This window comes from Struthio camelus, chromosome 1 (assembly GCF_040807025.1).
Source record: "Struthio camelus isolate bStrCam1 chromosome 1, bStrCam1.hap1, whole genome shotgun sequence".
In the NCBI taxonomy this organism is placed as follows: domain Eukaryota; kingdom Metazoa; phylum Chordata; class Aves; order Struthioniformes; family Struthionidae; genus Struthio; species Struthio camelus.
The window spans coordinates 147,586,440-147,658,528 of NC_090942.1; the positions used below are offsets into that span (position 1 = coordinate 147,586,440).

General features: G+C 38.3%; 1 protein-coding gene and 1 long non-coding RNA gene across 4 annotated transcripts; one reads left to right on the top strand and one right to left on the bottom strand.

Annotated features, from left to right (window-relative positions):
* Positions 1 to 1,818: 1,818 nt before the first annotated feature.
* On the top strand, positions 1,819 to 23,935 carry CRLF2 (cytokine receptor like factor 2). 2 transcript variants are annotated; one of them, XM_009666420.2, is made up of 9 exons: positions 1,819 to 1,936; positions 7,327 to 7,384; positions 13,704 to 13,815; positions 14,537 to 14,709; positions 16,283 to 16,422; positions 17,139 to 17,301; positions 19,004 to 19,118; positions 20,169 to 20,253; positions 21,560 to 23,935. In XM_009666420.2, the coding sequence occupies exons 1-9, from the start codon at positions 1,865 to 1,867 to the stop codon at positions 21,830 to 21,832; spliced, it is 1,191 nt and encodes a 396-aa protein (XP_009664715.2). In that variant the 5' UTR covers positions 1,819 to 1,864; the 3' UTR covers positions 21,833 to 23,935. The 2 variants fall into 2 exon arrangements, with proteins under 2 accessions (XP_009664715.2, XP_068778728.1); XM_068922627.1 differs by lacking the exons at positions 1,819 to 1,936; positions 7,327 to 7,384 and adding an exon at positions 10,426 to 11,014 and having other exon boundaries at positions 21,560 to 23,934.
* A 221-nt stretch (positions 23,936 to 24,156) lies between these two features.
* LOC138063014 (uncharacterized) lies at positions 24,157 to 48,015 on the bottom strand. 2 transcript variants are annotated; one of them, XR_011136668.1, is made up of 5 exons: positions 47,176 to 48,015; positions 28,766 to 28,856; positions 28,415 to 28,492; positions 27,252 to 27,361; positions 24,157 to 25,384 (listed from the first exon to the last, which is right to left on the bottom strand). It is a non-coding gene; the product is annotated as an uncharacterized lncRNA (long non-coding RNA). The 2 variants fall into 2 exon arrangements; XR_011136667.1 differs by lacking the exon at positions 24,157 to 25,384 and having other exon boundaries at positions 27,113 to 27,361.
* Positions 48,016 to 72,089: the final 24,074 nt, after the last annotated feature.

Below are 72,089 nucleotides of genomic sequence, written 5' to 3' on the forward strand. Positions count from 1 at the left end.
TTTGCATTGGCTCCATCACTTGCTCTTTCTTTTTAGCAGTGGAAACACTGATGGCTAGTTTTGTACTATTGGCCTTCATTTTCTCCGCTGCTATTTTTTTGAATGTGGGGAAGGTACACAAAAGGAAGGGGTTAGTGAATTTACTACAACTTATTTTCTTCCAGATTACACATGAATATTTAGATTTTCTCTCCTTTCCCATTTCACCTTCCATAATTTCCTGTCTGCAAGTGCTTATTCGTATTCTTCTATAAGTCAGAACTTAGTCCCATAAATATGTGCTGACATCTAGTTTAGGGCGCATTCCACTCAGCTTCTTTATCCTGCTTCTAGGAAATATGAATGAAATCCAGTCTTTCCTGCCTGCCACATATGATGGCTAGAGGTCCGTCTTTTAAGAGGAAAGAACAATCTATCTGCTATCTGTGTTGAAGTTTTGGAAGGGACTATGCCAGAGGATTGGAAATTTCAAAAAGATATCAAAATATTCGATGACAGGAAACGAAAAAAGTAGCCTTCTTCAAAGAAGAGCAGCTGGAAGTCACAGCAGGCATTATTAGCTTCCAATCTGAAGCTCTTTGTAATCAAGAAATCATCATAAATAAACTTGCTTACACAATTTCTCCTCAGTTCCTATAGATTTCTAAAGCTGTTACAGTAAAACTTGCATTGTTACTTTTTATTTTAGAGATGGGACTGCGGCAATATATTAATTTGAAGTTGAAGTGCCGTAAACATGTTGTTAGCGTAAGCAGACTCAGAGAAAGAGAAGTGTAACTAACAGTCAGATATGTATTAGAGGCAAAATACTTTCAAAATTCAGGTTGTCCCAAAAAGAGAATTAGGTTCAGTTGCACTCCTAACTTTATAACTCTGTTTGTTTTCATCTCTAGAAAATAAAAATATAATATTAAAAACAAAAATGCAATACTCATTGCATATATTTTTTGTAGATAAACATGGCAAGTATGACTTTTAACAAAGTGGTAAAAAATTAAACATGCACCTCATAGATTCCTGAAAAGAATTGTTATAAATGAAGCAGGTAAATCCAGCTAATAGGCAGACTGTTGAACATTCTCACTTAAAAGATATTTTTCTTTTACTTATAATGTTTCAGAACTTTACATCTTGAATTGTTTATTCTTAATTTTTTGATATGATTTCCAGTGCTTATTTATTTCTGTTTTTTTAAAGATGTGCTCACCTTCAGCCAAGTATTTCGGGTTTTATTTTTAGGATCAAGGTTTTTATTTCTTCCCATTAAAATATTTCTGCTGATCTGTTCTTCACAATGGCCAAGTGTGCTTTTTTTTTAAGTTGGGACTTAAAATGTTATATGAGTCACTTGTATCAGTAATATACCTTATCAAAATGAAGAACTTCCAGTTCCTAGACGGCTGTCCGGCACAGCATGTGACTATCCTTATCAGGACATCTTCGTCTTCATTTCTGCAGCACCCACATTCATTCAATATATACCTTATTCTTTAGGACATTAGATGAGGTCCCACAGATAGTAATCTTTCATGACCCAGCCCTGATCCTTTCACAGAGCAGCTTCTTCCTGCCTGCTGGGTTCATCTCTCTATGGTCAAATTGATCGTAACTACGTCTAGCGGCATGCACACAAAAAAAGTCTGAGTAAAGGATCTGGGTTATATATCAGTTTTCATTCTGACATACTAACTTTGGGATATTTCACTTTGCAGTTCTAATAATGATCTTCTGAAATAATTTTGTGTGACACAGTTTTACCTACTGATATAGTATGTATGAAGTCTGGATTAATGTTGCCCTTCACTTGTTATAGTCATTGCTCCACGTGACAGTCGAGTATAAGGCTGGTACGGAAAGGTACCGAATGAGAATGGCATTGGTACAAACGCTGCAGATCAGGCTTTTACACACGAACAGCATCTCTGCAGTCTTTCTGGTGAGTTCATAGTTTTGACTACTTGCTTACTGTGGCTACATCTAACAGGTAATGCCTCAGAATGAATGAAAGTTCAAGGTTTCCCCCTAAATTCAGAAAGCAACACTTTCTGCATGCAAGGCTGTGCAAAGCAGCAGGAAACTGGCAGTGCTCTTTAATGATAAAGCTTTGTAGTGTAATCATATATAGGATCTGTAATTAAGCTTGCTGGCATTTTAAAGCTAAAAAGGCAACGTTCTTGCGCATACGCGAAAGTTAAACAATTTTTAATCTAGAACAAGCGCTGCTTTCCTACTTCAGGGTAACTTACTGCAGTAGAGAGATCTGACTGCCAATTTAAGATTATCAGATTCAAGCCCGCACAGGGCTTGGATCTAATTGTTTCAGTTCTGTCATCACCATAGGTGATGGTATGTTCATTTTCAGTTACTGAATATGCCTACTTCTCCAGTGCAGGATTTATGGGATAAAATTGATTGGCATTTTTGTACATAATAAGTCAGATCAAACAGATCTCTTTTGATCACAATCTGACATTATATTCTATGACTCAGTCCTGCTTTGTGCAGTTTGTTCCTCTTTCCTACTCTCAGTGATTATAATTTCAGATTGCCAGGCACTCTTCCCCTAATTATGCCAAGCCCTATTCATTGTGAACTGACAAGTGATATTTCTTTGAGTTCCACCCACGGTCTACCTACTCTTATCTCACGCTTACTGGTGTTGCCCATATTACCATCCCCACTCTTACCAAAAATGTAGTATCACCCACCAAACTTCAGCTTGCTCACTGCAGAGCAATATGCACAGTCTGAAGCTATGTATGTTCTCAGGAAAAGTATTTCTTGATGTTTGTTCTAATCTTGATGCCTCATAACTTCATTTGTCAGGAAGTACCATGTTGTGAGAAATGGTAAATAGTCAGTCCTTAGTCATCACCTCATTATTCATGAACTTCTACACCTTTGCCCACTCTCCACTCAGTCATCTCTTTTCCACATTCCTAGTCTATTCATTCAGTTTTTCTCTTACAAACACTGCTCTCTGTCTCTGGTCAGCCTTGCAACTCTTCTATGTCTCTTTTCTAGCCCACATCCTTTGGAAACAGAGGGTAGGGAGGGACCAGAACTGCTCCAATGTTTCTGGTGTGTAAATGAGAATTTATGTGCTGAAATTTCCTGAGTTTTCTTCCATTGCTTTCTTTTCACTCATAAAGAAGCCTTGCACAGGTCAAGCTATGGTAAAGAGAAGAAAGGCCGAACAAGGGACACTTTTTGAAGTGAGCTTGAGTTTTAAGAGTGCCAGGAAGCCTTGGGGATTAATCCTCCCACTAAAACATTTCTACTGATCTGTTCTTTGCAGTGGCCAAGCACACTTATTCTGTGGATGAGCCATCCATTCTATGGATGGGCCCTGAAAAGTACAATCTACATGCCCTTTGCAGCCTATCAAAAATGGCAATCAGGTTCTTCTGCTAGGACAGCAGGCTGCTTTGACTCCAGTTAGCTGAGCTGATTTGCCATGGGGTAATGAGCCCACTGTTTTCCATTAATGGGTCGTCTTCCCCTTTATCCCACCTGCTATAAGCACACTGAAATCACTTCCTGTTAATGCTAAAAGTGGCAAAGAAGAGTCGCTGCTAAAAAGAGATTACTTCTACCTTTTTACTGGCTAATTTGTGGAGTCTGTTAACCTGGCCATGAGTAAGTAAAAAATGTTAAAAGACATTTACTCACAGACTATTGCTTGTTTAGGTTCTAGGTGAAAGAAAAAATATACTAAGGTGATTTGCTTTGCTAAATTATGTGATGATCAAAAGAATCATTTCATACTGCTGATGACTTCATAGGAAAGTGAATAAAGAGGGGAGGAAAGAAGCTGATGAAAGTAACGAAGGATGCTGGAGGTTGAAGCTGGCAAGGGCCAATGGTTGTTTGTGCAGTTTGAGCAGAAAGAAGTTAAAAGGACTTCTGATTGACTTGCAGAAGTTTTAGGTCAGGATATGGAGGAAAATTCTATGCCCTTATTCTTTGTGTGCCATGTTAGCGGTTGTCACTGTTAACAATTAAACTGACTCTCAATTCCTGGCTGCCAATTACCGACTCACTCTTGTTCTTTGCTTTCCCTGTTCCTGTGCAAAGTTGCAATGTTAATGTGGGTCTTGTTTTCTCAAGTCAAACATGTCAATGTCACAGCACTCGTGAGCCTCTCTAAAGAGGGGATGCAACGTGACAGTGCTCTGCCCTTGTACCCATGGGAGCAATGACCAAGAGGGTGTGAGCAAGTTAACCAGTTACGCACCCGCAGACAAGCTGAAAATGCCCTGGGGGATTGTGCCTGCCTGCAGTGTGAGGGGAGAACAGATTTCGTGATTCATAAGCAACTTTTCATTTTGTGGCCGGGGACTATCCGGATTTGGAAAAATAAAAACAAGTAATCAGAGCTAGCTTCAAGAAAGGACAAGCAGCGCAAGTGTCCAGCAAGGGATGAAGAGAGCAGCAGGAGCTTGAGATAGGCGGCTGTGGAAATGACTTCCTGTGTGAGCAAGCAGGAAGGTGCTCAGGCCTTATGTCCATTAAGTCTCAAGTCTCTCTCAGCAGCTGTAAAAATACCACAGTGGCTACTCAGCTTTGTAGAAGCAGCTTGTTTGTCTTTTTTTTTTCCTCTCTCCAGGACCTCAGCAAAAGTAGGAGTAATTTTGTTTGACTTTAAGGGGTCCTCAATATCTTAAAGGGAATTAGAAGTCAATGGGAGGGACAACTTCTTGAGATACCAAAATTCCTTGAAGGGAGAAAAGGTCAGTGAAAGTGAGCTGTTATCTCTTGATAATTAGAGCTTGATTTCAGATGTAGCATATCAAAACCATCCAGGAATAATTACAAACCAAGAGACTTTAGATACCTTTTCTTTGCATTTTTCTCTTCCCACACTCTTCCTCCAAAGAGTGAACTTTCTTAGGAGATCTGCAGTGCAGTGTGGTTTAGCTATATAAAAAGCAGAATGGGACAAATTAGGTGCCATCACCCTCCACTGGAGGCACGAGGCACATGGAGGAGGACATATATTCTGGAAGGAAAATGATTTTTTAGCTCAAATGGGGACATGTCAGAGTTGTCCTGTCCTGGGGAACCAGGGAATTCTGCCTTCATCTGCTCAGCACACTGGCTTTTGCATTGCTAACTGTGGAAATGATGAGAGATTTCAGCTTTCTATTAACTACAGTCTGCAGTTTAATTTAGTATTTCTGTTCTCTGTTGCTAGTTATTTATTTCCGGGAATTAATGTCTTCCTAGAGAAAGCTGATCTAAACAAGGAATAGAAAGGCATGTGTATGTGTGTCAGACGGTCACGTGGGGTTTCCAAGATTCACTGAGATTTACATATTTTTTCCTGGGATATAGAATGGATATACAGCACTGAAGGCAACCAGTCTAAGCGAAGTGAATAGACGGATCAAAGCTGGTACCAGATCATCTGGCTGGAGACTTTGATAATCTGAGAAAACTGATAAAGGTTTCATTTGACAAATAGTACTGTTGATTTAAAAAGGACAGTGACCATCTTAGTGAAGGCTCTGAAAGGAATGAAAACAGCCTGAACAGGAACCATGGCAGCACTTCTGGGTATATTCCCAATCACAGTCCAACTCCCTATCTGGTGCAACGTTCAGCAGATGAACTTCCACTCTGTCCCTGCTTAATTTTAACGCAAAATAAACTTGAAGTGACAAGGAGTCGAGGGGACCCAATCTCCAGACGCAGTATGGTATATGCAGAGAGGACACTTTAGAAGCAGCATGCCTGAGTGATTTGTCTGCAAAAGCAGATAATTTCTCTCTGCGTGAGAAGGTTCCTGTTCTCTTTAAAAGACAATTTTTCTGTGCAAACACAGAAAAAGCTGAAGACCAATTGGGAAACACAGATAGGAATTAAGGCTTACCATTTATATTTTTGTCTACTGATTTCTAGAGCAACTTATTTTCTGTGATGCTTAAGGCAAGATGAGATTGCCTATGAAGGAAGTCTGTGCGCTTGCCTGTTTCACATGTCCCTACAAATGTGAACTCTAAACCCCAGCTAGGACACCAAGGGAGCAGCCAGTAAGCCTGGAGAAGAGAGTATGTTGACACTGCGAATGGTCTCCCAGGTCTCTTTCTGGAGAGGGGCAGCAGGCTGGGCCACCCTGGCTTCTCAGTTCAGATTAGGACAATGCTTGTGAATCGAATCTTTTGATTTGTTCACATTGTGGAGCAGGGGAACTAGTTCCTCTTGGTGAGCCTAAACCAGAAGATGTGCTCCAGGAGGCCCCCTAACAGACTTTGGCCGCTAATGGGCATTCAACCCATGGAGCTGGACGTGATCTAGTCTAGGAAACACTCCCCTCCATGCGTGTCATATAGCTCTTAGGTCCTCAGCACCAACTATTTCACCCTACAGATCATTTCCTGCTATGCTGCTCTACTTACTAAAGTAGACATAGCCTAAGCCCAGCCTGGTGCAGACCAGCAGAAAATAGGTCTCTTTAGACATGTTAATCCTGATTATTAAGACTTTAAGTTCTACTGTTTCTAAAATATATTTAATAATGGGCAACACATTGCTCCTTATATGCCTCTTTCTATGCATAATGTTCAGAATATGGATATACAAGGTACAGGTATAATATAGAAATATATAATGTTAGGTTTATGGATATATTTGGAAGTAATAGTAGTAGGTTATATGTGTGTTCAGGTAATACAGGAGAAAATATATCCTAGTGCTACCTCTTCCATAATAGCCTGCCTACCCCTGGCAGCTCAGCTCCCTCTGACCATAAGACCCCATATTTCTTCCCCTGATTTGGGGACAGAGGTGTCTCAAGCTATCAGAGGCGCACCAGGCATGCGGAGTGACAATATAAACATATGCTAACATGTACAGCTGCCAATTTGTAACAGGGGAGGCAGGCAGTTTTTACCTTTTCTGCCCTCAAGTCACTGGGCACATCTAGGTCAGCGTGGTCATGCATGATACGATGCGATCACAGCTACCCAGGCACTCCTTTCCCTCATTTGCTACGAGCGCTATTCCCTCGGTGCTATGGTGACCTCTGATACAACTGTGAAAACATAAAGCAAGGCAAAGTATTAGCAAGATAGATATTGGCATTCTGGGAAATAATTTTCTTTATTTTTTTATATAGTATGAAAAAAGTGTGCATACAGAAGTCCTGCATTTCTGATTTGTTTATAGCTAGAGATATGACAATTTTATTATTTCCTGTAGTCATTTCCTCTAGTTCCTTCCAGTCTCTGGTATAAAATGATCAAATGCTGAAGTCCAGAGATTACGACTGCTCATCTCCTCACGGTCTGTTGTGTCATTCCAACCATGAGACTAACCTTTCAGGTGTGTTCAGTGATCTTCACGTTGGGCAACCTGGTGGCCTCCCACTCACAATTATCTGGTAAGTTCAAATCCACAGATATTTATCTAAGAAATGCATATGTTAACTAGTAATATTTTGGTGGGTACCTTAGCTCATATGTTACAATAATCAGTTTTTTTTTGGTGAAAAGGATCAATCAAACAAAAATTGCTATCTAGCAGAGATTAATGTGTCCTCTTCAAAAAAAATGATGATGATAATAATAGATTTATTTGAATGTTCTCCAATTAAAAATGAAGGAAGAAGTCAGTACGTTTGTGTTTAATGCTAAAGAAAGAGATATTCAAATTTTTAAGTAGGAATGCTTAGTGTTCAAGACATCGATTTTGATAGAGTGGACTGCATCCAAAAAAGACTACAGTCTTCTCATTGAACAAAGATGAATAAAACGGATTTCAGGTAAGACTTGAACTGTTAGAATTCTGGAAGAACGAGTAAGATGGGAAAATATCCAGTAAATTCTGGTGTCTGAGAAAGTAGCAAGGTAAGAGTATTGCTACAAAGTAAAATTAAAAAATACATTAAGGCTTGGTTATTTTGCTACTTAAATATAAGAACATCTCCATCCCATGTGTTAGTTTGCAGTGCCGTTACTTACAGCATGCTAAAAATAAAAGGTTTCATGCAGAAATCTAACATAAAGCCCAAAACATGTGTCGATAATCTAATCTTCAGCCTTATTAATTTATCACAAGATGCCTGTCATTTATTAATTTTGTAAGGAGAAACAAATACTTTGAAGTACTCAGCAGCCTATAAATCAGCTTTCTTTTCTGCTGTACATGCAATAAGTACCATTTTTGGCTATGCAGCACTGTCTGATTCTCCAGTGTTAACTGCTGCTGCCAGTCACCAACACTTCTGCGAGTGGATGCAACTCTCTTCCCACTATCCTGAGATGACCACATTCTATAGCCATGCTGTACTGATGGCAAGTAATTTGTGGGATCACAGCTGAAAATCACAGTTACCGTGGTTATTTAATGTAAAGTGTGGTGATGTCTAGCTGTGGTCAGCTATGTTATTTTCTATCAAAAAAAAATCTCAAAAACTTGATTTGTTGGAATATAAGGAGTATGTTATAAGGAATGTGTTATAAGGAGTATGCCTCATTCCAAAATATATTTCTAAAAATCTCTCTCTTGCTGTCCTGTTCCTTTTCTTGAAAAGGGATTTCCTATTTAGTCCCGTTCAATTCAGCAGTCATGCACAGAGAGCTTCACTTTCGCCTGCATGTGTTCCTGTTACTGAAACGAAACTGTTCTCATCGATGAATAGTATTAAGCATAGCAAAGACTGTAGGCTCAGATAAGACTCTTGCTCTCTAGTTGTTTCTTTCTATACAGTGTGCTGCAATATGTGGAAGTTCAACATGTGGTTACTTATCAGGTTTCATCAATGTAAGGAAATCAAAAGTGGTTTTTCTTCTTTGTAATGTTTCAAGGAGGTTACAACAGTTCCAGTACATTTATGTTCCATTCTGTTATCTTTGTAGATTGAGAATTTTTTCTCTCCCTTTTCTCTCTTTTTTAATCTGTTCCATTACATTCAGGCCCTTTACAATGTTCCCTTTCAGTAGTAATTTTTTTTTAGTAATAATCTTTGAAAAGTGACTTGGAGGCGGAATGTACTTGCCCATATTCTTGCTCATGGTTGTGTTTGCAAAATTTATTAGGCAAGGAAATTTCTCTTTTTTCCCCTGTAAAAACATTTTCTGCAATGTGAAATAGTGGTATTTTCCACCTTTCCCTGTCCTGAGAAGAGCTAAATGCTCAGCAAGGACTGTAAGGTTGAGGTGTTGTGTAGAGCCTTACCAATTTCCTCAGGTTTTACCTAGGATTTAAATTCAGAAATTGCTCTCCAGAGCTCATGTTTCAGCGCCCTGGTATATGTCCTATGGCACAGCAATGTACTTTCAGCTGTATACCTAGACCGGCAAGCCAGCTTCTGACAGAAAGGAGCTGGCACCTGTCTTTGGCTGAGATACTGCCTCTTCACTGTATTTTCGGCCTTTCCATTTCCTAATCTATCCATTATCATAATACTTAAAATCATTAAAATCATAGAGAGCCATGATAAATGTGTTACTTTGGACTATTGTGTAACTGTAGGGTCATGAATAGAAACATGCTTTAAATAATTAAAATTGCTGTGGAAGAAGTACCACATTAGCAGAGAAAGATCCAGGGTGTTACATGGGATTCATAAAAGGTCCATTATAAAGAAAGGGAGAGAAATGTGCCCTGCTTTTCTCTTTCCTGTTATTTCTCTTTATTCTTTTCCATTTTATTCCTATTCTCTTAATTGCTTTCCATTAACAAAAGGTGGGAATGATTCTGCCTCCAAAATTATAGGTGCTTTACAAAAAAAAAAAAAATACCCTTCCAGTTAGAGGCAAAGGAAAAGATCACCGGAAGGAAATATCACACTTCAGGTAACCTATATATCTTCAGACTATTTGACAGCAATTTGAGCCAAAAGACACAATTTAAAAAATTTAATGTAGGATTCGCATCCTTACATGCTGAAAAAGCAAAGAAATGTGGATGATATAACATATTTATGCTATGATTTGAAAAAATATGCACAAATGTTTACTGAGAGAATACTTACAAAAAACAGCTCATACTACATTCAGAAAAGCTACAAAATACATGAAATGAGAAAGTATAGTAGAAAACTGTGCTGACCGCAGCTCTAGAAAGATAAACTTTAATAATAAATGTTATTTTTAAGCATTTTAAATTCTGCTCTGTATAGACAAATGCATTTCAAAGTAGTTTATTGATTACATTAGCACTGATTTCTTATGAAGTTCTTAAAAATTAGAGCACATGAAAGAATGTTTATATGTCAATAGAGAATTTATTACAAGTCCCTTTCCATTTCTATTAAATGGTTATATTTATTTTTAGAGTATTTAATAACATATGCACCTAAATAGCTGCACTTGCTAGAGGTTCAATTTAAATTTAAATGTTAAAATACTAGAGTTCCAACTCATAATATGTAGTTGGTCTGTATTCTTTTTTTTTTTTTTTTTTTTTTTTTTTTTTACAGAGAAAAGATCCTATCCTAGAAAGATTTATGTATGTGGTTAATTTTATGCGCTTTGAGTAATCCTGCTGAAGTCAAGGGGACTGCTCAGCATGTAGAAAGTCAAGCTCATGTGTAAATCACTGCAGGACTGGAGCAAAATCAGGTTGCTTCTATGTCATCCAAAAAATATATACTGCTCAAACCAAGAGTTAGTGTGCATCTCTTAAGTGCGGCCTTTAATAAAGACATGGAACTATCTTACCATAACTCAAAAAACTAATCAGTTACTTTTGTTACCCTCCAACAGGTTAATCAGATCTGACCCTTTAGGTTTTACTCAGCGTCCACTCCTTTCTGAGCGGGAATCCAGCGTAGTCCCTCTGATTTCCTTATTATCAGTCTCTAGAACCAAAAGATGACCGTGCCCTGACTAACCCACTTGAAATCTGAAGAGATTGAACTCCATTAACTTCAGATGCTACCAACTCTACTGTGCTCACCAATCTGATACCAGTCTCATTCCAAAACCCCACCAGGATCATCCGACTAACAGTAGAGTTCATTGAAAACAGCTCTTTCGTGTCCTGGGACTGCTGCTACAACCTCAGGGTTAGTGAATAGCGAGATAAATGCAGGGCATCAGGTCCACCCTTTCAGTAGTGGGAAAATCACTGTGTTTTACAAAAGGTCTCTCTAGGTGCCCAAGTTCACATGAGGGTTTTGAACTGGCACCTTTGTCTGGTACGCGTCTTACGTACAGCCTGGATTAGTTGACTACGTTGTAGAGAGGACTCTTAAATATCTGCTCTTTATTGTGTCCTGCTGGCTAGAGTGGGTGCTGCTCTGCTTGGCAGATAGGCCGTTCACAATCTTTTTGGGAAGCACAGAAGGGCTTGTGCGTAGCTCTGCGCAGAGAAGTTGAGCCGCTTTCTGAAGTTAAATTGCAGAATTTCCTTCATATTTGATGTCAAAACTGATCCAAGAAGATGCCCTATGAACACTATTTCACCACTTGTCGTTGTGCTTAACTGTCATGAACATAGCAACAGAAGAGTAAATTAATTTTGAAAATCACATAGCCTTGAAAATATGTAATTAAGCAAGCCAGTACTCTTTATATTTTTATTTTCTGTTCTAAAGCATGGACTTTAACAGTCTTTCTTAAAATGAAAATGTCTACAATCAGACTAATCAGAAAGTAGAATGTACATCAGTACTTCTAAAGGGAGCTGCGAGGATTGATTCTATAATTACAAAAAAGATCTCAAGGGAGTACAGTATTTTCCATTCACTAATATTTGGATTCTTTTAAAAATTTTGTGATAGCTTTATTTAAAGATTGAGAAGAACATTTTATAAATATATTTAACTATTTTAACTATTATTTGTAAATAAGATCTAAATCTCACTTTAAGTAGTCTTGTGAGTTTCAGTGACACTAACCATAATGCTATATATGGCACAGCCCAGGCATATTAAAATTTTATCCATAAAAATTAAGAACATCATAGTGTGTTTATAGACCAATAAACCATTGTCAGGCACCCTTATCATCATATTACTTAGTAGTTTCAGTTAAAGACAAGGTGATCCCTTAGACACACTGCAGAGCACTTGTAGTGGCCTTGAGGAATTAGGAGACAAGAGCTAGGCTCGTCTAACAGAACTGACTGGATAAACACAATTTTATTATAGCTTTTGAGATTTGGAAATTCTGTTTGTGTTTCAGGACATAATTGTATTGACTTCTCCATTCCTCAGAAAGGCTCATGAGATTTTCAATTTGAGAAATCAATACAGGAATAAGCTGTAGCCATTAGTTAGGATGTGGTTGAGTTAGGTTCATCTTTCGCTTGAGTAACAGCACAATCTTTTTTACCAGAGTTCTGCAAATTGGGTACTAGGGAGCTGGAGCTAGACCTGTCACAGTTTAGGCATGTAAACTACTCAGCAGATTACTTGATCCTTGGATTTTTGTCAAAATTGTCTCTGGAATGATTTTGATAAAACAATGTATTATGACACAATACCCCTTTGCAAAGATGTTCTGACTAGTTCTAATTATAGAAGCCATAAGACACAAAGACAGAGAAATGCAGCCATGAAATTAGTTAAGCAACATGGTTATTTGAACAAAGTGGTTGCACATACCTTTTTCACATTCTTAGTGCTGTTTAGTCAGCAAAAGTGTAACAGCCTTTAAGGTATTTAGGCCTGATTCCCATGAACTTTCAGGATCATTGTCTCTGGTAAGCAGCTCGTAAGAAATGTTATTAAATTGTTAAGACTCTTCAAAAGGCCAGAGTGGCATAAAATGTAAGCAAATCAGAACCAAAAGACTGTTCTCCTGCTAGGCAAAAATGCTCCTGCAGAAGTTTCTGGTGGTTGATGCTTCATGTCTGGAGACAGCAGCCTGTAAATTTCACCCTTAAGTGATTTGTTGCTGATATTCAAGATATATTTTTCTTCCTCTTTGTTCATTCGAATAAATGTAGTTACATGTCTTACAGAACTCAGAATAAATAATTCCTGTTTCCCCTTGATATATCATACACTTCAATGCTTCTGGCTGCTTATCTTCCCCATTTCTCTATGTAAGAGTTACCTTCAATGTCTGATCATGGAATCCTGATAGACATAGAATTAAAACACCTAAATCCGTAGCAAGAGGGAAAAGCCATAATGAAGACCAGGAAAGGGAGTAATATCTGTGTGTAGCCACAGGACAATAAATGACCTTGCTTTGAGAAAGTCTATCAGGTGGGAACGGCCAAAATCCCATAGATAAAGTACACAGTCCACTCATTTGTATTGATCAGCACTAGGTTACCACTGGTACATCCACGCTACTCACCTGGTCTTGACTTATGGTGCAAGTCTCTTGTCCAATGTTTACTTCAAGAAACAATTTACACACAGGTTCCACTTGGCAGTAGTTCCTAAATAGTTTTGCTTAGCAGGAAAATCGAAGACATTACAGAGGAAAGTTGACCTCAAGGCTTATGCCCTAGACATTTTATGCATGTAAGCCAGTCTATACCCTTTGGCCCAAGGACCACGGGGTGCAGTCTGATGCTGCTATGTGTGTTTTCATTTTGTTATTTTGCAATTCTAATTTCAGCCTCTAGGTTATTTTATCGTGTTTCCTAGCTTTATAGATATTATTATCTCTTCTTACGTTATGATCATCTGAGTCTATGGCATAATTATCTTTGAAATATTGACTGCCTACAAATGTGAAGTGATGCTTTTGAAACCCACTGTTGAAACTGCGTTCTCTGTTAATGTACTGGGACAGGTCGGAAAGATACCATCCGCACCACAATAGTCAATTTCAATAATGAGCAGATGCAGATCACATGGGCAGCAAGAGAACTGTTTCCTGGCGAGAACGTGTCATTTTCTTATACGTGAGTATTGATAATGCCTATTGTTTCCTTGAAGGATTTACTTCAGGAAACTGAAATAGCTCAGTTCATCTGAGTCATCTGTGACCTGAAAATACTTTTGATTTTTTTTAATCATCCAACATGAAACTCACGTTCACACACTGCACAAAAGTGTTTAAATCAGTAAACCTGCTGAATAATGAGCCATAGCAGACAATAGAGGAAAATCTTGTCCCCTGTTTTGTCTTTATGTTAAATGCTAATGTTAATTACACTGCTGATTGTTTTTTTCCACATATAACCGTATATTTTACTTATTAATTGACTTAGCAAACAGAAATTTAACATTCGGATGAAAGGTAGTCATACAGTTTGATCTTTCATTGTCTTTGTGGTCGGTATATCAGAAAGAACTTTTAGCAGCACAGTCTTGGAAATGAGTACATGACGCATCTGTTTGAGCACGGCATTGTCTTGTTAGTGAAAAAAAAAAATCTGAAAGAAACTTAAAACTTCAGATTGCACCAAAAACAAGGATTGGAAAGTCAACAAGGTTTGGGGGCTGAGTTCCCTCACACTACTAATTTCTAGCCTCAAGAAGTTCCTTATATAGACTTCCATTCATAGGAGTATTAAACAAAAAAAAAAAAAAGAAAAGAAAAACAATTAGTGACAAAAAGGAACTCACTTGTGTTAACTGATAACAGAGTATATCCATTTACGAATATTTTTTTATTTGTAGATTTGAAGGAGGCCAGCAGAAAGTTTGGAAGTCATGTCCCACCTATTTATTGGACCAAGGTTATAATTCTGGATGTCTATTTAAGACAGAAGGATCCACCCTTGCCATCTCAATCATGAACAGCAATGGAAGCAAAGAGTTTTTTTCTAAAAGATTAAAATCTGATTTCTATAGTAAGTGTGCAATAATATAACTCTGTCTTTTGATAGTCTTAGTGTCTTCACTGATTCCTCAGGTTGTCCTCAGTCTGAGAGGAAATCAGTTATATCGGTGTGTAAAATGTTACTACTGTGTGCCAAATACAAACTACAGGTTTTTGGAATTACTGAGGCTGATTTTCATCCCTTCCTGTCATCTGCAATTACATAGGCTTGTATGCAGCTGCAGCTAAGTGGGATTATATAGGATAGAAAGATTTGTCCTAAAATACAGTTTCAAAACTAAAATTAAGCTACTCAAATACATGAGTCTGCGTAGTTTAGTGTAGACCTGCTCAGTGTGCATACCAGGAACACGAATAAAAGTTGACAGTTTCTTGTGTTAGTGCCAGCCTTGTTATGTGTCCTGCATTTTCCACCTTTCATTCTTTCACCACCTTCCAGGAGATGTAACGCAGCAAACTATTTCTAATCCAAGAGACTATGCTGAAATTATCAAAAAATTTCAGGAGAAATTAATTAAATGCCTCTGTGATAGCCTGGCAGCATAAAAGGGACATTCTCCTCACCACTAGTAGGGACTCCATGTTCCTGTTTTTATTAAGTTCTCCAGAAATACATATTTCACATTTATTATGAGATCAGCTTATTGACATCATCTGGTATATGCATGTAGTTGTAGTGTTTAAAGTGGAGTGATTTTTCTGATAAAAATCATTCAGAAGATGTACCATGCAAAAGTTCTCTGAAGAAGTTATTATCTTCTGGGAAGACAGGGTTTTTATAATATGAAACAGGATCTAGAAGGATTGAAGAAGGAAATAATACTCTTATTACACCTTTACTTACCACTACTGAAGACTATCCAGTCACAAAGGTCGAAACATTGCCTTCTCATTTAGACCATCTGAAAACAGTGAGGAGTAGATTCAGTTGCCTGCTGTTAGGCTCCCAGTGCCATTTCAGATGTCCTAATATATCCTGTCTGGCCTCCAGCAGCGGGATATATATGTCTTGTAGGTTATATGGTACGGTATTCGCTAGTCCCATTCCAGAGTCATAGATACCCTAAAGCATATAAAGTGGTGTTTGCCTATATTTAGGCAACTGAAGCACATGCCACAAAAATGATATGTTTAGCTACTTAACACTGATGCGTAAATAAGGAGACTTGTCTTTCTAGGCTCCTTCTATTGTTTGTGAAGGGAAACAGGCTTCTCTAGAAAGTGATTTAGAGCCTGTAATTTACGCTCCCACTTCTGAAGAACCCTCTTTCTTTCTCTTGACGGAGGAGTCTGAGGGGACTAGAGTCCTTACCTAAGTATTTGCAGTAGGTTCCCGAAGTGAGTTGGTATCTATCTCTAAATGTGGCAATTTGAATGGGGAACAGTGTCATGGTGCCAAACTTCATTTTGTTGTTCAGTATGAAGGTCAACTGTAAAAGTGCATCCTTCATGAAGATTGGTCACTTCCTTGGCTTACTACTCAGAGAAGGGTTGAGGGAAAGCAGGAATAGCAGTGATTTAAACTGCATTGAGGTAATTATTTTTTAAGAAGTTATTGCATAATTTGTTTCTTTTCTCCTTAGTAAAGCCTAACCGACCCGAAAATGTGACTTTCTTGTGGAAAGATGACACGGTTACTGTGAGCTGTAGTGAGCCAAGGAGAGCTGTGAAGTGCTTGAGACTTGAGCTTCAATACAAAAGCAAGTTCGACAAAGAGTGGCAAGTGAGTTGAACATGACATTTTTAATCAATATGGAAGGAGCTGGAAATAACATCACCATAGAGTGCAAAACATAGTTGTTTTTATGTTGTCCTCCCATTCCATACTTTAAAAATAGCTGGTAGCAGAAAATAGATAGATTTCTAGAACCCTGGGTCCCTACCATGCCAGCAATCATTCAATTTTTGAGTTATACCTTCTGCTCATAGAAAGAGCTGAGGACAATCTAAGGTCATACATTCAGAATAGGAAAATTTTGGGAGATATAAGCAGAAAGTAAAGTAGAAAAAAAAGAAAAAAAGGAGAAATAACAGTAAATAGAATGAAAGAAAAGAGATGATATAAGATTTTTATTTATTTTGAAGTAAGCTGTTAAGTATACCTTAACATTATTTCATTGATTTAAATCTTTCCACACTCACATACAACTTTTAAATACTTTTTTGACCAAAGTCTCTTTTGTATATTACAAATAACAACAGTAATAGTACTATATGTATTGATATGTCCTTCAACTCAACATCAAACAATGAGGAATGGGTGTGAATGGGGAAAAGTCATGCAAGAAATGGAGTTCCCAAAAATGTGGAGAACTTAAAATTTGGTTCTGAGGTTTTGCATTAGCCCATCTCTTGTTCTTGCTATGATCATGATAAACTGTAGCATTATGAAGCTGTTTTTGAAAACCAGAAATAATGATAATACACCTTCCTTCTCAGTCCAGAAGTTCTAAGTGTTGCAGTGTTGGAGAGCAAGGCTTTGATCCAAGGAAATGCTATTCTTTCCGGGTCAGACTGAAGAGGCTAGTACCTTACTGCAATGTAGTTAATTACAGCAGTGACTGGGAAGCAGAAACATTTTGGATGAATGGCACATCATTAGGTAACAGCTGTGCAACATTCACATAATCTCTAAATGGGGAAGGTGGGGGGAGGACTGCAAAAGAGGACTGGGCATTTAGTTAACATAGCATTCTATCATGCTGTATCTTCCACCATCAAAGAAAGTTCATATGGAAGTCTGATTACCCGTTTTTAATTCCCATCCCCAGAAGCAGAAGCAAAGTCAGTATCTGCATTGATTTTCCACGAGATTGGCCCATTTAGTGGATGACAATTACCTTGGAGTAGGTCTCTGATGGAAAGAATTTTTCTACTAGTTTTCAAAACCGAAAGAAATATCTAATGTAGTAAAGTAAAGACTGTTCACCTTCCTAACACATTCATATCAGCTATCCACAAAAAGCTATCCACTGGGCTTTATCAGAAATACGAAACACAAAGATGTCCTGGGCTCTCCAAAATCCAACGGGTTATTAACTCACCTGAAGAAAATCTATTTACACAAAACTGGGCTGAAATTCTGGAGCACGGATGTGTATATCCTGTGCAATAGTAGTAACCACAAGTATGACCTCCGAGGAAGCCCCATCTACCTTGCAGATTGTGAACCTGCAAGCATGTCCTCAGGTGTCGCTGGAAATGTGCTTCAGAAAACACAGAGGTCAATGTCCCCTCGTATGCCTCTAAGAGGGGATCACATACCAGCTCTACCTGAACCATTTGACCGTAGGCTATCTGCAGGAGGCTGCAAGGATGGAAAGTAGAGAAGAGACATATTCATGGTTCAGTTTTTCTCGGTGGCCCTGGTTCAGAAGTGACACTGGGACAGCCCTTTCAACAGGGAAAGCATTTCACTTCAAAACCTGAATAAGTCTTTATTGTCTCCAAATTTAACATCAAAGGAAGCCATGAACAAGGCTATGCTCAAGAAGTTTCACAAACGCTGAAAGCAAATACCTTATAAGGAGATCACAACTTTCTTGTGGCTTTTTGGCAGGCTGAACATAAAAAGTAGGTGGAATAGGCTGCTGCAGGGATCAAAGTGACTGTGGAGCACTACTTATAGGACAGTTGTTCCTGTATGAATAATTCATTTTAGTTCTTATAGTATCTATTTGGAGAGCAGACCATCCTAGTACAAGGTAGTTTTAAGCTGGCATTATAAAAGCTGCGGGGAAAAAACTGAGAATGGTGAAAGCTATGCATCAATGCATTAGTTTATATACCAGTGTGCTGGATTATGTCCTGACATTGGTTTCTTTCTAGTTGTAAGGGCTTGTGGTTTGGGGGATTTTGGTTTTTTTTATGTTGGAAAATAAGAGTTTCATTTTGGGAAATAAGAAATTTAAGTTACATACACAATTACATTTACAGCTTTGGTGATTGCAAGTAGGTGTCTGTAAGCTAGACTTCAGCCCAAAGCTGTTGCACCACTGTCAGTGCAGCGTGGTGAACACGAGGAGAAGGAATATTTAACTTGATTCATTCCAAACACTTCTATTCTTTGTCTTTAAGCCCCCTCCTTGGTCGTGTACAAAGTTAATTTAGATAAATAAAATTACAACACTATTTTGTTACATGGTTTGTGGATTCCTTTTCTTTTCAGTTTCAATTGAATTGTCTTAATTGTTCCTAAGCATTGCTGTATTTTAAAGAAAAGTCAATGTTCTAGCATGATTAGCAATATTTACAGTTAAAGTTAATAAGAAAGTCTTCTTTTTTTTTTTTGTGATTATTCCTAGATTCATGTGATGATGACATAAAATCTCAGTCAAACACAATAATTCTTTTAAGTTGTATGCTGGCAGTACTTCTAATGATATTTGTCCTCTTGATTCTTCTGTGTAAATGGCAGAGGTAAATATAATTTTAGTGGTCACTACTAAATATTCATTTCATGAAAATAAAGAAATGATTCAGGATCAGCTCTTTTAGCCCTTAAGATTCTTATCTGATAAATGAAGTCAGTATCAAGATGTAGAAGTCAATAGCTTAATTACCATTTGAGGTCTAATGCATTCTGATCTTTCGACCATCAAGGCTTTTCATTTTCAAAAGCAGAGAGAGCAATTCTAGTATAATGCCAGTCTTCAGGACAAAATTCTGTCCCTTCAGCTTCACTTCTGCTCTTGCTTAGAAATCCAGTTGAATATTTAGAAGTCAGTAGTTTTTACTATTGCTTCTGAACCGACTTCCATTCCTTTGCACAACTTATCAGACTCAATGTCTGCTTGCACCAGACTGATATTAGGCTGAGTGCATTCAACTGTAATAAGACTATGTTAAGGTTTGGATTTACAGTTTAATGTTTCTGGTCATGCTTAGAATCTACAATTAAAAAAATAGCTGCAAAAGCACAGAAATTTGGTTTTTTTCTGTGGGAAAAAACTCACAAATGCGGTACTGCAGAAAATAGGTTGAAAATATATGGGACTTTGATAACCTTTCTAGCTTATAGATTCATTTTTTTCTCCCGTCCATCTAAGTTTATGTTTGGGTTTATGTTCACTAAATAAGTCATTACAGTTGTTTGCTGCACCATCTCCCAAGTTTGGGGGAATGTGTCCAGGGAATTTTAAGCTCTGACTATATACTGCATGGTGCAGAATGTCACTTGCTGACTAGCTGGAAGTCTGGACATATTCTAAATTTTACAAGGATGGGATTGGTTGACAACACAGCAGAAAAATCACTCTATATTGTGTAAATCATACCTTACTTCAAACCGATCAAACGACTGCTCTACAATATTGCTTTTTTTTAACTTTAACATACATTTAAAAGGTATCAAACCTTGACAGCCGTCATGTTAATTATATTGGTGGCTACAGAACTTCATTGAAGTAGAGGCATACGTGAATGAATATACTGTCACAGAACACATGTATTTTTCTTTCTTCATTGCAGACTTCGAAAGTCAGTCATGCCTGTTATACCAGATCCAAAATACGTATTTGCTGATCTCTTCAATGATCATAATGAAAACTTCCAGGTAAGTGTTCCCTTTCCACAACAAGGCTGTGAACTGTACAATGCTGTGAATGATGTGTAAATTGCAACCTAAACCTGCATTCTGCACTGACATTTACTGTGAGCGGTCTTTGACTCAAGGAAACAGCCCTTCCCTGGTGTGATGTGGCCATCCAAATCTACAGAGCAAATGACACTGTCCATACTGCCAGTATAGCACTGCTTTGGCACTGCGTAAGACACTTTTTGTAGAAGTTCAAAAGAAGAATCTCAGGGTGTCCAGAGCAACAGCAATACCATCTGATGAGATGCCAGCATGGAGTTGGCTTCTATTCCTGGATGTGATAGCTCAGGGAACTTGCTCCACTCTGAGGCAGATTCTTGTCCTTTGTGTCTGTGAAGTGTGGTGAGCCTTAGTACTGAGCCAGAGTTGGCCTTTCTTTTGTTCCAGTAGCAAGCATCCTCAGCACAGGTCTATGCTCACTAAGCCTTTAGAAACAGAATAGTTATCAAACGAACGTACCACACTCAGTTTATGTTTTTGCTTTTTACTGTTCCTTAAATCCATGACATCATATATATGATATATTATTCTATATTAATTGGGTTATCTTAATGTTAATTACCTGTAGGTTTTTATCTGAAAGCAGACAGATCAAATATTCAGGAATATTTTCAAACCAAATAAAAATGTCAAAAGGCAGTAATAATGTTTCAGTGACAAACTGAAAATTGTCCTTAGGTAAGATAGGTTTAAAATCAAACCTAAAAAAAGAAGGTATAAATGCAAATTAATACTGAATTTTAATCCAGAAATGCTAAGTTGTGCAAATCTCCCTGTAAACTCAGTCTAAATTTAGTTTAAGTCAGGGCAGTGTGCAAGTTCACCAAGGATCACCAGGTATTTTGCACATCCAAGGATTTCTGCAGGCTCTAATTATATATGCAGATTCCTTCAGCATTACATTTCTCATTAGTTAGTAGGAGTTTGTATGCATTTGTGGGTTCCGGTTTTCCTTCCTTCTTTCCTTCCTTCTTTCCTTCCTTCTTTCCTTCCTTCTTTCCTTCCTTCTTTCCTTCCTTCTTTCCTTCCTTCTTTCCTTCCTTCTTTCCTTCCTTCTTTCCTTCCTTCTTTCCTTCCTTCTTTCCTTCCTTCTTTCCTTCCTTCTTCCAAATCCAGCTTTCCTATATTGCTTCCTTTTCATCTTTTCTGTTGTGGTTGATCCAGGGAAGATGCCATTGCTAAAGGAAAATCAATGTCTGTACAACTAGACTTCTCTTAAATGATATCTGAGAACTTGCCATCATCAACATTTTTATTCTCCTAGGAATGGATAGACAAAACTGAGCATGCAATGGTGCAAACCAAGCTAGAATACGAAGAGTCAGAGTGCATCATTGAGGAGGAAAGCCAGCAAGAAGACAAGAAGAAGAGTGACAAGGAGGGGCCTATGGATAATGTCTTCAGCTTTTCAGAAGCAGCTGAAAATAACCATCCCACACTAGCTCGAAATGCCTACCTGATGTCAACATCCAATACTACAGTTTCTCTTGCTGGCTTCCAGATTTTAATGAATGATGATATGTATGTGATGTTATAAAACCCACATAATGTAGCAGATGTTAGGAAATAGCATCACAACTTAATCACATCCTGATGAGTTTAGGGGAGTGGCTGAATAAAAGAGATTGTCATGAGTAGACTCACATAAGATAGCAGGCTCTGTCAACTGGTTTTGGATGTGTACTTGCCTAGAACTTATGATGACCTGGGCAGGCTCAGTAGAGGAAATAAATATCTGATAATTCATAAAGTTAGGATTTGATGTTTTAACTGGAATAGGACTAAACTAAGCCCCATTTTCCTGCTATGAATGGGAGAGAACAAGTGATGGTACAGCTTAGACTCAATCCTTGTGCTTATTGGTTGCGTAGGGACAGTGAAAACTACACTTCTTTCTTCCTAAGTTAACAGAAAATAAAGAGATTGTTCTCCTCACAGGGTTTATCTCACAAAGGCCAGACCATATACTCCTCATTTTCATAGAAACAGACATTTCTTTGCACATTATTCTCATTCTTAAAGTGCTTACTTTTGGAAGTTTCTTTTCCCAGTGTGAAACTTTATGCTTCTTTATCAAAGATCTTCAGAAAGAGAAAGTATAGGATCTGTGTCTGGGAATAAAAGAGTGAGGATGTTCAGAACTGTGTCAAGCTTTATCCTGCAAGTAGTTCTGTGTAGTCAGCTTGAGAACATCAGGGCTCCTAGTGCTTTCTCGGAGGTCAGGTCCTCAATGATATGACCTTAGGGTTTTCTTTTCATATGAATAATCAAATTCTTGAAGAAAGCAGGTTCATTGTTCAAAATGACAGAGTTGCATTTATTTAACTGAGTTGCACTTGTTTCAAACCATCTTTTAGTTCAATCAACAGTTGTAAATTTTACTTAGGACTTGTTCATATTGCGTATATCAGTTTTTTATTCTCATAGTATGTTCTAATGTTTTCTAAAACATATCATCTTTAAAATATATATAATTTTAATTTTAAAATGCAATATGATATGTAATTTGACTTCAGAAATCAAATCTTGGCTATTCGATAAGTTTCCTTCTATCACTTAAGTTACATACTGCTTGAAAGCAAATACTGTAGACAAATTTTAGTGCTACAAGCATCCATGGTACAGTTAAGTTCTTGTGGATAGATTGCGATTGCATGTTGAATCAGCTCTGGTTATTTACCTGGGTATCAGTTAGTCACTGAATGACTTTATCGGTTGACTAAGCTTTGCCAGTTGCGTACTTTTATTAACTGATTTATGATAGAATTTGGAAATTGTTCAGATCACAAAATTACACTGATTAGTAAAATATTTATAATGTGGCAGTTTAAAATGTCAAGTCTAGGTCTCCTTGGGAAGGTATAAAGTAATATGGATCCATTAGCTTCCAAAATCTGTTTCTAGTTGACCCAGTTTGCACTACAGGGAAAAATTCAAACATTTTCTGACCAATAACTGGTGAACTTAACTGGGAGGACAGTTCAGGCACATTCCTCAAGTTTTTCTTGGTGTTACCCCAGATTTGATTGTTCCCTAACAAGATGAGCAGGATTTATCATGGTCTTGGCAAATTTCCTGCCTTTTCCTATCTACAACAAGATGAGTGCCCCACATTTCAGGAAAGTTTTGATAAATGTAAATTTGCAAAGTTTCAGCAGCATAGTAAGGGTGCAATGCAGTTTAAACTAATGCAGACTTATTGTATTATTACTTATACAATGCAAACTTATAATTTTATCAGCAGAATCCAACTCAGCTCTTCTCAGACAGTGTAAATTAGCATTATTGCATGAGAATCAAAGAAGTTGACTCACACAAGGTAAGAACCTGCCCCAATAATTATTCAAACAGTAAAATGGGAAGCAAAGCCCAGAATTGATTGTTCAGTTACTTCATGGTTGAATCATGCATATGTATATATGGCTGTTTATAATGGTAGCTACTAATCTTAGTTGAACCATTTTCTGTTGTAGAAATATTCTTGTGTCTAAAAGCAAAAGTTTTCACCGTATTCTATTGAAATTTCACTTTGGAGAAAAAAGAAGAAAGTCCTGTTTGAATGTACCATTTCAGCAGTCTTTCAGAATTGAAACCTTGTTTAAGTTTATAACACAAATGTATAATATTTTGTATTATATTTTATAGATAGATTATTCTGCGTATATATATACATATAAGTATGTCTATAATAGACTATAAATAAAAAAATAAAATACATATGTGTCTAAAATATTTATTTTAAAAACATTGTTCATGAAGAAAATGCAACATCAGGGGTTATTCAAATTCAAAACAACGCAGTTTACAAAAAAGAATTTTTATTCTCTGGAAACTCTAGGAAGAGTGCCTACCGAAGGACGAAGAACATGATTTAAGCAGTATAAAAGCCCCTTCCTGCCCCAAATACTGATGCTCATTCTATTAAACACTGTACAACATGCAGTCTCAGAGTGACCCAAAATATGTCGGATGATAAGCAATACTCATTGAGTTGGCTGCCCTGGGGACCCCAAGCACACTTCTGAGCAGCTCCTTCCTGGTGCCCAGGGTAGCCTGTCCCTGATGGGACCTTAGGTCCTTGATGACACCTAGCACTGCTTGCAAAGGAAGGAAACCTTGGCGCATGGCCTGAGGGAGAGCCGTTGCACCCTCCACCCGAGCTCCTAAAGTCACCGCTGGGAGCCAAGGCTGCGGGGCACCTTTGGCTTCAGACTGAATAGCCACTCGGCAGGGGATCAATCAGAACAATCAGAGTCTGAGATCAGAGTCTGAGAATCTGGATCCAAGTGAAAAATATCTGACAAGGAAGCCAAATGCTTTTATAAAAGTATGGATGTGTGCTATTTACACTAACATTTAAGAGAGGTTGGATGGAACTACCACTTCAGATATGAATATTAGTGATACAGACGGGTTACAGAACAATTTCCTCACACTTATGCTGTATAACCAGTTGTCCCATCATGGGATTAAGATTACTTTCTCCTTTATGACATATTGGGTAAAATAAAACCCTTCAGGAGCTTACAGAGGTTGAAGACTTGCAGGAGCATTGCTTTGATACCAAGACATCAAGGAGAGACAGCTACCTCCAACAAAACTCTCAGTTCTCCAAGATGTGGACAAAATGCTACATATCACCTTGCTGTTCAGATAAGAAGGCACTTTACATTATAAAGATGAAACTTTCTCACATGAAATTACATCTTTGTCTGCTTGCCTATTGTTCACTTTGCAGGAGAGCTCCGGGCAGCGCTGCAAGCAAAATTCAAGTGCCTTTGCTCCTCATGATTCGTTCAACAGAATCACAGACCTGGTTGCCGCTTTCAACTGCTTTCCCAAGCAGTGACAAGCTAGTAAGAGCGTAATGTGAGGCTTCCCTAATTTTCTGTCTGCCATTTTCCATTATTTTGTCATTACTTTTTCGTGTCCCTGAAGAGGTCAAAGACAAGGCTCGGCTCAGCTCGGCTTGGCTCATCTTGTCTTGTCTGATCTCATCTTGTCTCCTCCTCTCTCCTTTGCTTTCCCGGATGGTTACACAGCCATTCCCACAGACTGTCAGAATAGGCTTCCAGTGATTCATGCAAGCCTAGTTACAAATGAGCAAATTAAATGGCCAGACAGGAAAAGGTATGTTCAACTCCCCACAGTGAGAAGAAGGGTACACAGCAACTTTCATATCATCCTCTTTATTCATTTAAAAGTTGTCATGTTCTTCAAAGGCCTGAGTCCCCCAGATGCTACATCTTATTCCTAATTATATCCCACAGAAAGGGGGAAACTGTGTATCATATGGTAGTCCAGACTAATTGAACTATATTTTCGCAACGAAAGAACAAACCGACTGTATATTTACTCCTCATGCAATTTATGCGTTAGCTATACCAGTGCTGAGCCAAATTACATTACTAGACTGAACATCTATACTGTTTGCTTTGCATTTGGTGTCTGATTTTCAGTGAGAGGAAGAATAGGAGGAAATCTTTTTTTTTTTTTTTTTTAACAAATAACAGGACTTATTGGAGCCAGTCTTGCAACTTCTGTTTTCTCTCACTTTTGATGGTTTTTTTTTTTTTTATTTGTTGTGTTAAGGTTTTATAATTTCATTGGAAATATATTTTTCCATAGTTATTGAATGCATAATTTTGAGCAGAAAATGGTTGCTTAGAAACCTAAAGGTTTCTAATAGGTTATTCATAAAAGCTTTCAAAAATATCCTTGTTTTTTTTTGTGGCTTAGATTTTTACCATGACTAAATGTAGCCATACAAAACACAGTTTAGTTTATTTTTCCTTTTCCTGAAACAAAAGTGGTCTATGAAGATGAAAATGGAGAAGGATCACTCAGTCATCAAAATGACTGCCATGTACATCAAAACTTTTCAAAAGACAATGGGCAAGTGGTTCTTTCAGTGCAAAAAGAAAGCACAGCCCTAACTAACCTTCTATCACTGACTATCTAAGCAGATGTCTATCACTGACTAAACTTCTGTGCAATCCCCATGCATAGGCAGTCAACTCAAGAGCTTGCTCCTGCACATTTCTTGCTGGCAACTCCTGACACGAGGTAATGTGGATGGAAAATAGTAGGTGTATACTGCCCCTGAGCAATAACCAGGCCTTTAGTTGATGCAAGCTGGGGCAGTAAGAGAAGCCCTAACTCTGCAACAAAAAAAGAAGAGTCACAGCTGGTTAGGATTCTTCTCCTCTTCTTTTTGTCCTGATGGACCTAGTGAGAGGCAGAGCTCTTCCCTGTGAGGGACTAGACAGATGTGGGAACAAGCTTTTCCTCAGTGCCCCACAGCTCAGAAGAGGACCAGGCAGCAGAGCAGCAAGCTCGTTCTCCTTCCTCCCCAGGGACACTGCTGAAAGCCCATGGAGAAATGCTGAGATGTCCACAAGGCTGGTGGAGCTTAGCCACCAAGGCCATACGTAGGGAAGGCGTGAGAGACAAATGCAGGGTTGCACACCCGCCGGCTCCTCTCCACAGCACCTCAGTGCTCCACACATGCTCTCATTTCCTCATCCTTGCCTGCAGCAGAGAAAGACCACTTTCATTTCCTAATGAAATGACAGTTTCTTTCTCAAAATGAAATTTCTGGGATTAGTTGTAGGATTTGTGTTTGCCTCCCCAGTAGCTGACGCTTCTGATTTCCTGGTCTTTGAGGAGAAATGTGAACAAGATAAAGAAATAACACAATCCATACAAAAACAAGCGTCCCTCTATATATTCAGACAGGCTATAAATGGTGTCAGAAGAGGGACCAAAGGAATATTTACTGTACTTGTACCTTAAATTTTCCACAGATAGTCCCACGCTTCATTTTCCCTTGTTATGAGGTCCTTTGGTTCACTCATTCCTCCAGATCTTAAGCAATAATTTTCATCAGTAGTTGTCAAAATATGTTTATAAAAGAGGTCACAAGCACCATCAATTTTGTATGTAGGAGATAATACCTTGGAGAGTTGCACACCAGGCTGTGCAAAATCATCCTGTAGACCAAAATTGAGAGAGTAAGACTTGCTCCCCTGCTCTCATGAGGCTTCATCTCCCAGTCTGGCATTCTCTGTCCTCAGACATGCATAACCAACATCAGAAACAGTTTTCAAAAGTGCTATACAAATATATATAAACACCTCCATATTTAAGTTATCTACTTAAAAAAAAGAGTAGTAATGTGCGCAGGTAGGTAAAGAGGATAAAGAAGCTGGGAGAGAGGAGATGAGAAAGAAGAACTCAAAACTTAAAATCACACAGAATAGCTTCTTGCATTTTGGGATAATAGCTTCTATTTACAAATAAATAAGCATGTGAGTACAATATGCATGTGAAAATGAAGAAATAAATGTAGATATATTATATACAAATAAGATAGGATCTTACAGTAAACCACATATATAGCATCATTCAGCGCAGAACTGGGCAAGCTGGTCATTTTAAGAGGTGGCAAAATGATTTTAATCTGCTTCTAGCGGGGGGATAGTAGTCAGGCATATAGTTTCTCTGAAAACTACGAAAATAGCTTTGCAAGCTATTGCCTGAGCTGAGGGACTAGTTTGGTAGAGTAGTTTTAAGCAACTCCTAGATCAAAGCAATAGTTTTCCAAACCATTCTGTATTCCCTTTGCAATCATTACAAGACAGCCAAGCCCTCAGGTGCTGTGTTACCACAAGCAGCATGCCATAGACTGCCAGAGTGCAATCTAGAGATGATTTATGTTTATTTACAGCTGAATGATAAGGGCCTACTGTAATCTCAAGGTATGATTTGCTTTCGAGTACGTAAATTGGGGAAGAGGGGAAATTCTGTATATGACTTAGGTGAGGCTCTTTCTCAGTACACAAAAGTCTTCCTGATGCGATGTTATTGTTATTGCCAGATCATTAATTTAAGTATCATTTACCCTCCGAAGTCATTGAGAGAACTTTGTCTGCATAAAAAGGCCTAAACAGAAAAGCAAATTTTGGTGACAAATAATAATAACAGCCAGTAATGCTTTTCATCTGAAATTCTTAAAGGGCTAATTTTCAAACATTAATTCTGCCTTTTTCCACCAATTAAAAGCATTCATAGAGACAGTGGGACACAATAGTCATTTAATAGGTCACAGAAATCTTACCAAGCCCCTGAGAGGTGGAAGGGAAGGTGAATTTCCTCGTCAGATACAGAACAGGCCAACAGAATCATGCATGCTTTCCTGTTAGGAAAAAGTTCATGTTTCCAGTGAATTAAATCAACATAGACCAGATGAAACTAATAGACAGAATTCTGCCTCTACTTTATAGTAGATTTTTCCATGAGGAATAACATTACCACCGGAAAATGGAAAAGCTTTTGGATTTATCTCTCATTAGATAGCCAAAACCTCAATCTTAATTTCCATCCAAAAGATTTTTCATCCAAAAGCTGTGAAGCTGAAGCAAGCTTACTCCGGGCCTACTAATACCTGCTCCAGCTCTGAATATCTTACCTTTGAGTATCAAGCTTGCTCAAGGCTTTTTACACATAAAAAAGGAGAAAGCATCCCAAGATGGCATGGCTTCAGGTCTGCACGTGAGCCACTGTAAAGACACAATACAGCAAAGGCACTGAAAACAGATGTTTTTGTTTCCTATCATATTCTGCAGATGTTGTTCATAAAAAAGCTAAAGATGAAATGGGAGCTCCTTGTGCAATTTTTTTTCCCCTTCTCTTCAAAATATTTGAATTTCAGTACAAAGAGCAGCAGTAAATAAAGGGTCGAGCAGATGGTTGAGAGCAGAGTTATCTCTCATGGTATCTCAATGCGTGCAAATATCTCTTGTCTCTTGCATGCTATTTTGCAGAAGGTGTTAGATCACAATCAACAACATAAAGGATTTGAGCACTTAGATATTGGAGAAGATCTCCACATCAGAAAAGTCTCAGTGTTACCACCCTCACAGACTTAAACAGGTAGCACAGTAATATGGTGTAGATGAAAAACAAGAGGTGAAAGAGGCAGTCCAGAGGGGAGCCAGTACTTCCTCTTAATTTTGATTAAACCTATAGCTTTGAAGTCATTCTGCATCTTGGGTTGAAATCTGTCAAATCGAAATTGTTTTCAAAGCTTTCATCCTGGTACTAGGTGCTGTTCCTGCTACCGTGGGACTCAGCAGGAGGGCTATCAATGGCAATGAACACAGGGGAATAGGGAGAAAATAGGTGTGCCTAAATATTGTAGCTTTAAAAGACAAAGTTCAGAGAACTGAATGAAGTTTTCTAAAGTAGTAGGATTTTACCTTAAGTATTATACATCAGCTTTTTATAGTACCATTTGATCTGATGTGAAAGTGTCTTAAAAAAACCTAGTAAATAAATATTGCAAAGTGCACATAAAGCTACCTCAGTATTAGTGGGCTCTGTTCTACATCAAGGAATAATCTGGCAGCGTTTGCTCATACTGTGCTGGACAGCTGGCAGAATGTGATATCTGTTGAATGCTGAAAGAAAATCCAGTTGATGTTTGCTCTGTTGCAAGATATTTTGATGTGGCTCTTTGAAGCTGAGAAACAAAGGAGTTGAAAGATATAGAACTTACATAACCTTTTGTTCCAATGCCGCTTATGAAGCAATAGGGGAGTTCTTAGAAAAATGAAATGACTCTTTCAAGAAAAGGAAGAGCATTCTGATTGGAAGGACACTTTAAAATTGAAGAGTAAAAGCCCTGCTTGTACTAGCCGCTGTCTGATTTTGTACCGCAAGTACATTAACTGTACCACAGAGTCAGAAAATTGGTAATCAGAGCAATATTAACATCCTCCATTAGCTGTTTAAATTTAATTTTTATTCTAGATTTCCAGATACAGTTTAGGAAAGACACTTAGACAGTCACTCCTAGAAAATAATAAAATCTAAAAAAGAAAAAGTCAAAAGGTATGTTCTTTTTCCCTTTTTCCTCCTTCTGCACTCCTTTCATTTCCAAACTTATGGCCCGGTTTAGCCAGAAGACAAATCACAAAATCACATGGAGTCACTTCATAGTTGATGTTGGAAGGCCCCTCTGGAGATCGGCTAGACCAACACCCCGCTCAGTTCAACAACAGGTTACTCAGGGCCATGCCCAGTCGGATTTTGATTATCTCCAAGGATGGAGACTCCACAACCTCTCTGGGAACCTATTCTAGTGTTTCACCACTCTCACAGTAAAATAAAGTTTTTTGTTATAATCAAATGGAATTTCCAATTTCAATTTGTGTATGTTATTTCTTGTCCTGTCATTGAGCACAGCTGAGAAGAGTTTGGCTCTGTCTTCTTCACTCCCACGCGTTGAACAGATGCCCCTTCAGTCTTTTCTTCTCCAAGCTGAACAGTCCCAGCTCTCAGCTGCTCCTGCTGTGAGAGCTGCTCCAGTCCGTTAATTATCTTTGTGGCCCTTTGCTGGACTTGGTCCAGCATGTCAATGTCTCTCTTGCACGGGGGAGCCCAGAACTGGACCCAGCACTCAAGGTGTGGCCTCACCAGTGCTGAGCAGATGGGAAGGATCCCCTCCCTCAACCCGCTGGTGACACTCTGCCTAATGTAGCCCAGGATGCCATTAGTCTTTCTTTACCCCAAGAGTGCATTGCTGGCTCATGCCCAACTTGTCCACCAGGACCTCTGGGTCCTTCTCTGCAAAGCTACTTTTCAGCTGATTGGTGCCCACTCTGTACTGTTCTGGGAGGTTATTCCTCACCGAGTGTAGGACTTTACATTTTCCTTTGCTGAACTTCATGAGATTCCTGTGTTCCCACTTCTCCAGTCTTTTGGGGTCACTGCCCAAAGATAAACAAATCGTTTCACACAAGTTTAACCTACAAAAGTAAATGCAAAATACATGGTTTATACATTTTTTTGACCTATACTGGTATGAGAAATAGCACACTGGTTCTGGGCAGCAGGTGATCACACCTATCGCTATAAGAACAGTATAATAAATTATTGCTGTCTATCATTTATAGTAAGATAATATTTAAGAGGAAACTGAATGTGAGATACTTGTCTAGACACCATTCAAAGAGTGTGCAGCATTATAGGTGCCCTCTGTCACAGAGGGCCAACAACTGAATTAAAACAGAAACTGAGAGGTAGGTGAGGCGAAGAAGGGACAACACATATTATAGAGCAAACTTAGCTCTAAGACAGTAGTAACTAAACAATTTTTAATATTTTGATGTGACTTTAGTCTCAGGGCTCTATACGAAGCAAGAGTTGAAGACGGAATACAAATGCACTGATGATATTCACACATTCTGTCAGCGTTTATATACGGATTTGCAACTCAAGTCTCTGAAAATAAGGAAGAAATTTTGCAAGAAAAGTCAGCCTGAAGAGTAAAATTATTTAGCAAATCTAATAAAAAATATGTGCTCTAAGACAGAGATAAACTATTGGACCACACAACAACACATAAGCATCTTAGTAGTATCAGATGTGTTTCTGTCCTTGTAGTACTCTGCCAATACAGTCAATTGCCTCTGGTTATTTTGGAAAAATATTATCATAATGCCCTGTGTTATTTTGCACAGAAGTTAGGTCACTGCCTCAGCACATAAACTTTTTAAGTGTAGGAAGCTTTAAGAGGTCTTAAATCCAGAGAACATGAGCATGTATATGATAACAAGGAGGGCTACAAAAAGTGTTAGACAGCTGGGGATAAACAAGAACCTTGTAGATCAGAAGAATAACCTGCAAGTTGCAAATTTTGTTGAAGATAAAGAGCTAATTTGATTTCTGTAGGTTTCCTGTGAATACTATAAATTGCTGGAAACATAGGTTTAGTAATCAATATGCAAATTGCATATTCTCAAAATTGCAATATTCTCTGGCTATCTAAGAAGAATAGTTTGAAGGTGTCTATATTTCTTCCACTACAGCTGAACACCTCAGAAACCGCTCAGGACCTTTTCCTTCAGAACACTCTCCATGCAGGTGATTCTCACTGATGCAACAATACCACTGAGTGTAGGGATAAAATCTCTCGTGTTGCTCATATTTATGGCCTAATGGCTTTTGTATATCAGAGTACTACCTCTCAATTTCCTCCTGGTTTAGTACTTTTATTCAGGCTAAATGGTTGTCTGAAAGGTTTCAAATACAAAGCATTAGTATGCTTTCTGTAGACAAATATAGAAAAATCATCTTTCAGGTGTTTCCAAATAAGGGAATACAAGCTTTCCACTTTATTTAGTATCACTTCCAACTCCCTGCTTTCTCAAAAAGTGGGATCCATGTTTGCTTACTATCCTTCCCCCTCTATCACATTGCAACAGAATTTTTACTTCTGAATCCCAAGATCTATCTTCTTTTTGAAAGCCTTCAGTAAAGATGTCTCAGTGATGTCATCATAGTATTTGAAATGAGAAAGGTTAATGTTAAAAAAGTGAAAAAGAATGTAAAATAAAACTCACGAGCCCTATTCTAAATTCAGATTGATGCATGGATGTTAACAGAGCACTCCTTCCACCTATTTGAAAGATTTTTCACTCATTTGTGAAACGTATATACTCGTAACTGTTAGCAGAACAGGCTAGGAAAATTTTATGGTTTGATTCAGTATGGTAAGCCCTATATTCCTGTTTGTCTCAGAACACGGGCGTTTGAAAACAGTTTTTGTGGTGAGGCCTACGGTTCAAATATCGCTGTGGATGTCCATCAGTCTCACAGAACCCTGTATAATGAGCAATTAGCTTTTCTACTCATTAGAAAGTGTGATCTTTTGAACAAAAATGTGTAATCCCATTGCGAAAAATATCATAAAGATGATATAAAATATCTCTGAGATACTTTTATTCATGCTGGTGAACCCACACACAACCAAGGGAGAGGGGGGCATCTTTCTGAGTAGTGACAAAAGGTAGCATCAATTGCATCAGTTAGGTCCTGCTGTTTCCTCCCTGGAGAGGCTAAGCAGTGGGCAAATATAACAAACTCAGCTTTTGTGCTGAACTGACAATTTTAGCTTTTAGCTGTAAAGCTGCTCAGCAGAGCAGCTGTCATTCTAATAGCTTCCCTTCTCCACTTTCGTGACCAGTATGTTCACTGGTTGTGAACAGAAGTTGTTTTTCAGAAAATCTTTACAGGGTGCTGTGGCAGGATTGTTGGTCAGAGTAGGTGTGATTCATATGAACAGATGTGGACAACTAGAAGGTGGATGTTACATCAGAGCTAGTCACCCTTGACTCCCTTCACATTCAGTAGAGAGAGACGAGTACTTTTAGGGTACTATTCATTTCATTGTAACAAAAGCATCAAAAGTAGGTCAAGTGAATTATACCCTAGAACTCTCCCTCTCTCAATTGACGTTAATGTAAGCTTGGGACAATCAATTGAGATGTAAGCAGGCACACTGTAACCATTTAAACTATGATGAGGTAAATGCTACCAGAGGTCCTTCTTATGCAGTATTCTTTCTCAGAGTTGTGATATGTTTCTGAAGGTAGGCACACCTCCAAAAAGCACAAGTAAATGACAGACAAAGGAAGTTTCTTCCTAATGCCAGGTAATCAATACAAGTCAAATTCAGCTCTGAATTGTAGGCATTTAAAAGTAGATATCTGAATACAGGGACTGGATTCAGTTGTCTGCCTATAGGTTTCTGGTAGCACCTGAGATGCCTATAGTATTGTGCCTGGTCTCCCGCTGTCACACCAGACTTCGCGGTTCTCCCACCCAGGGACCCTAGGTTGTATCTACCCGCTGCTTATGGATGTCTGTGATACCAGAAGGCATCTCAGATGGCACAAGCTGCCTGGGCACAGGCAAAACTGAATCACATTTCACCTTTTACATCAAATGCAAATTGGGTATCTATATTCCCTCTGTACTTAGTGTAGATCTGGAATAGCTATTTAGGTGATCAAATGTAGGTGTTTACTTCAGTGCCAGTTGCATAGCTCTCTGTACTCCACAGACTACATCAGCTAGATCTTCACTGGCAGGAAAGGAACATAGACAGAGGTAAGCATCCCACATTTCCATCATGCTCCACGTCTCCTCTGAAAAATCAATTCCGTTAACCCAAACCACTCATTTAAACTATTCAGATAAAGTTTGACCTGCTCAGCCTACAGGGCAGCAGGGCTGGTAATATACAACAGTGATGAGGTATTCTGTCTAAAGTCTAATTATAAATGTCAGTGACAGTCTATGAGCCACAGACAGTTGGCTTTTTGAGAGGTACTTCACCACTTATCATCTAGGAATGATGATCTAGATAAACACTAACATTCTTAGCGATCTCTCCAAAAAAGCAAATAGGTATGAGAGTATGTCATTCGGCTTGCCTAGCTCAGGTTACTTAAGTGTTAGCTGCTTCGTAGCCTCTCAAACAAGTCGTCTAGGTCCCTCCATGACATCTCTAGAGAGCAGTTCACACCACCTGAGATTTCTGAGTCAGTCTGGATAACTTCTGGCGTTTCCTCATTTTCTCCATTGCCTAGAGAGAGGCTAAGACAACCAGTGCAGACTAGACCATTAAATTTTACATGGATGAGTTTAGAAGAGATAAGTACCACCCAAATGTCCAAGAATGTGGCTGTCACTGTGGTTATTGTGTGTTTTGCTCTTTATACAGCAGAGACTGGAACCCTACACAGTCATGTTACATACATATGGAAGATGGTCCCACAAAACCTAGAAGGCTACCAGGGGCTTTTGCAATATTCATACAACGTATGTCAATATCTGGGGCATAAATCTGTTAGAAAGGACATTCCTATCTACAACAGCTACTCATTAAGAGGACTTGCAAAACATGCCCACCCTTGTAGGAAAGCAGCAAAGAAGGCAACAGGAATTGTCAGATTTCACCAGGTCTGTCATTAAGTTTCTCCATCAGAAACAAGACTTCTTCCCAGCAATCACATGAAAGAAGTTCCTAAATAACCATTCACAAATAGGGTAGGTTTTGCCTCCCTCCCATCTTCAAAGCATCGCCTGGTGGTCCAGTTGTAGATATCAAATAGTCTTTTTCCCTTCCCCCCACATGAAAGTCCACATTGAGTCTTAACCAATAGCTTCCATGTGAGAACGGGATCTGCCCAGGGGGGTACTAAGAGAAATTTAACACAAGCTTTGATGTTCCAATAAGATAATATGAGACCACACGGACAATTGCCCCTATGAAATATTAAATGTAGATTCTTTTGATCTAAAGAAATAAGATACTATTATAATAATTTAATATAATCCTCTGAAAGATGAAAATAAACAAAAGTAAATGAAAACATACTGAATATGAATATTTTTAAATGTGGGTTGAGACATTCCATATTGTTTTTACTTGTAATCTTTTGACTCAAGACTTTTCTGGTCTTGTTTATTCAAAAATATTTTTATCTGAATAATTTATTTTTTCAAAGCTTTTACAACTATTCAGAAACTTTTTTAAAAGCCAAATTTCTACATTTATGAGCTTGCATCTATATTTGGCCATCTAAAATCAGCTCCATGACATCAGAGATGGAATATATCTCAACCTTATTAAACAAGCTGCTGGCCAAAAATAAGATCCATAAGTGTATAAAATATTCAGTGTAACTTGTGCAATAGATGTGATTTTTACAGAAGTATACTTTGGTAATAAGTGCCATATCCATACATTAATTATATGAATTTATTTAGTTTATCACATTACTGTGACAGGGTAACTAACATAGTTTATCATGTTGCTGTGGAGGGTATAAGTGTTTCAGTGGGTGAAGGGGGAGATGAGGGCATGGAGAATTTTACCAAACCAAATTTTAAAAATAGGAACCAAGAACATGCCATCAATAAAAATATCTTCACTGAGAATTTATTTAAACAAATATCTGTCAATGATGTTATTTCATGATTTGCAACAGCGATACAAAATATGATCACATACTCTTTTTTAGTTTCTAATAGAGGTCTGATAGTGTTTAGAGCGAATTTATAGTGCATGAAGTATAGAACAGATATGGTGTTAGCTAAGATTCACATCACTATACAGTTTAAAATTCATTGTGTAAGTTTGCAAACTTCAACTGCAGAGCTGAAAATCCCCATGCTGCGGGACTGCTGAAAGATGGTTTTGGTTTTATTATCTTTTTTTAATGTTTTTCAGTAGTAAAGGTTACTCTGCTGTTAAGCTGAAATGATGCAGCTGTTTTTAAGTGAAGCTACATAAAATATTCTTTAGATCATGTTAAAATAAAAGAGAAAAAACACAAATTGTTCCTTGGAAATGTTCTGGCTCCTCCATACTTTGGCATGAGGATGACATTCATATAATGAAAGTGCCTTGTACTGTGTAAATTTGCCTAAATCTTGCCCAGTTATAAACCTTTGAAAAATTGCAGCTCATACACACACTGCAAGGTCTTGTCAATCTGGTGATTAAATTAGATGCTCCGTGTGCTGAGGGTGCTGTGGGCTGCCTGACTGTGTGGCTGCCCCTTACTGGGCAGATCCATCCCAAACGCACCAAGGGTGTGCTGCCGGCAGCCCTCACAGGTGCTGCGGGCACCCACTGTGAGCCCGCACCTTGCTTCCCTGCAGCCTGCCAGGGCACTAGCCTGACTTGGAAACCCAGTATGATAGTGGGGAAGAGGTAGGCAGGTGGGATGGATGAGTGGAAGACAGAGGTTTAAAAGATGTGATGAAAAAGAAGATGTTAGGAGTTGAATGTAGGAGAGTTAGGGGTTGAATGGGGGCAAGTCTTAAAGAGGAGGTTTAGGAGAAGATGCAGGGAATCAGCAAGAAGTGGTGAGGCAAGATGTAAGAGGGAAAAAACAAACAAACAAACAAAAAAAATCAGAATAGTTGGCACAAAGGAAGAGCAGGAACACAGAATATATAGTGACCAGTGCAGAGGCGTTAGGACACATTTCCCTCAGAGCCTGGAGCAAAGAACTGGGTACAGCTATATCAAATGGAGGAATGAGGAGGCTACATAGATGTCCTGTGATCAAGAACATATACTACAGAGGCAGAGAAAAGGAGGCAAATCAGAGGGCAACAGGTTTCCTGTTGCTCCTCCAATACATCCTCATACTCTAATATTCTACTTGTGTAAAACCAACTATCCTTGAACCTCCACATTTCTGCTGTTACAGCTACCAAAGTCACCGGTTAAATGTGTTCCTCCATCCCCCTCTAGTGGGAGGTCCACATAGCAAATATTTCTCCTATTTCCAGTTTCTGCCATACCTTGAGCAATAAAAAGTGGCTCTGCAAGTCTAACAACTCCAGTTCTGCTTCAGTGAGTTTGTTTGTGGGTGCACCGTTCAAGATTTGTTCTCATATTCTCTATGTTTAAATTAGTTAATTCTAAAGAATTAGCTAATGAAAAGAAACTTGAAGTTGTAAACTTGCCCCATAGTCCAACATTAGAAAATGTCCAAAAGAAGTTAAGCTTCATTCATCACTATATGAATACGTGCTATGTCTGAGGATGGAAATAAAAGATCATAAGACTCCCACTTCATTAAAAATGCAGGATGAAGAGCACTTAGGAATGAATCCATTTTGTGTCATGACTGAAGATCACCTGATGCTTTGGAGGTGGACATTGAATGAAGCCGAAGAACAAAAGAGATTGTGATAGAAGTAACTGAGTGTTTATGGAAACCTATATTCCATCCTGCTTTTGTCAGAGATTTTCCAGGAAAATCATAAAAAATTCCTACTTTCATGTTCTGACGTGTTCTGAGTGTAGAGCCCGAGATTTTGCAATTGTTTTTGAAAAACTGCTGAGCTTTCACAGAAGTCACTAAGATAAATAGGAACACTACTCCGAACATACATACTGTTACATACTCTGAGAAATAAGACCTCAGGCGTCTCAAATTGCCACCTCAAATTAGCTGGCACTTTTGACAATTCCCTGTCTGTAAAATGGGGAGAATCATACCACAGGGACATTATGAAGATAAATTCATTAATGTCTGTTAATAACTAGGATACTATGAAAAAAAAGCACCAGGGAAAAGCCCATTAGGAAATGAATAATTATGTATTCAGTGCAAGATTTGGACAGTGTGCAGAAAATTAGGCATGGGGCCATATATTAAATGATAAGAAGAAAAAGAAATATTGTATGTCTCCTCATTCTGTGAGCACAGACTATCTTGTGCACTGAATGAGTCGGGGCCCTGCAGGGCAAATTGAAGGTGGGTGTGTAATTAAAGGCTGTATCATAATGCATACACACAAACCACAGCAATTCTCTTATTTTTTTCTTTGCATTGTGACTTTGCAATCTTAGCATTTGTTTACTCGGTATACTGTGGGCTAACAAATAGAAATTTAGCATATGAAGTTATCCTATGATTGTTGAATGTTAAGGGCGGAAAGTTCCCAGCTTCCAGACGAAGAAATGCCAGAGCTTCTTTAATTTCTTTATCCAGTATAACCTGGCAAGTATGTGGGAGAACCAGAAAGATCCCATCTTTGGACACTCGTTGAAAACGCTATTACCTTGTGCGAAACTAGTGCTTTTCGGGCATCTGCATTGCTGGCTTTGTGCATGGAATGAGGCACAGGTCATGCATGTGAATTGTATGTAACCATGGAATTCGAGAAACCTTTATATCCCCCCGTAAACTGAGCAAGGTGAACAGAACTGGCATGCAGAAAGTGCTGCGGGCCTTGAGCACACTCTGTGGAAAAGGCAGGAAAGAGCTCTTTGAGGCTAGAGTTTGTATTTGCCTTACTGTCATGAGCATGCGCACACGGATTTTTCAGAGGAGCCAACCTCTTAACAAGCTCTGCAAAGGAGATTTCCAGAGGCTTGTATCTTGAGCATATATGAATTAATTTTCCTCTTTCCCCAGGGAAAGTAATAATTATTTCTTAGGTCTTATAATATTTCTTTTGACATTTCAGGCTATTTCCACAGACTAGAAGCATGAAAAATAGTTGTATTTTCATTTCAAATCTTTGACAAAACTATTTTCTTTAGAGAGAGATCTTTAGAAATTGCTGAACGATCTTCCTGAAATTTCTCCTAAAGTCTAACTACGGAGATGGGAAAGCATGGACAATACTCACCAAGAAAAAGGCTACCAAAGTTCAAAGTGACTGAAAGCACACGCTGAGGGTGAAAGGTGTGAGAAATCTGTAATTGTAAGTGCTGCTACCAGCTCCACATGACAGTCATATCCACCTGGATATGAGAGTTGTGCAAACAACAGAAAAGCCTTGAGACAAATTGTATAATAATTATCAGGCAGATCTTCCCAGTAAATGTGGCTATTCTGCCAGTGTCTTAGCAGTTGTTTGCTTTGTCCAGCTTCCTTATGACGACATCTTTCCTACATCAACTTTTTTTTTCAGAATGTACCTTAAAATTGCTAAACAAGTTGGTTCAAAACCCACTATGATCAGTAAAAAGAAATTACTGTTGATTTCACTGAAGATAGCATCAGTTGGCTCTGATCTGCTCCACCACAGAGGTTAAAGGACTTAATCAGTTGTTTCTGCATCAAGCTGGCAGTGTCTGGGTGGCATCTTGCTACTTTCTTTTGCTGTAGTTTAAAGAGACAGGACTATAGGCCTGAAGGTCTTCTTATTTTGGATAAGGGCCAGATTATGTTGTAAGAGAAATCATTATATTTTTCAGCTGAATAAAAATTTCAGGTAGAAGAGGGTGCCCAAGATGGGCATTTTACAAGTAGATTTATGGTAGGATTTTGGCCCTTAACACTAATGTCAAATGGTGTGGCTCTTTTTATTGTAATTTTCTGAGGTACTTCCTCTAGTATCAACATGCATATTTTTCTCACCAAATGCAGTGAGAACAAATTTGCTAATATGGGTAAGTATCTAAACAGGAGGCAATTAACTCCTCAGATTAACAAAAGCACTTTAGAGAATGAAACTGGTTAAACACTTCTGCAAGTCCTTCTCAAGGCTTAATCACTCCTTCAGGTGCCTAGATCATTTGGAAAATTCAGTTGGTAAAATGTTCTACTTATGTACTCTCTTCCAGAATTGTTTATACCTGAATTTCCTATACTGCTGAAAAAGCAACTGATTTCTCTGATAACCTAATTTAGGCCTTTCTAGAAAAATTATTCGGAGTGAGCTATATTTTTTCTTGGGAGGAAATGAATGTATTCTTGTCCACAAATAAATGTATGTGTGAACGTATGTTTATATATATATGTGTATGTTAGTATGCATATTTGTATGTTTACACATTATACACACAGAGTACCATTTCGTCTAGTAAGCTGTTGGTTAGTCATCAAACTTAATCTTGCAGTTCATATTAGAGAATAGCCTTTTTATTTTGGGTATTAGTAGTCAGGTAAGTACCCCTTGTGGTCTGAACGGCTTTGGACTTTGTCAAAATAAATTCAAGAGTATATAAACCTGACAAAGGCCAGAGCTGGCTGAAATGTGGAAAGGTTGCAACGTGGAATGACAGATATGCTGGATTTTCCTACACAAAAAGAATATTTTTGTTATTGAGCTTCTTGATTAAACAAGTTAGTGGTGAAGCAAATTGCTAAATGGTACACAGGAGGGACTTTGTTTAGGTTTTTAGTTGACTTTTATTGTTTTTTTATGTTTAGTAAAATAGGAACTTCTGCTTTATATGAAATTTCACCCCGTAAACAAGCCCATTTAACAATTCTCAGTTGAGTGGCATACTTCTCTTGAATGATCCCCATTTCCCCATGTGACAATGTAAGTTGTTATTTTTTTCTTTGTCAGGAGGTGGCATAGAGACGTTCGTTGGTGCTTAATCATAAAATGTTAATTCAGCAAACGCTAAACAAGATAAAACTTTTGCTGTATGTACAAGGCCACATAATTGGCTGAACAACCGCATTAAATGTAATTAAATCACAGGGACAGGACAAATGTCTGTGATGGATGATGTGACGAAAGAATCAAACTAAATAAGAGGTCTGTTCAGGAAAAATTAGGCTCTAGTGCTACTAACGTTTATTAGGCTGCTGTTGGTGTCTCTGATCTCAGTCAAGAGCACTGCTGCATAGGAGGAAGGGGATGAAGTTGGACTCTATTACTTTAGGGTGAGGGAAATCAAGCTAGAAGTCCTAACGGATATAGATGTCAGCAAGGGAACCCTGATTTGATGGAGGACGGGAGAGAGAAAGACACATGAGCTCCTGCTATATTTACAAACATAGTGAGTTACACTGTTGCTGAGAGATAAGTCAGTGGCAGCTTTTGCTTGCTCCCCAATGAAGTACTGTTCCCCCTAAAATCCCCTTGGTGCATGTTGCATCAGAGGAGGGACAGCAGGGAGGAGAGATGGTAGCAGAGCAGCTGAAGAGGACCCGTGATGCCCATGAGGCAGATGTGGCTGTGCAGCCCCTCCTGCTCTTGTTTACACAGCGCTTGCCGTGTTAGGGCAGCTGGGGGCCTAATGTGCCATCTTAGAGGAGATATTCAGGCACTTTTTTCAGCAGAGAAACGGGACTTTTTAGTCCCTGTGGTCAACTGGGAGACCATGTCAATATGTCTAAATGTTGGCTTTTCTGCATTCCTATTTCAGTCCTATATTGTTTTCTATTAAATTCACCTCCAACTAGAGCTTGGTCAGCTGCTCTGTTTGTTCTAGAGCGCGCTCTTCAGCGCTCTGGACATTGCATTGTTGCTTGCAGATAACTTTTGCTTCCCAGAACTGTCTTATGATTTTGTCACAATTGAGAACACAGATAGTCATTAAGCATTATATTTATGGTTAAGCAAAAAAATTGAATTATTTTTAATGCCCTCTCTAAATTTTTGAGAAGGAAGAAAGAAGTAAGTTATTCATTGAGAGGGAACTGATAAGGTTTCTGCAGTTATATTCTAGTACTGAAATGTTAACAGTCAACGTATTTTTCTCAGAATTATACAACTACTAACAAAAAAGAAGGCTGTAATACAGGTATTGGTAAACTGAAACAGAAGATATACAAATTCAGGATCCCTGGTCTTCAGAACATATCTATTTACTCAAAATTAATATTAGCCTAATGCACTCCCCTCACCCTTTTTTTTTTTTTAAATCCCCTCTGCATTATTTGCTCATTCAGGTTTCCCTTCCAGATCTGGGATATGGATGGTGCCTGTTGAGGTTATTCTTTGAAAAACCTCTTGGCCCTTGGGGATCTGGATAAGTTAAGGTATAGCTCTCTTTCTAGCACACAATAAGATGGAGAGTGTCTGATGTCTTCTTAAAGGCTAGCAGGCCAGAAAACAGGGCTTAGAAAGCACAGAATTCCTATTTAAGACTGCCTAACAGAGAGCAACTATGTAGTCCAACTGAGGACACTCACTCTGGTCCCTGTTATAGTGAAAGACTGCAGACTTCAAATCTTTCTGCAATCAAAATGTCTTTTGATCTGTGTCCTTTGACACCTCAAGGGTATGCTTTAGCCACTAGGTATTTTAAGAGAGCTTATTCTGAAAGTTGCCTAAATTTGAGCAGGAAAAAAAAAGGCCTAGATCCTGATACTTTTATAGAAATAGGATTTTTGATGGTTTTTTTTTCTGTCCAAACTTAGAGTGAAAATGTTACAGGGTGCAAAAGTGCTACAATATCTTCTGATGGCCATCTTTTTTGCAGTTCTGTTCTATAGATGATGCTGCAAGAATCACTATCCTTCTTCTCCTGTCAAATGTAACTTATATAAATATGAGCTATTAACCAGTCGCACTCCCTTCCGTGGGGATAGTCCTTTATTCTTCGGTAGCACGAAACACATCTTAAGCAACTTTCTCAATTATCTGTGTAAGTTTACCTCTCTTTTTTAACTAGTTCTTCTGCATCTTAATGAGCGTCTCCCACTCATCCTTTCATATTCCTCCTCTGGACCCAGCTGCCTGGGTTACCCAGCTAAATATCATTTGCACAGCAGCTTAGGGCATTAGGAACGGTAATTTTGTTTCCCAGCAGAAGATACAGACAGCGCTTCCACAAATGCTCACAAGAAACAACAGCAGCAGCTTTTAGTAAAAAGGCTCCCACTTTCATATTGATGTGACCCACCTCATAAAAATCTGATGTTATCTGAATACAAAGTTGTAAATCTCTAGAGCTAGTTACAAATTTTGTAAGGAAGCCATTTAAGAATGGTTCACACAACTCTTGGAGAGAATCTCAAAGACCTTTTCTATTCAGGCAGCTCAGGCAACAGCTACTAGTAATCCCACAAACACTCAGCATAACTAGACAAATGCCTGATGCTGATGTAATTACAACTTTAAAGAACAAATGATTGCTGAAACTTTTCTGAAGTTTGAATTATCTTCACCATCTAGGAAAACTTTATTCATCATTACCATTAATATTCAAAATATCTGACATGGGACTGGGTTTACTGAATCTGTAGTATGCCTTGCACGTACTACATGGAAAACAATCCATATTTCTATATATGTGTGCCTCTTTGTCTCTTCTCTAGCAATTTGCTATGATAGAATCATTCCTTTACCATCAAGACATCCCATATCATATTTTCATGACTAACAGGAGAAAGAGGGATGTAAATTTCCTTCCACATTTCAGCAGCATCTTTATCAGAAGCGATTCACCAGAATGCTGGCTGACTTTTTTTCTTTCCTGTTCTGCACAGATTAAATTTCTTTAGGTAAGAGCTTAGGAGAGCTGTAAGGATATGGTCACCCACTATAATGGTTGCTACTTTGTTCATTTCTCTCCAGCATGCTTAAACTTCTGAGCACAGCCACAAGAGACGTAAAAAAGCAGCTTCTTCCTCCACAGCTATTCCAGAAAATCATGTTACATATAGGAAATGTGTTGGAACATAAAACTAGAAACAGCTTCTAATTGTATACTGTTTCAAAACCCTTCCTTGTATAGGATAAAGACGGAAAATGTATAGTATTACTCCAGTTTCAGCTCAGTATCTTTCCTAAGGTCTTCTTCCAAAGTCATCTTTTGCTTAAATCTCTCTATTCCCTCCTTTTTCTTTACTTTTTTTTGTGCAAAAATTAATGCTTTTCCTCTAGAGTTCAAGAGGAGTGTTTAAATGAGAGCTTTACTATGTTTATTTTTATTTTAAAGTTCTCATTTGAAAATATTAGAAGAGAGAATATTTTTCTCTGTGGGGGTCATCAGAAGCTTCTTGATGAGAATTCATTATTTTAAACAAAGCTGATTAGCATAGATGGGTGAAGCAGCTTTTCATAATTTTCTGGTAATATTCAAATTGCTTGAAAAAATTAGCAGCTTTTACCTTTTACTGGTCAGCATTTCTCTTTCAGTAAACTTCTAAGAAACTAAATTCCTTACATCATTCTGCACCAGTCCATGACTGTGAATAAGGTTCTGTACACTGATTTATGTCATCCTTCAATAGAGCTGTGTGAAAGAAGGGGCCACTGTGCTGAGGAAGCTGTGAAAAACGCTCTTCTTTGAAAGCCTGTGTAATGCAATATTCACACACTTGGTCCCTCTTGGGCACTCTCTCAGATGGCATTCACATCCACCTTTTAAAGTGCTATTGTCCTTAAAGTCAACTTTGAAATAGAAAAAGAAGTTTACTATATTTCCTGCAAAAGCAACTGCTCTCACCCTTTCAAAAAATCTTTCCTCCTTCCCATTACTTGAAGCCTTTCGCTATTTAAGATGAGTACTAGTTATGGGAAGGACTGGTTACTCAAAGTACCTCATTTCCAATGTCATCATTGTATCAGCTTTAGTCTTTATTTGACAGTCACAGAGAACAAAATGGTTGTGATCCTCATTAAAGATTTTACTTTACGTAACACGACAAGTAAGGGTTTACCAGCATCTCTTCAGAAGGCTGCAATGGTAACTTTAAGCGTTCTCGTATTTTTTGGAGCCTTTTTAGCTCAATTAAATTAGTAGGTGTTCTTCTAGTTAAAGTTCCTCAAAAAAGTGGTCATCTAATAATTTTGGATTGCCCTTGTTTATTTTCTGTCGAGAAGTAAAGTTAAATTTACATGTTTACAATACTATTTCTTTCTCAGTTTATATCTCCAAAATCTTTTTCAAATTGATTTTATTCTTTTACTTCAATATTTTTTAATCATCAATAGAAAAACATAGTACTCTAAAAGTTACACTTTTATTTGTTTGAAACTTGTTCTTTTGTTTTCCAATTTCAGACTTTGAAAGAAACCTTTGTTGTTTGGAAGGGAAAGAGTTTGCCCCTTAAACCGTCAACTTTTCTCAGAACTTTCTAGAATTCTGTTACCAGATTTGTCTTCAGGTTCCTAATGTTCTGTGCAATATAGTTCTGCAGAAATTCTCTATTTTCTATTTTCAGCTGAGGCAGATATAAAAAGTGAAGACAGCTTCTTCCTCCTGCCCCTGCTTTGAAAGTTTGAGATCCTTCATACATTTGCTCAAAGGATACGCTGCGTCTTGTAAAAGAAGTCTCTTACTGTTTAGTCTCGTTAAAATAACCACCAAACTAGACATTTTCTCTGAAGCTCCCTTGCCACAGATCTGTCTGTCCTTTTTACTTTAGCATTTTGTTGTTGCTGTTGTTGTTGTTATTGTTTCAAATATATCTCAAAGTTTGTTCCATTCTACTGATTTGCAGGAAGCCCAATTTCCTCTGACTCACAGGATTTTCTAATAATCTATGCTTATTCTAATTCCAGGATTCTGACAGGTATTTTTTCTCCTTTGTTCTTGTTCTCTTTTTTAAAGATAGTAAATTTCAATAATAAAGATTTATTTCATTATTGCTTTACAGAAGCCCACAATATTTTTAACCTTCAGCATTTCATCTCAGAAATTTCTGAGAAGCCCTGTAATTTTTTTTTTTACTTTTATGAGGTCACAGGATATACCTCTGTTCAGTCTCCATATGTACTGTTTGCTTGTTGATTAGCAGTGTATTCACATAAACTCTAAGTGATGATGGCAGCTGATTATTGAAGAGAATTTGATTTGTTAAGGCAGAAAACATACGGACTGTATCCATTCTAAAATCTGTACTGTGGTATGAACAGTAAATGTAAATTCTCATTTCAAAACTCCACATTCTCCAAATGTTGTTCAGATGTTGTTTTTCTAACACTTTACTAGCCTTTCTTATACCTTTCTTTGCCCAATTCTCAAATCCCTTGACCTACCAAGGGATAATTTATGACATTTCAGTAATCTCCTACTCCCTGAATTTATTAAGGATTCTTAATAAGAATAGAAAGAAAACAACTGATTCTACTTATGCCTCATAGGAAAACTATTACTTTTTGTTCCTCCTTAGATGTCCTTTAATTTGCCTCTTCATTCATCAGACTGCCTCCTAAAACGAAAGTCGCTTTTAGCTGATACAGTGGCTTTCATTTTCTCAGTCAGGTCTTGCAGAAAGCAACATGCTGGATGTGCCTATGTTGTTCCTAGTTATTTTGTATCCCCAGCCTGAAAATGGATTTCTTTTAATGGTGTATTACGTGGTTTACCAGTCCGTATTGCTAGTCAAACCTTCTTTCTCTTTAGAGGACCATTTGGACCTTTAACATTTATAGGTATAATTTTTCTTGATTCACAAATCCACAATTTATCAGCCCATATTCTTTTATCCTTTCTGTTTTTGTGATGTAATTCTGACCCTGTCGAACTAAGACCTGCCAATAAAGTGTTGAGCTATAACACCTAAGGTATAGATTAAAACTGGCTTTCATTCTTTTCAATAGAGGGGTAATGAAAATCCTGGTTACTTCTCAGTCTCCCAATATAGCTGGGTTACTTTTCTGATCCTCCTTCATCATTTTACACAACCCACCTCTAAAATCAGCTTCATTAGCCACCATCCCAGCCAGCTGAATGCATATCTTCACGTTGTTCCCCAGCCCTTGCTGTTTCCTCAGTCTAATTTCCCAACCACGTGGATCCCCAAAGGATCCTTTCCTTGATCGTATTTCTCCTTTCCTCTAAACATGAAAATTCACACTTACCCTGTGTTGATGAGCAATATTCATCCCCTTTTCACTTCCCAGGGGGAGGTCCCACCTGGAAGAGTCCCTTTTGCGATCCAGGGTGAAGCTGTAGCATTATATTGTTTATCCAGAGATTTGTGGCTGGGCAGGGCTGGGAGAGAGACTACTCACTTTCGTGTTTCAGGCTATCCTCCTATTCATTTCCCGTTTTACTCTATGCCGATCTCGCTTGTCTTTCTTCTTGGGTTCAGAGTTATGCTTTTCCATTCCTATTTTTTTAATATTTTTGTTACCAGCTGAAGTACTTGTACTGTCAGTAACGATATCTTTGCCTTCCATTTTTTCTCCTTCATGTGTTATTGTTTAGTTACCCCCGAGTTTCCTCAGATAAACACAGCTTCATGATTTTTATATATCACTCTTTCTTTTTTGTTCTATGATGCCTTTTTTTCTGATTTAAAAATTTCTATTTCTGTGAAATAGTGAAGTTTTTCACTCCTTCTGGAAGATTCAGTTTGTAATTTTCAGTCCATTTTCTAATGAATTCAATTTTATCCAGAACTAGATTCCTTTCTTTTTCCTCCTTTTTGATGTGCTTCTGTTCTCGATATGCAAAATATATCACAAAATGTGTTCAAATGAAAGTGTCCTCTGTGTTTCATTTATTTTTCTAAGATGGATTGTATTCTCATCCAGTTCCTTCATTTTCCTTATAGCAGGCTATAGCCAGTCCTGACATACTTCTGCTTCATACTAGTCCTTCCAAACTAAGATCTGGAAACTTTCCAAGCCTTTGCAGAAAGTGGTATTTTGAACGATCTTACTCTCATGGTCCTAATTTTCTTTGAAAAGGAAGGAGGTAGGTTAGGGACCCTATGAGCTCAGGCCTGACTTTTGCTTTTGCTTTCAGTTGCAGAAAACAGTGGATGGTTGCTTAAACCATTTAACCATTTAATAAATCTCTCCTCCTTCCCTTTTGGGAAACAGCTAATTCTTATATTATTTATTCCTTTATGTTTTAAACGGGCTTGATCTTATTTTACAGACCTATTCCTAACTGTAGTTTGGGAGTTTTTTAAGCAATATTTATCTACAGACGACTAATCCTACTGCTATCAGATTACTGAGGTTAAGCCAGAGAGGAAGGGGTAATGGGTTTTCTCTAGGTTATCCATTTGAAGGGGTTGCAGACTGTGCATTTTTCTCCAGCTTTAGGAGACAAAATATATTTGGTCAAATGTTATAAAGTAAACCAAGCTCATTTCTATACCCTGTTGACAATTTTTTTCCATTCTGTACAAATCAGTGAACAAAGTTTTTAAAAACAGAATACTTCTTTATACTTCCAGCGTTTGGCTTCCCACTCAGCAACAAATAAGAAAGAGAGAGAGAAAGAGAGAGAGAGAACACAGCTTGTTTAATAAATTACAGAGACATACACAATAAATATTTTGATTATTGAATACAATTCTGGTTTGGCTAACTGCACTCAGCATAGTCAAATAGGAAAAAAAAAAAAAGTTTTATGCAAACGTCCCAGAAGAGGATGCATTCATTAACTTCTCCAAAATTGCTTGGTGGCATGTGAGAAATGTGTACAACTGTCCCAACCGTGTGCCTTACCTTCCAGGTTGGATATTTAAAGCTTCAGCTAGCATTGTCTTTTCTGCCACTCTCTTCTTCTATCCTTTCTACACAAACGGGAAATGCTTCTGTTCCCCAGCCAGCTCCCATCCCAAGGTAGAATTCATCTGACCAAGTGTATATCTTTGCCTGTCCCACTAAACACCCTTTAAAGCTGATGGAGAGAAACAGGCATTTCTAGGACACGATTCATCACCTCCTAACAGAGATGTTTAAGCAAGCCGGGTGAATGATGTATGGAAAAGCCTGTTTCTCTCCATTAGTTGTAAGGAGAGCATGCGATGTCTAGGCCAGACGTAGGCTGCAAAAGGAATCTCCTCTGTAATGTTTCAGCTCTACTAATATCCACAATAAATAAATCACACTGTTGGAAAATGCACATATTCTTGAAACTAGAAAGGACCATCACAGCCATGTAGCCTGCTTTCCTGCATAACCTAGATCTGGTATTTCACACTTTCACACAATAATCCTTTCACTAAGCCCAGTAACTTGTGACGTAATGAAAATGTCCGATTTTGCCCTTCCTGCTTTCCCGTCCCTCTAAGAACAAACTCTTGGATCATCTTAAATGCTAAGTCTATGAGCAATGTTAAATATTTGTTTCCCAGAGTTTAGGGAATTTCCAAAGCAAACCCACTGTATTCGCTTCCTGCCCACAGTTTGCCCTCTACCCTAAGTGAACTGTCTACTTACCTAATGGCCCTCTTCATTAAAAAAAAAAAAAAGGCTAGTACTCAATGCCCTGAAAATAAGTTCATATTTCCAAACTTAAGGGGAAAATAAGATTGTTCAGGCTTTAGAGTTACTCTATTTTTGGTATTTTATATGTATTTTAGAATGCTATGGAACTGCTTTTATTTTGTCTTTTTATTGTAGTGCTAAATTTGGCATTAGGTTTTAATAACTGTGCAGTGCTTTGAGACCATGCTGAAAGGTATTTTATCAATTTAAGTTACTATTCTATTATTGCTTTGCCCCAAGGCTCACCTCATTTTCAGCAAAGCCCGCTCATTTTTTGTGGAGTCATCACTTTTTCGTTCTATTCATTCCCCCTCCCCTTTCCCCAGCCTTTTCTTTCTGGTTGAGAAGGGCCAAATGAGCAGCTCTTTGTAAAGCATAGCTCCATCTGGTAGGATTATTCCGAATCATAACTTCCCTGGTGCCACTATTGTCAAGAGCTAAAGGTATCGGCTATTACATCTGCTTGTACCCTGTCTCTAGGAAATAGGAGTATAATAGACACATCAAATTCCACAGTGAGGATTTTATTTTGGGTTCAAAAAGTACTCAAAATATATATCCAGACTTTGAAGTGTTTCATCCCTGTCTTCATGACACTCCCAATGAGCAAACCTAGGGTTTAGGTGGCGGGGAGGGAATGGGGAGGAGCGTTTAATTTAGTGGTGAGAGATGAGCTTCTTACCTGTCTTTTGTGTCCAGGGATGGAAAGTCTCATGGAACTAGAAATCTTTTAAGTGTTTTCAGAGGGACGAGGTGTCTCCAGGTTCTTGTTTTGAAGTTTTTAACTTAAGTACCCTAGAACCCACCTCTGTGTCTACAAATTGTGAGCTCTGCTGTGCTCACAGAGGACTTAGCTTTTTAGAGAGAAGATGAAACTGTCAGAAATAGAACTGTTTTGGCCCTTACAGCATGGGGTAAATATGTACGCATGGTATCATTCTGGAGTAAAGCTAAAGCCAGTCTTATATTTTCAGTCTATCTTTAAATAACAAGTACTGAAGAGTGAATACAAGAGAATGAGGACAAAGGTCAGAGGTAGGGGTATAGAGAGTAAGAAACCGTTGCAAAGAAGGATATGAGGTTTTAAAGATCACAGAAAACAGAAACTACAGAAACAGAAGCTGGGAAACAAAAGTTCAAGTTCATTACAGACAACAAATAGTATGTCTGGACACATCAATCATTATCATTATCATCGGAGTAAATTCAAAATAGCTTTTCCACCTACATCAGTAGTGTTAAGCTAGTTTAAATGAGAAGGGAATCTGGCAGACAGGAAAAAAACGCATATCTATAATTTGTAAACGGAAATTCTCTGACTACATCACCAAAGAATGGATGTGAAGAATCGAGACCTTTTGTTCGGGCTTTCCGAAAACCTTTGACTGTATCTCTGACGAAAGTCAATCAATCAAACAAACTGTTTTATGATGTGGGATAAGGAATTACCATTCACCATAAATTGCTTGTTAATGGTGCCAAGAGAATACTCATGCTGGCCTTTCCTTATAGTAGTGGGAGAAAGGTAAACTTTTCCAGGTAGGCTAATTATAGCTTGCAAGTGGAACACTTAGACGATAGATTACTCATCTTCTACAAGTGCTTTTCTCTCTTCATCAGCTACAAAAACCATCTAGAGTACAGTTGCAGTTTTGGACCTTAGGTAATTTCCTAAAGTTAGGTTGGATGAGTTCAGGCTAAAATTGAAAGTGCATTTTCCACCATTGCGTTCTTTAACATTTGGCTGCCTCAGTGTGCTTGAGTAGAGCTGTTTAACAGAATTGCTAGTCATCTGGGTAAGAAGTCGAGCACTGAAATGGTAATATTTGCAGATGATGCAATTACTTAAGTGACCAGTACTGAATTATCTGTCACTAGCCTTTCTTAGAAACCAAACATGCGTTACATACAACACTGATCTGACTTGGCATTTCCTGTACAAACTTCAAGGTGGCTGATGCCAACGCTGAGCTTTTCAATTTTTGTCTGTCACTACAGTAACTGACTAAAGTCCAGACAAAACACCCCATAGAACAGAAACATTAAATTCTCCAGTGGATTTCGTGCATTGCTGTCTTTTATGGAAATCAAGCTCTGCTGAAGAGGAGACAAAAGTCTGGAGAAATTAGGGATGGTGAGGGTTTGAGGTATGTTTGTATTATGAGCCTCACTTCTGGTGAAAAGGTTTTTCCAAGAGGAAACTTTTGAAAAAATTCCTGATCTTTGCTGGAAAGTCGTTCCATAGCAAAATCTCTTAGCTGCATTCTCTCAGCCAAGAAAGCTTAATTCCCAATATTCACACATTTTGCTCTGGATTCCCTGCTCAGAGGCAGAAAGGAAAGGAGGCTCACCCTGATGTCCCCCACTAAACCCTGTTGAGGGAAGGCAAAAGGAAATATCCTTCATACAGTATCTCAGCAGCTGTGCACCCAGGGCCAGCTGTAAAACAGAAGTGAAGAGGCACACAGAGATTTACCGATGTTGAAAATGGTTCTCTTCTTCTTTTTTCTTTTTTTTCCCCCTAAAACTACCTACATATGAGCTTGCGAGGGAGCTCTTATTTTATCTGCATCAGTTTTCACTCTCAAAACAAAATTAGTTGGCAAGTCAAGAGCTATCCAAACACTGGATATTTTTTCTTTGCTGCAAGTCCAAAATACAGTGGGATGAAAATTAAGAGAATACCTCTTACTTATTCCCCGCAGCTTCAAGACAACTCTATTTTGGCATGGAATATGCATGGAGTAACTTTAATAACAGCACAAGACATAGTGCTGTAACCCAGGTTCATAAGTTTCTTTTTCGTTGCCTTCAACAAAACCACCACTTAAATCAAACTCTCCTTAAGAAATGCTGATCTGCAGAATATTACCAGATGGGTCTCCTGCCTTCTGAAGAAAGGGGGAAATGAGAGAGCCTCATGTTTAACGGCATATGAAAGAAGAAATACAATGTGTAAACTTTCCACTGACGGATATAATAGTGTTCTCACTTTTAAAGAAAAACAGTACTTCCTAGCAGGAGGCCTGCAAGAAATTTAACAATTACCCAAGATTTAGTTATACAGCATGGCATTTTCAAACATGTGCAGAGTCTGTTATTTTTTGTAATTAAATTAATTTAAATAATAAATAACTTAATTAAAATACATTTGGACTGTGCAATCCCTAGGGCTGGAGCTGTGTGCACAGAAGTGATGCATATTCAACGTAAAGTTTAATGAGTAAGAAAATGCAGAATTCTGAAAATCTGGTGATGGCAATATAGTTTTGGCACCCTCCCCCTTTTCCCCCGTTCCTTTTCAGAGTAAAAAAGGGGCCAATTTACCAAATCAGGCTTTAAATCATTCGCAAGTCTGTTTTCCTGAAAGCGAAATGTTGCTAGTGTTTAGGGTTTTTTTAGCACAACATGTGGTTTCCCAAATGCTTCCCTACAATAGTCCTAGTGAAAAGTGATAGGAAATTGACTCTGTAACCCTGTAATAGCAATGTTTACTTTACCCTCATCAGTATATTACAGACTATAGGAAATCATTACTTGTCTCTTCGTTACAAGCCTAACCCTAATTAAAAACTCCTGCTGAGATTTTCAGAAGCGACTAGTGCTGTCAGGGCTTTGTGCTTAGAGATCCTCATAGTTCTTGATTTCTAGAGGGTGGATGCTCAGCGTTTCCTGCATATCAGGCCCCATTAAGCTCTGCAGTGAAAAGCGGAGGGCCTCCACTCCCTCTCCCTAACTCACTAAAGACTTTTGATTTCAATACTGCCTGTTAGATAAATGCAGCCTTAGCTGTGTGATTCAGGGCCTTCTGCAGCACCCGTCTCCTGTCCTGAGAGCAGAGCCACTCAGATGAAAGCGTGCCCAGAAACCAGTTTGAAATCAGGCTCTACCTGCCTGAACGGTAGGGAAGCCGGGGAGCAGTGCACCAGAGCTGCCCTGGGTCCTGCAAGCACGGGGAGTCACACTCACAGCAGCAGAACCAGCATTTGTTTCTGGGTAAGAGTGTGAAAATAGCCTTACTTGTGGAGTCTTGCCTGCTCTGGTGGCCGGCTGGGGATTAGGCAGCTCATACGAGCCTGAGCTGTTAGCCCAAGTCAGGGCTCCTGTTACCACCAATGACCCTGCTACGAGTCTGTATGAGACACCACCAGTTATTAAATGGCATCTTAGAGAGGTTCTGATTTTCTGCCCTCTTTGGTGGGCTGCTAAAGGCTTACACTCATGCTGCTGACTCTTACAATTTCAGAGAAAGTCAGGCAATACATGCCAGGTTTTTGGTTTTTTTTTCCCCCTCTTAAAGCCCTGGCTCCTGCAGCCAGGTAGTCACAGGAGAACCTGAGTTTCCACTAAAAATTATCTGTTAGGCTGATTGATGAAAATTTAACACACAGAATCCTAAAGATTCAAAGAACAGATTAAAAAAAAGGGAGGAGGGGACTGTAGCTTTTTTGTTGTCTTAAGCTCCGATGATCTTAAGGCCTGTCTAATGGTTTCAGGAGGCCTTAGTCAGGGGTTTGAAATGATTAGCAATATTGATGATGCCTCTGAGAAGGGATTGGTTAATGCTGTCTTTCTTGTGGCTGGCCAGAATTCAGCTTGCTACTTTGCTTATAGACAAAAGAGCCTTTATTTCAAGTGGTAAAGGTCAGATTTTTGGTGCTGAAGACACAGGAAAATATCTTGATAGATGATTAGGGTGTATGCGTGCGTATGTGACCACTTTCTGTTATATTTAGCTATTATCGGTATTTACATACCAGACTAATTCAAGCTTTGAAATAAGTGATTACAGAGCAGCCTGGGAATAGCCTCCTGAGAGTTTTAAAAAACTCCATCAGCAGGAATATGTTCACACATGTCCTGTTCCATTCCTGCCATGCCAAAAGTTACAAACTACAAATGTAACAGGTTCTTAATAAGTTGCAATAGTGAAGGGTTTAAAAGTCCTTGTGATTGCTCAGAACCAACTGGACTGCGTGGCTGCTTCCAGTTTTGGACAAGGCGCACAAAAGTATTTAGACTTCAAATTCCAGCTGAGTTCACTGATGCCTTTGGGTATCCCACATGGGAGTTTGGCAAATAATGTTTTTGTGGATCGGGACCCCTTTCCTAAATATTTCACTCATTATTGTATTCTCTCCAAAGCTCTCAGTGTATTTTTGATTAAAGCTAATATCGTGTAAGACTGCAGATGGTAGAAGGATATTTTCACCATTCGGTGAAATGTAGCCACTTCCACTACACAGCAGGAAGTCCGTGTATTGGCCGGGGAAGGATTTCCACACGGGACCAGAAGGTGGCAGCAGATCTCTGCTTCGTTTTTCCTGAGGTAATTCCAATTTTCGTAGTAACTGAAACAGAGAGGAAAGAAGAAAGAAACGGAGGCAGAAAGTTTAAAACTAACTTACAAAGGAAAAAATAAAAGTATCGTAATTTTAATGCCACAGGTAACTATGAATGGACTCTCTCACCTCTGCTAAACACGTTGCATTAATTTAAAAGCAGCTCCCTCACCAAAAGCCTTGAAGATTCAGCAGAAAATAGAAAATGCTCCCCACCAAGTTAAGCATGCCACATGCATGGCAGTGTGGGACTGCACCAGCCTGCAGTTACCCTTCAGTGAATGCCCTCGCAGGAGCAAAAGTGGCTTCAGCCCTTGCACAGAACACATCAGCATTGGCATCTCTCACTGAATAAAAGCAAGTACTTACTTAAGCCTGATGCATGTGCAATTGAGCAAACGTACTACCACACACATCCCTTCAAAGAGCAAAAAATCCACCGTTCCTTCTCCTCCCCTCTGGTACTCAGGGAGCAATGCTGGGGGGAGACATGCAGGGGTGTCTTCTTCGACCAAAAGAGGAAAGTCACTCCTCCTTCTTATGAGCTGCATCAGCGCAGACGCCGGGGCCATCACCAGGGATCCCAGCTGAGTCCCATGCCCTCAGCTGGAGATCCTGCCCTCGGCACGGGGCACCCTGGTGCTGTCTTGCCATGTCCCGACCGCCAACAGAGCGAGGGCCTGGAGCAGCCCTGCCACGAGTGGGTGCTCGCGGCAGCCCATCGCACGCACTTCTGGTGCCTGCCTGCTGCAGAGATGCCTGCAGCCTTCTTATCGCCCCTAAGGAGGCAGAGATTTGTCCAGTTTAAACTTTTACATTTCAGTGCATCTCCGTGGCTCTCCACACAGACTCCCACAAAGAATCCTGGCTAATAACAGGGATGAAGAAAGAGAAGCCTTTCCATGTGCAGCCTCCTCCCATCTTTGCTGCACTGTCCTTTTCCAGTAAAGATTTTTTCTCTCCCCTTTGATCTGTGGATGCTACTTAAAAGTTACAACTGCCCCAGCTATGAGCCTCCAACACAGAAGGTTCACTGTTAGAAAAGGAAAAGAATTTGAAGGGGAAGGGGGGAACTGCTTAATAACAGCACTAAAAAGGTCGTAATTAATAATTTGGCTGTAAAGGTGAGAAGCTGAAGCACAACATTTACTAAATAGTTTATTGTTAAAAAAGGAAACTTCATCTGTGGTAGTTTTTTTAAACAGGTGAGGTGGAGCTTGCCAATGAAAGGGAAGCTTTCTTTTTCTAGGTTCAGTGTGGGTGTCAAAACACATTTTAAATGGTTTTACTTCCACTGGTGCAAGGCAGCCAATTTTCTTTGTTTGGGGGCTGTCCCTGATTGTTTCACTTAATTTCTTTGGAAATAAACCAAAGCACCGTGTTTGATTCATATGTCCCTAAAGTCAAAGGGGAGTGGCGTGACCATCTCCTCTGACCTGGTGCACAGCACAGCCCCTGCTCTTTCACTGCATCAAGTTCAGTGATGTGGGTGGTTATGTGGGAATAAATCTCTTAGGAAAATAACCGGTCTTGACTTAAGAACTCCACTTGAGGTACTGGAGTAGTGCTGATGATTAGTTATCAGTGCAGTTAAGAGTTGTACCTTATTTTCAGTTTAGATATTCCTAACTAATATAGACACTACACTTATACTACCACTACAGTGGTAGTTAAAGATTTACAAGGACAGTTAATAAACATGGGCTGTGACTTTGTCAAAAGAGCATCGACTGTCTAGAGTAGAAAGAGAAAAATCTTACCCATCCATCAGTTAAGATTTTGCCCATTATAGTGCGTAACGGACTCTATGGCTTTCCTCTATGCCTGCTAATTGCCTCCTGTTTAGGCACGTCCACCACCAGGAAATCCTTGAGTCCCCAGTTTGTTGATACTTGGACTTTTGTTACAATTATGAGTATATTTGACTGGAAAAAGGTAGAGAAATAGATCATAATGGGCAAGGATACGCATATCAGTAAGCTGCTCTTCCCTGTAGGACTTCTAGATTTTCATGTTGAGGCTCTTTTCTCCTCTGATTTTTAGTGAATACAACTGAAATCAGCACCGATGCTGTCAGTGAAATTATGTCACACAATTTCCATTTATATAACTTAGAGCAGATACTAGCCCTTTAGCTTTAAAGTCTTTTCATTCCATTTAATTACAATGCTAATTTTTATGATGGTTATTTTAATTTACTGTGAGTATATTTAAAAAATAGAGTATACCTTGTAGCAACTATTATAAAAATTGATTTTCTTTTTTCCTGGGAGAGGGAGATAGATAGTTCAGAGAGATATTTGCTAGCTGATCCTTTTAAAATATCATGTCAGTTGAAACCAAGGAAAATGCAAAAAGCACCACTAGCATGAAAAAGAGAGGAAAGTAATGAGACGTGCAATTCTCAGCAAAGGTTTCAAAGAGTAATGCTATTTGGTGGGGCTATGTGAGATTAGTATTACAGACCCTTTTAGAATAATTTACAAGAACAACCTCATTTTTTAGGAAAGGGTTGTCACTAGCAGAAGCAGTGCCAGTTTTGTAAAAATGGTGGTTTGGAAAGGAGGTTGGAATCTAATCACTCAGATCCTTAAGGTAAGAAGAATAGCAGGAATAAATTTGGAATATTTTTGTGCCAAAATAGTCAATGGATGTCTCAGGGCCAAGACTCAGGCTGTAAGGACATTTTTTTGGCTTCGGGAACACTGGCCAGTCAGCAATTCACCTATATCACCTGTATCTTATTTAGGAGGGAGATGATGCAGACCAATATTTGGTCTGGTGGATTGAAGCAGCACTGTAACAATGCATCTATATTTTTTTGTCCCATAACATCTGTCTAGGAATAAAAATAGCTTTAAGGATATGGAAATCGGCCATCCACGCTTTGGAGGGCGAAGGAAACCCCAAGGAGGTGTAAGGGGCAGACTCTGTGGGACATTGAGTGAATCTCTCTCAACTCAAACTGAAATTGATATGAGCTGAAGATGCTTTGTCCATCTGGGGACTAAACCTGAGGTAAGAATAATGACCACTTTTTTCTCCAGTATCTTTTTTCCAAAATATCTTAAAAGACTGAAGGATGTTGATCTCCTTGCATTTCCATTTTCCAAATGAAAGCATTTCCATTTACAAAGCCTTTATTTCTGAACAGGTAATGACTTGAGCTGATTGCTTCTATTATGTATAGATTTAGTCGTACTTAAATGTTTGCTCTCTAAGTTTGACTAAGCTCTGCTTGGTTTTGTAATTTCAGATTTTAAAACGTAATACAGACCTGAAATTTCCCACCATGTTTTTTACAAGTGGAAAGACATACTCATACACTGGCAGCACAACGGTGTAACTAAGACAAATATAATGCTCAGAGTACAAAACAAAGCTCAGACTAGGAATGGTAGGAAGGTATTGCGCTTTACACTGACTGAGACACCTTTCAGGTCGGTTTCCTGTTCTATTCATGCACAAAAGATTTCCTGATTTACATGCCAAGCCGTATTTATTTACACATGCACTGTTCTATTGACTCTAGTCACATTTTCAGATTAGTGCTAGAGAAGAATTGAAGTCAAATCATTCAAACTATCCAGGGCAGTGGTCTTAGTGAAGATCACTGCCTTTGGTGTATTTAGAAGATAATAAGTAGTACAGAAATTCCCAAATGTGTGGGTTAATGTCTAATCTGCTAATTTCTACTAACTTTTAGAGTGCATTGAGAGAAAATAAGGTGCAACTGAGAACAAAGTCAATCTGAACATTGTAGGCTAAAGATAGTACTGCTAAGCCCAAACATTGAAAAATGCGAGTTCTGGGCTGTTAAATGTCAGGAAATCATTCGTATCAAATATCCTTTCTGAATAAGATGAAGTAATTCTTTTTTTAAGGGTTAATGCTCCATCCAAAGTTCAATGGTTATTTACCTGGAAACTGAGAAAGCCTTGGAAAGTCATGATTACCACTTCTGCTATTGGAAATGGAAACAACCTGTGACACCAACCTCATGTTGTACAGAGGCTGAATGACAGAAATCAGAGTGATTTCAGTGAAGGGAACTGCTGAGCAATCTGCTTCTCACCTTAGCTGATCCTGGCTTGAATACACCCACCTTCAAATGACTCTGCAAAGCCCATTTATTTTGAAGGACTACACTTTCTGGAGAAGAGAGATATTGGTACGCAGAATGCTGCTATTGCTTCTGAGCTATTGTTGTTTGTTTTAGGTTGTTTAGAGGTGAAACGCTACATGATACAAAGTTCTACCTGCTTTATTAAAGTAGAGTGTACACCAGTGCAGTGATGGCTGGAGACAGAAGAAAAGCATAAAAAATAATGTCATAGTAGGTCAGATCAAAGGTCCATCCAGACTAATATCGCTAAAAAAGCATAGAAAGGGCAAAAATGAGTAATGATACTTCCTTAGAACACATTCCCAGTCTCTACTGATTATTACTCAAGAGCTTCTTTGCACATGATGGCATCTTTGCCCTTAAAAGGAAAGAAAAGAAAGCAGTACAGCAGGTGTTTAGGAGAAAAGATATCTGAAGACATAGTAGAAGGGCTGAGAGCAGGGAAGGGACATTTAGAGAATATTCTGGTTTCAGCAAAATGGGGACACTGACCTAGAGCACAGGGAAGGGTCATCTGTGAGCTACTGAGAACCGATTGTGATTTCCTTGCTCATGGTGTTCCTTAGCTCTGGCCATATAAACTCTTGTTAAAATCCATGAGACAACCCACAGAATATTAGCCAGTTATTGTAGTGGGCTCAGAAGCTGGTTGAATCAACTAGAAATTCTTCTGAGTCCTTCAGATGATGTAACTAGGACTGTTTCTGATGTCAGTTTGCAATGCTATGAGCTACGGTGAAGAACTTCTAAATATGTTCTTTTGCATGTATACCATTTGCTGATAGGAGCAATACTTAGAGCAGGGGAATACTTGTGGTGCCAGGAATGTTTTACTTCACGGTAAAAAGGAAATATTTTGAGAGCCCTTTATATAGCAGTAAAGCAGGGGCTATTTCAACATGACATCCATATTTATAATGAGCAGCACTTTGATCTGTAAACAGTCTTTAAAAATGAAGTGAGGATACCACTATTAATAGTGCATTTACAAGTCCTGAACTATACATATGCACAAGGAGAGCATTTTCCCTACTGCAGTCAGTATTCCTCTGATTTAGATCATTTTTAGGCCCTGGTCCATGTGCTCCAGAGGTTTGAGCTCCATTTTCTATTTGGACCTGACTTGGATTTCTTTTATTTTACTACCCAACTAGTCCAGGCAGCAAGATAAGAATTACTTTCGCACACAACTCTTTGTTTGTATAACACTTCCTTCCACTTAGTAAGAAATACATGGTTATTTCGAATTACATTTCCTTTAAAAAAACAATGTTTTAAATTGGGGTGTGAAATGTTCTGTTGCACTCCGCTATTTTTTCCATTTTTTTAATATGAATCTTCAAGTAAAATCTAGAGGGCTGACTAAAATTTTATAACTAGCTCTGTTTGTGTATTTATTGGTTTTTATGACATTTGTACTAAACAACGGTTTTTGGAGTCATGCTTCATTCAAAGTTCACCAGATGCAGAATAAGGCCATGAATCACTGCTGTATGCTGTCGTTCCCCTGGGGACTTCCCAGATCTAAGTCTCCACATGTCCAGTGGGTAGGAAGCAGGATGTGAAAGTGGGAAACGTGGGCCATCCTTTTTAGCCTACAGAAACTCACTGATAAGGAAGCTGTGATGAATTTGTTGTGACATTCACTCTACTTTGGGAAATCCTTCTGAGAAGGGACAACCAGGGACTGTTCAGCTACTGACAATGCTTTTTCTCAATATAATCAAAGACTAAAAGTTAATATGAAAATAAAGGGAATCCACCCCACTGGCTATCTCTAGTAATGGCTTGCGGGCGTGGTAGAAAACTTTCCCCACTTCTGTTAAACGCCATTAGCTTTACTTTTTCTGTTTCTCCATGTGGTTGTCAGAAATACTTTTTAATTATTTGGAAATTATTTTTAATTGAATTTATCCTTCCTGCATACTAATCAAAGCTCACAGAATTTTCCAGGCATGAACATGGCACACTTTTTACAAGTCTGACTTATGCTTACATCAGTACCCATATGGTGGTAGGCACGTGGTTTCCTCCTCAAACAGTTAAACTGGTACAAATCCCTGTGTAGACAGAGTTATCCTAGGATAAAGACAGTCTCTCCTGATCTCATTACAGCAGTCCAAATTTCTGGAGTAGATAAGGCCTTGATGCATATAGCAAAAATGAGATGCAGACTTTAGCAGGTCTTAATCAGCCTAATAAGGACAGGCTGTACTTGCTCCTTATTACTTAACTGTAACTTGCAGAAGGAAAATATCTCTCTCCTGCTAATGTCAAGGCCAATGTTTATATAAAAGGAACAAATACCTGTGAGCTGCAGACTGTGCCTTGGAGGAGGTCCTTGAGCCAGGGAAAGGAAAGGAGAAGGATAATGAGGAAAATGCAAGAATGTTTTTTGTCACTTATCATAGACATCAGAAGAAATAGAAATTAAAAAAAAAACATAAAACCTTCTAAAGCAGTAGCTGTAGGCATGCTTTTGCTAATTCAGGTTGTTTGCTATTCATTTCAGTTTTAATGGCTCACTAAGGTGTGTGACTACAACTGGATATTATGCTTTTAATAATGAAGTTTCCTAGAAAATACCAATCTTGGTGCTCTCAAAATGTAAACAGAAGGCATTCTCGTATGTTTTGCACGGTTATATCTGGGCAGACAATGAAGCCACATATTAGCATTCCATTTTAGCTGCTTACAACACAGCTTTACCTCTTTTTCTCAGATGGATGCTGTTTGTGTTACCAGCACTATCCCCTGTAGGAACAGATGTATCTACATGCCAAACAGGGTCTGAGAAACTGTGTCACCCAGTTTTGCAACTGTACTCCTGGAAATGAAATCCTGGAATTAAATCTTGGCGATAAATTGGACAAAAAATACCCAACCCATTGCATACAGATTTGGGTGTCTTACAATGTGAATCCAATCATCCAGTTACTAGAGCTGAACTAGTAGATGTGTTCTATCTGAAACTGTCATTGGATAAAATGCGTTAAAAGGACACTCCTAGGGGAAGTAGTTATGTGGGTTTTCGAATCCCGTCAGAAAAAGTTGAATGTAGTCCTCCCACACCCTCTCCCATGTCCTCCCACAGTAGCTCTCTAGCAATTGCATGTATGATGAGCATGCTCAAACCATCTCCTGCTATTGCCATGCTGTAGAAGAAAGTGGTGAAAGCCACTGTAATTTGAGCAAAGTTTTTCTCCTGTTCAAGGGCTTTCATTGTGCTCTTGAACATAGGCTTTGCTGAATGCTTCAGTAGCCTTTGGCAGGAGAAGACTGCCCTCTGAGTCCTGTTTGGGCTTCAGCATGAGATAGCCCAGAGTTAAACTGTGCTGTCAGGACCAAGGTGTTTCTGGACACACACAGAACTTGAGTTTCCTGGGAACGGTCAATGAGAAAAAGTTGTAGCATGTTCAGGCCTTGGGGCAGCTGAATTAGCATTTTCAGTCACTTCAGGTCACTTTAAGTGGCTAATGCCTTATTTTGGAGTCTATCCTCATGTATTTTCTGTCTTTTCTTTTGGATGAAAGAGAAGGAAGCGCTGTCAAAGATGTATTCACGTATAGAAGAGTCATGAGTTCTAGAATCAAGTGGAGGAAGAAAATAACAATATGTTAAACAGCAAAATACAGAGCTAATTAGATAACATTAGATGCATTTCATCTCTTAAGCTGTGGCTTACCATCTTGTATTAATTATCAAGTCTAAGCGTTCCTTTTGACACTTTATGTTTGAGACAGAAAACTAATTCTTGCGAACTACTAAACTGCATCTGTTAGTATCATTTCCAACTGCAACTAGAAAAGAACAAGTAACATCATAAGAATGTTTTTTTTTTCCCCCCAGTACAATCCCTGCACAGCTGTTAGCTATTCCCCTTGCAGCTTTGACAGAAGATCAACTACAGCCACTCTGTAGCTTTAGGATGATAAATCAGAGGGGCCTATGGAAGGAATGGACGCCCGTAAGGTGCACAAAATAACAAATGAATTCTCCTTCTAACTTTCATGCTGAAATCAGTACTGTCATGTTCCCCAGAGCTACAGAACAATTACGACTAGTATACCTCTTTCAAGCGAGCGATACGGCTACAGGTGCTGTAGTATGCACAGCTGACAAAGACAAATTAACGAAACTAAGAAAATCTTGTCTCCTAGCAGAGCATAGAAGCACGTAAACCAGACATTACAGATTCCTCACCAACATTTTACAAGTAAGAACTCCATGACGTAGAAACTTATCAGTCAGAGCCAGAAAAGATAAGGCTTGCTCAGAGGGTTTGTTCTCTGTTGAGGAAATTACTGTTGGTAATAAGCTCTTCTGCTTTGCAGGTAGGAAAATGTCTCTCAGTCAGGTAGAATCATTCTAAATTCTGAGGACTGTGGTATTAAAAAGTCAGTGTCTCCATAGCCCCTTACCCCCAATCAACACGTACATTCTCACAATATTAAGTCAGGTTTTTTTTTTTTTTAACTTTCATTTTGTTACCCGTAGCTAAAATAATCTTTACTATCCACAAGAATGCCCGTTCTTACTTCAGGTGTTTATGGTCCAAGGTAACTCCTTGCACATCTAATTCTTGTTTCTTCCAATGTTTCTTCCAACGTTCTGAGACGTTACTTTTTTACCTTGAGGTCCATTGGATGGATGAATCAGTATCTTCCCAATAAAAGAGATTTCAATATAGGAAAAAAAGTCACAGGGCAGCGCATAGAAGCAGTACTGAGAGCAAGCTCAGGACATATTACTTTCTGAATACAGACACATTAAGAAGAAAAAGTTGTGGGAGATTTTTGCTATGCACTGTCACTCCTAAATTTCTCTGCATTTTTTGCTTCTTCCTCCTATGGAATGTCTGCCTTCTGTATTACAATATTTTTCCCCACACGCATCAGAGTTTCTCAAACTGATCATCTGTTAATTTTTTTCTATCCTTACATTTATTTCCCTCTTTATTATTTCTCTATTGTTCACAACTTCTTACTAATTTAGCATTAACTGTGAATTTAATTAAACTGTGGTCATTAACATTCATTTTATATGCCTGTCTAATAGAATCCCTCTTCTAGATCTTAATGACACTTAAATAAATAAAACCTAATAGAGATCCCTACGGTACCTCAGTAGACACCTTAACCTAGTTTGATACTTGCTGCTTAACTGTTTACCAAACTCCTTTGAACAGTTTTCAAACCACGGAAGAGCATGTATATTCAAACTAAACTGAATTAATTTTTAGTTCAGTTTTCCTGAGACTCCGTATTGAATGCTTTAGCTGAATGCAAATAATTTACATGTTTCACTTTTCTTTTATCTGTGAAGGCTCTGATTCTTCAACCCTAATAATCATGCTTAGTTTTAAGAAAGTGTTTAAAGTGCAAGTAAATACCACCTGCAGTTAAATAAGGCATGCATGTGCTTGCAAGCTGGTGGGTTATCTACCTAGTTCAGAAATTGTTACCTTAAATATGAGGTCTTATTGTACATCAGTTCTTTATCTTCAGAAATATTATCCCTCCAAAGTTCAGTGCGAAAAACCATATTTTATGTTGAAATCCTCAGTGAAAGGTAAGTTTCCATTCTGCTTAGAAGTATATATAAGAAAAAAAAAAAAATCAATGAAGTAATAAAGGATATAACAATAAGCTAACATACCAGTAATCAAATATTTTACAAAATCTTGCAAAGAAAAAATTGTGAAAAGTATTTGAAAATCCTGAACAATTATTTCCAGCTGAATGCTGCCAACTACTTGTTAAAACTGACGTTCTTCTAGCAGAGCATACAACTGCTTTCTTGCAAATATTAGTGTTAACGCTATCAAAAAGAAAAGCAAAACATTAAAGGAAATATGTCAGTAGCAGGCAGACTCATCATTTTCTGGAGACTTCTATAAAATATTTCTAATTTCCACAGTACTGATTTCTCCGTCCTTTAAACTACAGCATCATGAAAGCAACCTTTCACAGTAGGGTAGGAATTTATATTTATAAAATTCCTTCAAATTTAAAATGGGAGAGTAAAATAAAATATCCAGGCTGATTAAAATTAAAGTGACCACTGAAGGCAAAAAAAAGCCAGAAGAATAAAAAACAAAACAAACAAGCAAACAAAAAAAAGAGGTCAAGGGCAGGAATTTACCAGGAAAAGAAGTAGAAAAACATCACCCAGTTTAAAGCTGACTTTATTCACAGCCCCTGCCATCTTTCCATTTCAAAAAGTAAAGACCAAATTATTCTTGTTCTCCAGCAGTGGATCTGACATCTTCTGCACCAGGAGTGACTGATGATGAGCCATGTCGTTAACACAGCGCCTTTTGTTGCGATAAATGTCTCATGGCAGGGATGCTGGCTGAGATGACGGATCCTTTTGCATCCTATACACCAAGAAGACTGATACAAAGCTTTTGAAGCTGCCTGTCAATGGAGTCATTATGAAAATGGGTAAAATAAAATGTTTAGAGATGGTCAGAGAAATGAAAAAATGATCACAAAACGCATCTGGTTACAGACACTTTAAAAATAACATCTTCCGTAAATATTAGCTGGCCTGTATAGAAATATACATAACATATATGTAGCACTTCATATGTATATATACATCTGGGACAAATACATTTTACTGTAATGCAGGTGAATAGACCAGCTAAAGCCAATGATTCCTTTTTAACCAAGCATGTTGAACAGGAAGCTCCCTTCAGTTTGCAGAATAACCAAGAGATTTCCTCTCTTAACACTTTTAAAAGAACAAGAGAATTCTAAAGGAAAAATTAAATGCAAAAGAAAGAAGCAAAGATTATCTTACTGGAACTGGAGTATTGGAACTGACTTGCTTCTTCGGTTCACAAGTACCTGTATAATTATCAATAGTCTGTACACATACATATGCTTGCAGGTCTATGTGAGTCGTTTCATTTAAAGATGTCTATGTACTTTATAAATCTATAAATATATAAAATGATATATATTATAAATTATAATATAATTTGTATTTTTATATAAACATTTAAAATAATTCAGTCTCACTCCATCTTTGTGAATTGAATAAATATCAAAATACCTTTTTATTTAAAATAAATAAGCTGGATACACTAAGACTGCTGAACATTGCCAAAACTGGCAGACCAGGGAACTGAACCCAGAAGTGCTTAGTGGTGCCAGAAGTGACCAGATTGCCCCTGAGAATCAAATAATGAGAAAAACTCTTGGGAGAGAAATATGAGGAAGGAAACACTCCAAGGAGAACTTCCTCTTTAGATCTCCTTACGTGCCTGTAATCCTGCTCCCATCAAGCATTTCAACAGCTCCTGTGTCAGCTCTGTTTACTCATTTTTAATAATCTTTAAATTTTACCCTGGTCCTTTTTCTTTGAGCAGCTGTGGTACTCAGCTCCATTAAGATCAAGATGTAGAAGTTTCAAAAAATCACAAGAAAGACCTTTATCCAAATTGTAGCCAAGAAATCAAGGTTCTCGCCCATGGAAACCTGGCCTCAGAATTCCTACTAGGACTGGACTCTGTTTCCACTGGGGGATCAAAAGACTTCTTCAAAGTAATTCCATGGTGCAGAATAAGCTAAATGTAAACCATATTTATTTAGTAAGGAAACTATAATTTTGAATTTGCTCTTCATTTTTGTCCTGTGCACTATAAGCCGGAAGTTTTATTTTACCTTTTGTGGAGCCCATTTTGCATATGTATAAAATAAAGACCACAATGGAAACTAAAGAAAAATGCAAAGTTTAGTTGGTTTAAACTCTCTATCTGTTGGCTAGCATTCTTCACTTGAAAGAAGCTTCATTAGTTCAAGTAGCAGAGGAATTAAATTCAAATAATTTCAGTTTTAGAACAGCATTGTACATTCTCTATATGATTAACTTACCAACCCTTTTTCTCCTTTAAAGGTTTTTCATTTTATAGTGAGTAAAAGTTAACAATATTAAATAATAAATAGTAGCATTCTATGAATATAGATTTTTCTGTGCCTGTTTCATCTGCAAAAACTGAACATAAGGATCTTTTAACTCTTAAAAAATAAATCTCATGATATAAGTTTGCAAACATTGTCTACTATTTCTACCTAAAATTATACATTACTTTTGATTTTAAGATAGCTGGAAAAAAATTCAGGATCTAATCCAGTTTCTATTGCAATCAATGAGAATTTAATAACATTAGCTTGAGTTTGATCAAATTTTATAAAAAGATATTTTCAGTTTGGGGGCTATTTTAGAAGATCTTGCAAATGCCAAATTTTCTCTGAGAATATGTTTCAGCTTAGTATTTCCAGTGAGAAAGATGTTCTAGGTAAGACCTTTTCCAACCTTGATGTGCAAATGTGTGCATCTCCACTCTCTGCTTTTTTTCATCCTACCAACATTCTATAACACAAAAGTACATCCAATGCACTCTTCCCTCAGCAGATAAGACTGGCTACATATTTTTGAATGATGATTATATTAAATATGCCTAATCTTTAAAAGAAGGCTTGTTTAATAGGAAAAAAACCTGTGGATATAATAAACTTATTTGACTTTCCTCTGCCATATATCACGTAACAGTAATAGTTAAGAAGCTCGATACAGCCCTTTAGTCAAAACCTATCCCAAACTCTGGTTATTCAGCCTCCAGGTAATAATTATGCTGACTACTAACATTAGTTAATTAATTAATTAATGATATTACTTAACTAATCACTGTGATACTCCCTTGCAAAAATTATCTATTCCATATATATCTACATTTTTTTTAAATCATGGTGAGAGCATTTATCTTAAAGTTTTGAAGTGACCAAGAGGTTCCTAATTTTCCCCTGAGATTTAACAAAAGCATTTACCACTTCTTAACACATGAAGTATAGCTTTTAGGATCAAATTAGCACTGAAATATTGAGAAAAGAGAGACTAGGATTAAAGCATTCCATTTTACAGATATGTACTATTGACACAAATTTCACAGTTAAATAATAGACTAAGTTTGCGAATAAATTTAATCTAAATCCAACATGGAAAATGCAATGCTTCACAATGTTTTTTTTTTTTTTTCCCCGTCAATAATTAACTAGACAGTGACCTACCAGAGAGTCTAAACAAATTTCTTTTGTGTTCGCCAGATCATACTATTACATTGTATATATTATACATCTATCTATTTTCACTCAGTTCAATAGAAATCTTACCTCTAGCAAGAGAAACAATCTCGTCCTGCCAAAGCATTTATAAATACTGAATTAACATCCTCTGAGCTGTTGAGTCCTGCTACAAAATTCAGCTGGGCAGCCATCGTAGCATCTCTTTAGTGCCTGAAGGGAAAGTGCCCCTTTCCCCTAAACAATTCACTACAGCCTCTATGCGCTCACTCCAGCAGCTTTCTAACCCTACAGAGTCTTGTCCTCGTATCTCTCCTTTGCACTTGGCATATGGCTTGAAAGGACCTCCTGGGACCTCATCAGGTCCTTATGTTCTCATCAGCCCAAGACTTAACCTCTCAGGAATGCTCTTACTTTCAAATAAAGTCTCCTGCAATATGGAGGTCGAGTGCAAAGAAAAGAGGTGTACACTAGCTCAGTTAAAGTCTGGGGGTAGCGCTTTTCCTGTTCCCCTTCACTATAGGCAGCATCTGATACAGACCTATTTCCTGTTATTGTGCTGGAGTTCTCTTTCCATGGATTTTCTTTAGAGGACATGATCTAGCTTCCTGATTTTAGTGGCAGTTAAAGAAACTGAAACATAAAGAGGGAGCCCAAAAATGTGTAGATGAGGGTCTCTTGAAAGGCTTTAGGCTTTGCTTTTGTTTTTGTTTTTTTTTTCTTTTTGTAATTTAAACAACACAGGCAGAGGCTGAGATGCTATATTCTGAGATGCCCTCAAATGCTATCTTTTTATTAAAATAAGATAAAAAGCAAAAAGTTGGCAGGGAAAGACATAAGGGAAAGAATAACTCCTAGAGAAAAAAATCATTTTAGAAAAAAAAAGGCCCTTGGGGCTCTGAAAGCTTCTGTCTAGTACTTTTTTTCATTTCTGTTTAACAATTTATACGTTCTTTATTTTAATTTTCTTCATCTTTGCTTTGCCAGGACATTCAGTAAACTGGCTATGCTCAAAATCTCTTTATATCAATATGAAATCAGTACATGAAATAAGAATTCATTACTGTTCCACATTGCAGTAGCAAGTTAATGTATTATAATACATACACACTCCTTCTTTTTACATCAACAGTATCCACAGATACTTTATTCAGAGGCTCATTCCTTCTCCTGCTAAGACTAATTCACCATAACGACATTTCATTATACTAGAATACTACACCGTACAGCTTGCTTGCTTAGGGATGAGAGGAGCATGCCTTAACTTTGCTTTGTAAGTCTGCTCCAGCTCCCAGAGGCTGCACTGAAAGGCTGGCGGTTGTGCTGCATGGCACAAATGCCCGTTCTGGTCATTGTCCAGACCAGGGACACACTGGAAAATATCATGCCTCTTCCACCCGCTACATGCCTGTGTTTTCTTCTAGGAAAAAAACAAGGTTCAGGAGATGATCAAGTGTGGCTAGGTCTCGTTCTGACCTGCAGTCATGAAAGGGTCAGAGTATATACCGAGGACCAGGAGGTGAGAAGTAATATCAAGCCCACACAGTTTAGGCATTACCTCTGAGATTTATTCTGACTTGCTATTGTACTGAATTCGGTGAGGTAGACTCTGGTAATTGGACACTGCAAGATGCTAATGGTGTAACCATAGATTGCACACCCTGCCATTCTAGAAGAACATTCCCTTAGATACTCAGGGATGATGGTATCCAGTTTTGGCTCATAACTAAAGGAGATATATGCATCTTTGCATCACAGTGAATTAATATCATCAAGAGTCAAGTCTGCTCCTGCTATATTTAGCAAAACTAAAACACTAGAAAGTAAACCAAATAGGCCATATGAAGATAGCTGTTCAGAGAGCTACTTATAGTCCAAAGCAGAAGTCTGCTAACCATCTTGGGCTGGGCAGGTCCTCTGGCTGGATTCTGTGGCTGTTGCTTGGGAGTTATTTGGGAAATGTTCGTTAGCACAAGACAAAACATGCCAACAGCTCGACAGTGTGCAAGATTGCCTTTTGGTACCATGAAATGGCACAAGCATCATTTAGTTTATTAGAACATGCTCACCCTGCTTCTCCCATTGCTTTTCCCACAGGAATAGTCTTCCCCACAGTGCCAGGACTTTTGAGCTGGTGTTCCTGTAACCTTCGCCTCTCTAATGAGGAAAACTGTAAAATATCAATCAGCAAAATTGATCCTAGTATAGTAGAACAATCATCTGTTACATTGCCTACCACAGGATAGGCAGGCTGTGTTCTTGAGTTGCATGTGGCCCTTCTGAAGTTATAAGGTAATCTTCCTAACAAATTATGTCATATGATGGGTATCAGGGCTTACTAGTCTCAGATGAATGCCTAAAATAAGGCATTCATCATACTCATATACATCTGGGCTCTGCAGTCTAGTCAGACTTCACTATCAGATGTCTTTTCCATTATTCATTATTAATTCTAACTTACACTGAGGATGCATAAAAAAGAGAAATATGCAATAACTTGCGAAAACCATTGTCACTTTCCTATTCCCTCTCTTTTAACCAAACCTTTGATGGGATTTCTCTTCCTGAATAAAATTAGCAAGACGAAGCCCATTGTATACGATGATTAATTGCAATTTTGGTTGTTACAAAAGTTTGTTTTACTGCCACTTTTGTTTCTGTTGCAGTACTGACAAGAAGTTCCAACCAGGAGAAAGATCCCAATGCATTAAAGCTACATAAACATGGAGGAAGAGACAGTTATCACCTGAAGAATCGATAGTCTAAGGCAAAATTAATCATGGGCAGGAAAAACAGACTTGGAAAATTTTCGAAGGACAAGCAACAAGGTCAAAATCAGAACTGGTCTGCAAGATGCCACTGTTTGACTCTGCTTCTCAGAAAAAAACAATGGCTGCCAGTTCAGACATTTTGTTCTGCAACCTGCAGGCTGTTGCTTCATAAAAGTTATTTTAAAAAATTGCCCCCAGACACTGCGCAAAGCATTCCGAGTGGGTCTGACACTTGTTGGAGAGAGTGCACCTTCTCCTTCATTCACCTCAGAGCAGAGAAAGACAATTATAATTGAACATGCTCCCCTCTCTTGTGCAATTTGTTCACGAACATTGTTATGCTGAGACCAAACGGGCGTAAAAAACACACCCTCCTTGACCATGGAAAGAATGCATGCACATTCTTACCCAGACTATATACAGGAAATCATTCAGAAACGTTCAAAGGTATTGATGGGGGAAGGGAAAAGGCTGGAATGGCATTCCTTGGCTAAGAGCACATGAAAGTCTGGTCAGATTAGTGTAATATATTACACAAATGTGACACAAAAATGTTCATGGATTACACTTCCTTCGCTGTATCATATTAGCACCTCATCATCCCAGCCTCCCACAAACAGATGCTAACAAGATATGAGAAAAGAGCTAGAATATGCTGAGGTTTCTGTCTCACATTAGCAGTGTGCACAATATACTGTGATATTGCTTGCCAGGACCTGATGCACAAATTACTCATGCATAATCTATGAAAAAAACCAAAACAAAACAATAATTGCCGTGAAAAGAGTGTTTACAATGTGTTGCAAAGTGAGGAAGCATGCTCTTCTGGTGGATTACCTATCGCACCTCCTGCAAGGTTACTAAGATACAATGAAACGTGCTAAAATTGCTTATTGGTGCTCATTAGAAATGCACTGTCCCCTTTCAGCAAATTTATTTTCTAAGATACTTTTAAGAAAGTTCTAGGGCATTGATTTACTCAAATTGCATTATTTTATCAGGCTTCATTTAGTTTTTATTTATTTGATTCTTTTCTTTGCAAGTAAAGTTGGCCTTGGTGTTGATTTAGAGGAGATAGAAAAGCATCAGTTATATGCTAGTCCAAGCTCCAGCAAAGCCTCTGGGAGAACTCAACTCGCTAGTTGCTTCCTTGCATTCAGTCCTATGATTCATTAAATATGATGACATTACACTTGCACAGCAGCACTATTACACC

Excerpts from the sequence above, each read along its gene's own strand:
- CRLF2 (XM_009666420.2), top strand. The coding sequence starts at position 1,865 with ATGAGAATGGCATTGGTACAAACGCTGCAGATCAGGCTTTTACACACG. Across the intron at positions 7,385-13,703 it reads CTCCCACTCACAATTATCTG|GTCGGAAAGATACCATCCGC; the intron begins GTAAGTTCAAAT and ends GTACTGGGACAG. Across the intron at positions 14,710-16,282 it reads ATTAAAATCTGATTTCTATA|TAAAGCCTAACCGACCCGAA; the intron begins GTAAGTGTGCAA and ends TTTTCTCCTTAG.